Source organism: Borostomias antarcticus, assembly GCF_949987555.1.
Source record: "Borostomias antarcticus genome assembly, contig: scaffold_83, whole genome shotgun sequence".
Classification (NCBI taxonomy): Eukaryota; Metazoa; Chordata; class Actinopteri; order Stomiiformes; family Stomiidae; genus Borostomias; species Borostomias antarcticus.
Window position 1 is genome coordinate 114,451 of NW_028176176.1, and position 72,089 is coordinate 186,539.

At 43.8% G+C, this 72,089-nt stretch overlaps 1 pseudogene across 1 annotated transcript; it reads right to left on the minus strand.

Moving 5' to 3' along the window:
• Window positions 1-21,467: 21,467 nt before the first annotated feature.
• Window positions 21,468-22,586, minus strand: LOC311328715 (7-alpha-hydroxycholest-4-en-3-one 12-alpha-hydroxylase-like; annotated as a pseudogene). The gene is made up of 2 exons: window positions 22,405-22,586; window positions 21,468-22,339 (listed from the first exon to the last, which is right to left on the minus strand). The product of its transcript is annotated as a 7-alpha-hydroxycholest-4-en-3-one 12-alpha-hydroxylase-like (transcript).
• Between the last annotated feature and the right edge of the window lie 49,503 nt (window positions 22,587-72,089).

The window sequence follows — 72,089 nt, forward strand, 5'->3', positions numbered from 1 at the left end:
GCTAGCAATGGTCTACACTAGCCCAGGGGCAGGGGAGCATCACTAGCCTACTGATCCATAGCCAGGACTGGGATGCCCTCAGTGGAGGTCCCAAGTCAGTCTTCCAGTCATTCAGCCAGCCTGTCAGTAGATGTGCTCTACTTGTATTGATTTGTTCATACACTAGTATTCCAGCACAGGTTATGTTCTTGAATGCTTCTGGTGACTAGCAGTTCTCTTAGCAACCTAATTTAATCACTTTCACTGTTTTCAGATCCACATAGGGGAAACATATGGCTGAGAGAGGAGTGTGGAGGAAAATCAACAGTACCACACACACACACACACTTGCATAACCAACCAAGCAAGTTCTACCTTTCTATACCACAAATATAAGTTTGAGAACCTAGGATACATACAGCCCGCCTAAGGGGGTTCTAATGTACTGACCTCCCGGCACAGGCCTGACCCTGCTGGCAAGCTGCCTTGGTCCTAGCCAAGGAACAAGCGTTTCAGCCTCCGCTCACCTGTATGCAGCTTATACCATGCTGACTGACCTGGACAAGTCACCACATCCACAGTCTAGCCAAGTTAGAGATACCCTTGTGCATTTTACAAAACAAGTGTCATACAATTAAGGTCATCATTTGTGCAGCATGTGTGCTGTAAGTGTAAAGACAAGATACAGATCATTTTCTCCAGGTTTTATTGAATAGCTTGTAGACCAGACTGAAACACTGGGCTGACAGTTCAGTTGTACAAGGCGGACCTGGGAGACCATTCAGGACACCTTGTTTGGGTCGAGGCTCTGCTTAGTCTACTGGCCCAGGTGAACTATCAAACTGGATGTACTGACGCTGAGAATGGAGACACACATGACACAGCTGGCCGACACTTCCTGCACTCAGAGGTTAGGGTTAGGACTAGACTGAATGTAGGTTGGCATAAAATACATATTTATTTTTAAATGGATGGAAAGATGCTGCCCATGCCTAGATCTTTATGTCTATTCAGCATGTCTGCTCTCACCCACTGAGGTCCCATCACCAAACGTGAAGCCTCAGATACAATAATAAAACAGGGGCAGACAATGAAAGATAGAGATGGACAGACAGACATGTAGACAGATAGGTTAAAAAATTAGATTAGAACTCTTAGTGTTGTGATCAGATGGTACAACCAAAATGTCACCTCAGTGTAGTGATGCAGACAGAATTATGAACACCTGCTCCTTGATTAGAAGGAGGTTATCATCTGCCCTCTGAAACATTCAGGACCAGGGCTGTACGCAGGATTTTTGTAATACCGAGGTAATTTAGTTGTGGTGCTTCAATCTGGTGCACTTTGAGAGCAAAATGAAGAGGCTAGATCTATAAAGAACAACACGTATCATATTGGATTAATATCATCTTTAACTGAGAGCAGTGGAGGTCATCCAGAGAGGACAACTTAAGTGAATGTTGATGAGAACACACCATCTATTAGAAACATGAGACTAGCTCCTCCTGTCACCTCTCTCCCAGCCTGGCCTCCTCCACACTGATGTCCATGTTGGTCTCCTCCTGTCACCTCTTTTCCACTGTGGTGTCCATGTTGGTCTCCTCCTGTCACCTCTCTTCCACTCTTGTCCATGTTGGTCTCCTCCTGTCACCTCTCTTCCACTGTGGTGTCCATGTTGGTCTCCTCCTGTCTTTTGTACATGCTGGTCTCCTCCTGTCACCTCTCCTCCACTGTGGTGTCCATTTTCATCTCCTGTCCACAAATTAACAAAACATAAACATAAGCTATAAACACACACACACCCCCACCCACCCATCCATCCACATTATTTTTCAAAACTTGCCAGGATCTAATTCATGTAGCGTGTCTTTGGCTAACATCAGGTATCTCCCCTCTCATCTCTATGTCCTCTCCTCCTGTCCCCTCTCTTCCACTCTCTTGTACCTCTTGGTTTCCTGTCAACAAATTATATATTTTTAACAGAACATAATCATGCATACTGTGTATATGTATACACACGTACCTGTCTATTTGTTTATCTATATAAGCGGCACACCTGATTAATAACTTCCATCCAATGGTAAAGGACAGGAAATAAGGATGCCTGTAGAATTTCAGGAAGTAGTGGAGCTTGTGCAAAGAGCCTAATTGCTTGGCAACACCAAACGCCCAGTGTTTACATGAGAAAATAAATATGATAGATTTCTTTGTAGAAGCACTGCTCTGTTTGTGCATGTGCGCAGGTACACCGCTTTGCTAATGTTAACTTGGGTCAAGAATAGCCTACACCTAGCTAGCCACGTTGTGACGGCTAGGATCATGGATGTATTCACTAACTAGCTATTTATCTAACGTCAGGCATCTCAGCATCTTCGTCTACGTTCTTAAATGTGAGCATTTAGGCGCTGTCAATGTTATAACTAATTGAAAATACGTTAAAATAACTGCTTATTGTTATGTTACTTGTGTCAATCTCCCTTACCTCGAAAGACGTCCAATATGTTCGCTTGATCGTCCGCAGCTGACACTTATTAATGACAAATTAGCTTTGCGTCTCACACCCCTTCTCCTAAGAGAAAGAAGATTCGCCAAATAAAAAGTGATTCAACCGTTTCAGGCGAAATGAGTTTTTGATTGACAAGACGATTGTCGGCCTCTGATTGGCCAAAGTAGAAATTGATTGACAGTTGACCCGCCCCCTCGAAGTCTCCGGGCCTGCAGAGTCTGAACAGTGAAACGCGTCATTGTTCCCGGCTTTCACCGATTGGTTAAGAGCATTGAAAAGACTAGCAGTCACCAAAAGTGTATATAAATTGTGTTCGTAATTTGTGTCTCTCTCTACCTTGGAAACTTTTCACAGCCGAACATTGTTTGTAAAGCCTGTTAAAATTCCGTCACAACCTACTCACTAGCCTTTCACTGTAGGCTACGACAATCCTCAATTCGGTAAGTTGTATGTTGTTTTTTATTTTTGAAAGATTAGAGCGAAGCCGTTTGGGGCTTCGGTTTAGGAAGTGAACTTCGAATGAACAAGGGAGGGTTAGACGACTGTTTTTGAATTTGAGTCCAGGAGAGGGTTACTGTTATTTTGAATTTGAGTCCAGGAGAGTGTTACTGTTCTTTTTAATTTGAGTGCAGGGGAGGGTCATATAGCTACACATTTGAATCGAAAACAGAATAGTTTATTCATCTTTTCGGAATTCAGCAAGCTGTTTTGTATGACCATGTTGAGAGGGAAGCGCGTGAAGCGAACATACCGACATGCGGTCTGTTTTCAGTGAATTTCTCTGTTGCTGGTCGTTGCTGCGTGCGTTCACTTCTTTTATTCCCTGGTGACATTAAGTGGAGAGCATGGCCGTATAACGTAATTCATAAGCAAATCTAGAGGCCACCACCTGTGCTGACTCAAAAAAAATTGCTGATGTGACCGGTCTGGTCTTGTACGCATGTGTTTCTGCATTGTGTATTAAATAGCTGGACCACTTCTTGCTGCTGAAGGCTGATTTATTCTGGATAGAATAAACACACACATAGTTATACATTTGCACTGAGGCTAGTCAGGCATCAGATGGACCGCCAGCAACTGAGGTTTACATGTTGCTATACAATTACTGTAATAAAGTCAAGGATGATACACTCTCAAAGTTATTTACTCTTTATTGCGTTCTGCACTTCAGACCCCATTACTACGCATTCTGGTGGTCATCTCCTTGCTGAACGTTACTTCCGGTCCCCCTCTACATTAAGCCCCTCTCCTTATATCACCTGACTGCCTGACTGAATATAACATACAACATGAATCAGAACATTACAACATTCCTCCCCCCATAGTCTACAAAAATCCTTCTTTTATGTGCTGAACAAATTCACTTAAACCTAGTCTGATTCTACGAGGGGATAATTCTGCCCCTGCTACCACTTAGTCCTTGAGATACGTGGGTGCCTGTCTAACTCTCACTGGGTAACAATTTCCCAAAACCCCAATGTCTGGAGGCCCCGGTGCCACTGCATCTGGTGCTGGATTCTCTAGTTCTGCTGGCGGCACCAGTATGCCTGGATCCTCTGCTTCTTGTGGCGGTGCCCATACTACCTCGTGTGCCTGATTTTTTAGTTCTTGCTCTGCTGTGTCCACAGGAACACTCTCCTCTTAGAGACAGGGGTCAGCCAGGTTGTGATCATAACATGGCCGTATCTGATCCTGATGTCGTCTCACCAGTTTCCCATCTACCTTCCCAGACTACCTTCCCCCATCTTCTTGAGTCCCTCTTTGACCACCAGCACCGCCCGCTCTGCACAGCCATTTGAGGACGGGTGGTATGGTGCTGTTGTGACATGCTGTATGCCATTCTTTTGTAGGAAGTTCTTGAACTCTGCACTGACCAGACTAGGCCCATTATCACTGACAATCACTGCAGGGGTGGCAAAAATGCTTCTCAGTCTCTCGATAGTCATGGATGAAGTGATAGACGACATTGGGTGAGCCTCGATCCATTTTGAATAGGCATCTACGACGATGAGGAGGATCTTCCCCAATACAGCGAGGTGTGGGATGCCTTTACTCTCCCAGGAGGTCCAGCAGCGGTTTGTGGTCTGTCACTGGTGCAGTGTTTCCCAAACAGATACTGGTGGAATTTCTTAAAGGAGTAGTAAAGGGAAAAATCATGTTTATCCCTGTTTTAAGGTTACTTATGATCATATACAATGGTTCAGATCAAAAAGTTGACAAAACTAGCACTTTTGAGAAAGTGTGATAATTGCTCTACCACCGTTTTGGTCATACAATGGATGTGGGTGAGCACTGTGGAAAATCATTCAAAAAATATGTTAAACTCTTGTATATGATCATTAGTAACCTTAATACAGGGCTGAACATGATTTTTCCCTTTACTACTCCTTTAAAGTTACCCAATGTAGTTTGACCATTAAAAAGTACGAAAATCGCGTACTACGTCATTGCGTCAATACGTGGAGCACATAATAGTGACGTTTCACACATCTTTGTTGTTTTCAAAACATTAGCTAAATATCATTTTCCGAAGAAATTACAAGGTAGGAAAGACATTCAAGTGATTCATCATGTTTATTAGACTACAAGGAAGTAGTACAGTAGGACCCCACTTATCCGAACCCAACGGGACCGAAGGTTGTTCGTATCTCTGAAATGTCCGGATGACTGAAACGTATGTTAAAATGCACCAAATTCAATAAGTGGTATACTTGTTTCATATAGACTCATAATACACCGATAAATACCCTTAATTACTTGTGAAAATGCATCCAAATTGCAATCAAATAGCCAACTAAACTCATATAGCCTAGCCTATAATAAAATAAACGAATTTCCACTTGAGTGCGTGCTTTGATCAAATACAGTACTTCCTACGACTCGTTTGCGTTTTGTGCTCGACATTTTCCCGCTTTAGAGTAACAAAGAAATTAAACAATAGGCTACAGCCTACAGGCAACATGTAGGTCTACATACATACAGTTCAGTTTTTATTCACAGTAGGATACAGTACATGTTTACTATGACAGATTTAAGTACAGTACTTTAATGAAAATCCCACCAGTAACCAGATAGCAGGCTAAAAAAAAGGAAAGTATTTTAAGCCTGTCCGGTAGACCGGGAGGTTGGGATCTCTGAAGTTGGGAATTAGTGGGGTCCTACTGTAGTTAAGCATGAAGCCCAAGAAGTACTTCAACTGTGTCTGGTCAGTTGGCTGTAGAGCGCTTGCAATGGCCTGTACCTTGTGTTGACTTTCGTTGTCTTTTATCATTGTCCTTATTAAGCTCTGCGTTGTGTTTTGATAACAATAATAGACGGCCCCCAATCTCACACAATACCACACAGTCCAGTGTCTCCTTGTTCTGATGTATTCCAAATTAATCTCTCCAACACAGGATTTGAGCGACATCAAAAGCTGTTTATTCCAGAAGGGTTAACATACAAAAGACGATGGCATAAAGTCTAATGTACACTTGACCTCTCTGTATGCTGTCTGAACTCAAATTAAAGCATTGGTCTCGTTGCAATGTTCTTATGGTTCGGGTGTCCCCCCCCCCTCGTCTCTTCTCCGATAAGACTGTCTTTCTCGTCTCTTCTGTGGCCTTGTTTGGTCAAGATAAGCTACGCCGCCTCGGCGCTAACCACAACAATTGCTGTTTAGCACAGAATGTACCAGCCCTAAGGATGTCGTCTTGATCTCATAAGTCTATGGAAGACGGACACCGTTTTCTTACAGAACACACCAGCTACAGCCATACCCAGAGGTCGATCATAATAATTTAGAAATAGCTAACAGGATCAGATTAAATCAATATTTCTTTGAAAATCTGCCAGATTCAACACTTATCTGCTACGGAATGAATTCCTTTTTCGTTGATCCTGTTTCCCAGGTACACCACCTCTGGTGCCATGAAGACACATTTCTCTCTCCTATGCCTGGGGCTGATGACACCCCATAGGGTAGCCTGGTGTACTGGTATAAACTGCGGTGGGTGTTAATTGTTGTGAACTTCTTAGATTCTTCATCCCGTGGGAGTTGCTGGTATGCCTGAGACATGTCTAGTTTGGTGAATTTCTGTCCCCCCCCAGTACTGCCAACAAGTCCTCAGTTTTTGGAATTGGGTAGTTATCTATCTTAGACACTGGATTCACTGTAACTTTATAGTCCCCACATATTCTAGTTGTTTTGTCTGGTTTAAGTATAGGAACTATGGGAGCGGCCCACTCGGAAACTCACAGGCTCTATGATGCCTTCCTTCTCTAATCTAACCAACTCTGTCTCAACTTTGTCCTTGAGGGCATATGGCAGAGGCCTGGCTTTGAAATACCTTGGCTTGGTCTCGGGGTCAACAGAGATCTTTGCTGTAGCTCCCACTAAACTGCCCAGCTCACCTTAAAAAACACCTCTCCGTGTTGTGAGAGTAGCTCACTCAACTCCTGCTGCTGACCTGTATGTAGTCTGAAAATGGCCCTCCAGTCTAGCCTAATGGCCTCTAGCCAATTTATCCCCAAGAGATTTGCCCCCTCCCCTCTTACCACTATCAATGGCAACTGTCTGGTCTGCCCCTTGTAACTGACTTGTGTGTACATCTTGCCTAGCACCCCTACACTATCTCTGGTGTACATATACAGCTTTGTTCTTGTATGGTGGAGTTTCCCCCCTCCCATCTTCCTGTATGTTTTCTCATTCACTATAGTCAGGCTTTTCCCAGTGTCTACTTCAAACTCAATGTTGCATCCATTCACTGCCATCTGCTCTCTGTATGGCTCTACTCTTTTTTCATCATGGATATTGTACATCATGTGGGCATACTCCTCTTCCTCTTCTTCCAGTCTGTGGCGCGCTATGGCTTCTACCATACGGACTTGTGGTCACGATTGATCAGATAGCTGGTTGGCTTGGTTCCACGATTGAAAATCTTCTATCAGTGTCCCTGCACACCGCACTGATCACTATACATATACACACTGTACATACAAACTTTAAAGTTACCATTTAAATACATTTGTAAATATTACAGTTACTTATTCATTCAATTCAACCATAACATTTCTGTGACCTTTTGGGATGTTTGCTTTGGCATTGTAAATGTATGTTTCCCATGCCAATAAAGCCCTTTGAATTGAAGTAAAATATAGAAGACATACAGATAGTTATCCATGCATACTTGGATGGATGGATGGATAGATGGATAGATGGATAGGGATTTGTGTTAGTGAAAATGTGCTTTACTGAGACGGGAAGCACAGGGTGTAATCTTACCAGTCTCAATATGCTCTCCTGTGAAATGTATCGCAATCCCAATATTTGTACATGTTTGGCATGGCTTGGACTTGAGCATTCCCCTGGCACTTGTTTTCACTGCTCCCACGGAGGACCGTGTGCAAGTCATGCCAGATGCCTACAAATAGATGGACTCTGCGTGTGTAAACTGTAGAATAATTAGGCATTACAATCAGGTGAAGAAATATGAACACATGCTCATTTCTCAGATTTCCAGAATCTATTTGGCTGCGCTCACGCTATATTGTTAGAAGTAGGCCTAGGCTATATTGTTAGAAGTAGGCCTAGGCTATATTGATAGAAGTAGGCCTAGGCTATATTGATAGAAGTAGGCCTAGGCTATATTGATAGAAGTAGGCCTAGGCTATATTGATAGAAGTAGGCCTAGGCTATATTGATAGAAGTAGGCCTAGGCTATATTGATAGAAGTAGGCCTAGGCTATATTGATAGAAGTAGGCCTAGGCTATATTGATAGAAGTAGGCCTAATCTATATTGTTAGAAGTAGGCTGGGACTGACTTCCCCCCTGATCAAAAAGTCAAACTGCGCATATGAACATCATGTCACTAGAGAGACAGAAACAGCAGGATCCAGAGATGGTAAGGGACTGTGATAGAACTAACAGAAGGAAGTTCATAGAGAAGCAACTAGAAATGAATCCAGAGGCCTATAAACAATGAGATGCAAATAAAAAGGCTATGTTAAGGGAAAGACTTCATGTACAATTAAACAGGACAACAATAGGCAGGCTTTTTAGAGATCGTGTCATCTTTGATGATCTTTGCATGTGTAAACTGTAGAATAATTAGGCATTACAATCAGGTGAAGAAATATGAACACATGCTCATTTCTCATATTTCCAGAATCTATTCTGCTGCTCTCACTCAAAATAAACCATCTCTCCAGTCTTGAAAGTTTCCCTCTCTCCCTTCCTCCCTCCATACAGTCAGTCCCTACATCTCACCCACTTTTTCTCCCTCCCTCTCTTCCTTCATCCTTCCTTCCTCCTGTCTCTCCCTCCCTCACCTGTTTGTTCTTATGAAACCACTCCCTCTCTCCCCCAGGTATGTGAACTGTGCCCGTACTGAGGAAGAGCAGAACCTGGTAGCGTTTCAGTACCGTGGAGGGATCCTGTTTCGCTGCTGTCGGCTGCTGGCTGTCGGGAAGGAGCTGCTGGTCTGGTACGGACAGGAGTACAGATACAAGAGCATCTCCTTCAACTACGTCTGGGAAGAAAAGAGCACCGCTAGAGGTATCTGTCCTCAACTCTTCTTCCCTCTGTCTTCTCCATCTCTCTCATCCACCTCTTTCCTTAAAGCTGAAAGAACCAGAGGTCTGCTGGTCATAATAATAACCGCTGTCCAAGTAGCTCTTCTCTACCATCCTTCCTCTCCTCTGTCTTTTTCCCATGGTGCCAGCCAGCAGGCAAGACATGGGCATACAGCGTGAAATTCAGGACACTCATGGATGCAACGATACAGATGGCACTATGTCATGAACTGCAATGGTGGCTGTGCAAATCGCTGTTGTGAGGCACGCAAATTGCCAATATTAGGCAGGCACACTTGTTCAGAACAAAATGGAATGCTGTTAGTTGCCATGGAACATGGTAGCTTGAGTTATCTTTAGGAGTGCTAGCTTACTCTAGCTATCTAAGGTAGCTATTGCCGTGGGCTTCAATGTATTCATGCTTGTTTTCTCTCCTTTCTCCTCTTTTCTTTTTCTCACTCCTCTCTCTCCTGTCGCTCTCCTTCACTCGAGCTCAGCCAGAGGAACCTCTTGCATATCTTTCTCTCTCCTGTCCTCAATCTGAAGTTGTGGTGTCGTCGTGTTTCGCCCCCCACTAGTTACATACATATAAACCCTCTATACAGTATTTGCACTTGTAATACAGGTGTGAGAATCCTTTTTAATGTTTTTCTCTTTGTCTTTCACTCTCCCAGGAGTGATGTCAGACTTGTCCCAGACTTGGGTGTTCTCCTGCTCTGTGTGCCCATTCACCTACACCTCCCAGATCTATCTCAACAAGCACCTCAAGAGGAGCCATGACAACCTCTACGTCTCTCTCTCTCGTCTCTCAAGCAGACAGATCAGACCAGAGATTCTCTCCTCCTCCTCCTCTCAATCACTCCCTATCCCCACCTCCAACACCCCCCTCACCCCAGCTACTGCCCAGAGACAGAGAGACACAGACAAGCCAAGACCGTACCACTGTGAACAGTGTGGGAAGAACTTCACGACGTCAGGAGAGTTAAAGATACACCAGCGTGTTCATACAGGAGAGAAGCCATACCACTGTGAACAGTGTGGGAAGAACTTCACTAGGTCAGAACATTTAAAGAAACACCAGCGTGTTCATACAGGAGAGAAGCCATACCACTGTGACCAGTGTGAAAAGAACTTCACTATGTCAGGAGAGTTAAAGATACACCAGCGTGTTCATACAGGAGAGAAGCCATACCACTGTGAACAGTGTGGGAAGAACTTCACTACGTCAGGAAAATTAAAGATACACCAGCGTGTTCATACAGGAGAAAAGCCATACCACTGTGACCAGTGTGAAAAGAACTTCACTACGTCAGGAAATTTAAAGACACACCAGCGCGTTCATACAGGAGAGAAGCCATACCACTGTGACCAGTGTGGAAAGAATTTCACTACGTCAGGAAAATTAAAGATACACCAGCGTGTTCATACAGGAGAGAAGCCATACCACTGTGACCAGTGTGGAAAGAACTTCACTACATCAGAAAATGTAAAGACACACCAGCGTGTTCATACAGGAGAGAAGCCATACCACTGTGACCAGTGTGGGAAGAACTTCACTTACTCAGGAAAGTTAAAGATACACCAGCGTGTTCATACAGGAGAAAAGCCATACCACTGTGACCAGTGTGGAAAGAACTTCACTAGGTCAGAACATTTAAAGATACACCAGCGTGTTCATACAGGAGAGAAGCCATACCACTGTGACCAGTGTGAAAAGAACTTCACTAGGTCAGGATATTTAAAGATACACCAGCGTTTTCATACAGGGGAGAAGCCATACCACTGTGTCCAGTGTGGAAAGAACTTCACTACGTCAGGAGATTTAAAGACACATCAGCGTGTTCATACAGGAGAGAAGCCATACCACTGTGACCAGTGTGGAAAGAACTTCACTAAGTCAGGAGATTTAAAGACACACCAGCGTGTTCATACAGGAGAGAAGCCATACCACTGTGACCAGTGTGGAAAAAACTTCACTACGTCAGGAGAGTTAAAGATACACCAGCGTGTTCATACAGGAGAGAAGCCATACCACTGTGACCAGTGTGGAAAAAACTTCACTACGTCAGGAGAGTTAAAGATACACCAGCGTGTTCATACAGGAGAGAAGCCATACCACTGTGACCAGTGTGGAAAGAACTTCACTACGTCAGAACATTTAAAGATACACCAGCGTGTTCATACAGGACAGAAGCCATACCACTGTGACCAATGTGGAAAGAACTTCACTAGATCAGATCATTTAAAGACACACCAGCGGGTTCATACAGGAGAGAAGCCATACCACTGTGACCAGTGTGGGAAGAACTTCACTACGTCAGGATATTTAAAGACACACCAGCGTGTTCATACAGGAGAGAAGCCATACCACTGTGTCCAGTGTAGAAAGAACTTCACTACGTCAGGAGAGTTAAAGAAACACCAGCGTGTTCATACAGGAGAAAAGCCATACCACTGTGACCAGTGTGAAAAGAACTTCACTACGTCAGGACATTTAAAGAAACACAAGCGTGTTCATACAGGAGAGAAGCCATACCACTGTGACCAGTGTGGAAAGAACTTCACTACATCAGAACATTTAAAGACACACCAGCGTGTTCATACAGGAGAGAAGCCATACCACTGTGTCCAGTGTAGAAAGAACTTCACTAGGTCAGAACATTTAAAGATACACCAGCGTGTTCATACAGGAGAGAAGCCATACCACTGTGACCAGTGTGGAAAGAACTTCACGACGTCAGGAGATTTAAAGACACACCAGCGTGTTCATACAGGAGAAAAGCCATACCACTGTGACCAGTGTGGAAAGAACTTCACTACGTCAGGTGACTTAAAGATACACCAGCGTGTTCATACAGGAGAGAAGCCATACCACTGTGACCAGTGTGGAAAGAACTTCACTAGTTCAGGAGATTTAAAGAAACACCAGCGTGTTCATACAGGGGAGAAGCCATACCACTGTGTCCAGTGTGGAAAGAACTTCACTAGGTCAGGAGAGTTAAAGACACACCAGTGTGTTCATACAGGAGAGAAGTCATAGCCATAGCCTTAGGACTGGATTACACTACTGAGTTTTTGTGGAGGCAGATCGATACGTCCGGTGCCACGTTTTGGTGCTTGAAATCCGGAGATGCATTCTAGTGTAATAGGCAGATCCGGAGGCCTTTGAGAAAAAAAAACTATAGGAATAGGGTTACATTGTAACTATGTGTTCACTTCACCTTATAACAATAAAACAGATGATTCACGAGTTTGAGCTACATAGTGTCTTACTGTATACTATAGTTAATCAGACAAGCGGAATTTCACTGTATTCCATGTTTACATGTTCCCCCCAAAAAGTAGACACTTCAAATCATAACCTACATAAGAATAGACGCCTCAAATAATAATATTCTCTTGTTCAAAGAAAAGTAACTAGCAAAAAGTTACCATATTTTCATTGAGCTATAGCTATATAAGATATATATTGAGGTATGCTGCTACACGTGTTGGTAGACTCCCCAGCTCAGCCTTTCCTGTTCCTGACCAAATATCACCTTGATCACACCTGTCTGAACTTCCCAGCACTCCTGCCCTTTTCTTTTTCAATAATATCTCTAATCAATACTCAAATACAGTCCAAATATTCAGATATATAGTCCTTACAATCATTTAGTTTTAAGTCCTTCATCCATTCCCTCACGATATCTCCCGTATTATGATGAGACTTGATAATAATAATTAATATCTATCAGGGTATGTGAATGTTTTTACGAATATGCCAACTGTCTGTCCCGCATGGTGTCGTTCTAAAACATCACCATCAAGAGATGAATAAGCCTACTATTTTAAACCGCACCACAGATATGGGCAAACATGATTTAGGGTACCTATTAGGCCAGTAAAAGCAGATGTTTGCTTTTGCAAAAGAACCCCTCAAATATTTTATACAGTTTAATCTGGAATAATATTCTGAAATCAGATCTGTAATCACTCTACAAGCAATTGGTTTATTCAGGTGTGAGCCAATGATCAAAATAGGAATTGGATATGGAGTTTGGATTACTGGAGAAAATGAAAAGGGGAACTTGAGGAAGATCCTTGGTGAACTGAATAATACGGCAGGCCTTATCCTATAGGCCTATGGAATGCTGTTCAGGAAGTTGGTTGAATGAATGGATTTAATTTTGTCCTCTGGGTAAAAGTCAAATGCTTTAAAAGCATGAAAGAATAAAACCAAAAAGTACTGCAACAAAAAGTAAATGAAATGGTGATTGCATAGGGAACTGTTTAAATTAATTCCAATATACCTGGTTGAGTTCATGGCTTACAACTGTATCTCTTTGGAAGATTGGATCTAGATTGGAATAAGTAGCCTAACTTTTTGGATTTGAGATTATTTTAAAAGCAGTGGATGCGCACCAGACATGGAACACAAACTGGGATGGAAATGTATTTGTTGTGACTGTTGGCGTTGGTTGGATGGCTGGACAGCTGCATTTTAAACTCTAACCCTAACTTTTCAGAATGTTTTTTTTTTCATTAGCCTTTTTAATAAACATTGTGTAACCTGAGAGAGGTACTGTAGAGAGTGTGTTCATTTGTGTGCCTGCCTCAGTATCCAACCCTGGACTGACCCCCCCTCAGTATCCAACCCTGGACTGACCCCTCCTCAGTATCCAACCCTGGACTGACCCCCCCTCAGTATCCAACCCTGGACTGACCCCACCTCAGTATCCAACCCTAGACTGACCCCCCCTCAGTATCCAACCCTGGACTGACCCCCCCTCAGTATCCAACCCTGGACTGACCCCACCTCAGTATCCAACCCTGGACTAACCACCCCCCCCCCCTCAGGATCCAACCCTGGACTGACCCCACCTCAGTATCCAACCCTGGACTGACCCCCCCTCAGTATCCAACCCTGGACTGACCCCACCTCAGTATCCAACCCTGGACTGACCTCACCTCAGTGTCTCTGCATGCCTCTTCCATTGCTCCCAGGGAGAGTCATGCAGGTGTCTGGTTGGTGTTCATAGACCTTTGTTGACTTTCGTTGTCTTTTATTATTGTCCTTATTAAGCTCTGCGTTGTGTTTTGATTACAATAAAAGACGGCCCCAGATCTCACACAATACCACACAGTCCAGTGTCCCTTCTTTAGGTGTATTACAAATGAATCTCTCCAACACAGGATTTGAGCGACATCAAAAGCTGTTTATTACAGAAGGTTTAACATACAAAAGACGATGGCATATAGTCTAATGTACAGCTGACCTGTCTGTATGCTGTCTGGACTCAAATCAAATCATCTGAGCTCGAGCACGGTTCTTATGTGGTTTGAGTGCCCCCACCCCCCCCCTCGTCTCTTCTCTGATAAGACTGTCTTTCTGGTCTCTTCTGTGGCCTTGTTTTGTCAAGTCAACCTACGCCGCCTTGGCGCTAACCACAACAATTGCTGTTTGGCACAGAGTGTACCAGCCATGGAATGTCATCTTTATCTCATAAGTCTATGGAAGAGGGTCACCATTTCTTACAGAAAGCTCCAGCTACAGCCATACTCAGAGGTCAATCATTATCATTAGGAACAGCTAACAGGATCAGATTAAACCAATATTTCTCTGAAAATCAACCAATATTCAACACCTTCCAACACCAAAGTGAAAATAATTCCTCAATGGGACTGAGGAATGGGGAGTAAGGGGGTAACGGTGTATCCACCTGTGAAGTTATGTATGGTGGTTGGTGAACCAGTCCCAGACCAGAGCAGCCCGGTGGAAACTAACATTATCCCACATGACAACAAACCTGGGCTGCTCTGCTCCATCCTGTACAACTGCATTATATAGAGCACCAGATATGTCATTGTGAGTGGAGTGCACTTCTAAAGCATAGAGCGCTTTACAATATCTTCTCTCATTCACTCACCAATGGTGGCAAGCTGGTGTTAGCCTGCTCTTTGGGATAAATTAGTGTCTTACTCAAGAACATGTCAACGAAGCAGAGGAGATAGCTGGAATTGAACTGGAGGCTCCCAGACGGCTACTCTACCTCCTGAGCTGCTGCCGCCTCCTCAGAACGTGATCATGTGTGCAGTACTGGATGGACCTAGGGTGGCATGGTGATGGAGAACTCCTTGCAGATGTAGAAACCTCTTGAAAATGATTTCAGCCCTCAAAGGCCATATCTAGGTTTTTGCAGGTTGATAATCAATCTAGTAATTATATTCCGTAAACTAAGGCATGTTTAAATTATTTTATTGTGAGCTCACAAGGTATGTCTGATCTCCAGAGCAGGGATATCAGAGTACAAATGTGTGGTGAGAAAACAATGAGTCTCCTACTTCAGCCAAAATGACCTCATCTTAAGACCTCCTCCTCCTTATCTCTCTGGGCTAGTGGAAAGGGCTCCCCCCCTCCCCCAACTTAACATTCTTGAAGCTCACAGACCTGCTTCCACACACCACAAAACACTGAATCTTCTTCCAGGAACACAAGTTGATATTTCCCCCACGCTGCCCAGGGACATTCACAACAGCTCTTTGTCCTGTAACATCTGGGCCCCGACGCCTGGTTTTAGATAGATTGAATCCAGCTTCATCAATGAAAATGAGGTCATGACGCAGTGCAGCTGCGCCAAATACCACCAATTGGCCGTCAATAAATTGTCTTTGCTTTGCACAAGTTCCCCTACTTCCTGAAATGCTACAGGCATCCTTATTTCCTGTCCTATACCATTGGATGGAAGTGATTAATCACACCTGATTAATCACTTCCATCCAATAGTACAGGACAGGAAATAAAAATGCCTGTAGAATTTCAGGAAGTAGTAGAGCTTGTGCAAAGAGCCTATTGTCAGACTGTACTTCAGGAACAGTGTAAATCACACAAGTCAACTGCTGGCACGTTGCATGTCTGTGACTGATAAATCGTCAATGACGTGGAAATGGTTGAAATTCATGTTGAAATGAAGCCCCCTCTTTTCCATTGCAACTATAGCAGAGGCCGTTATTCACATAACAGTTGACCGTGTTTGCTTTCTTCACTGACGGAGAGAGAGAGAGAGGGGGAAAGAGAGGGAGAAGATGAAAAGATTTCATCAAACAAAGCTCAGCTTTGGAAAGCGAACTGTTGAGGACAAGATCAAAAAGAAAGAGGTGATGATGGTGGTACACTGCCTACTCTTTACTTTACATGATGGGAAAAGCACATTGATGGGATAAATTGTATGTCTGTATATAGATAAACAAATAGACAGGTATGTAGGTGTGTATAAATATACACTGTATGCATGATTATGTTCGGTTAAAAATATATAATTTGTTGACAGGAAACCAAGAGGTACAAGAGAGTGGAAGAGAGAGGACAGGAGGAGAGGACATAGAGATGAGAGGTGAGATACCTGATGTTAGCCAAAGAGACACTACATTAAGTTAGATCCTGGCAAGATTAAAAAATAATGTGGATGGATGGATGGATGGGTGGATGGGTGGGTGGGTGTGTGTTTATAGCTTATGTTTATGTTTTGTTAATTTGTGGACAGGAGATGAAAAAGGACACCACAGTGGATGAGAGGTGACAGGAGGAGACCAACATGGACAAAAGACAGGAGGAGAGGTGACAGGAGGAGACCAACATGGACATCAGAGTGGAGGAGGCCAGGCTGGGAGAGAGGTGACAGGAGGAGCTAGTCTCATGTTTCTAATAGATGGTGTGTTCTCATCAACATTCACTTAAGTTGTGTCCTCTCTGGATGACCTCCACTGGTCTCAGTTAAAGATGATATTAATCCAATATGATGTGTGTTCTTTATAGATCTAGCCTCTTAATTCTGCTCTCAAAGTGCACCAGATTGAAGCACCACAACTAAATGACCTCGGTATTACAAAAATCCTGCGTACGGCCCTGGTCCTGAATGTTTCAGAGGCCAGATGATAACCTCCTTCTAAGCAAGGAGCAGGTGTTCATAATTCTGTCTGCATCACTACACTGAGGTGACATTTTGGTTGTACCGTCTGATCACAACACTAACTGTTCTAATTTTTAACCTATCTGTCTACATATCTATCTGTCTGTCTGTCTCTCTCTATCTTTCATTGTCTGCCCCTGTTTTATTATTGTATCCGAGGCTTCACGTTTGGTGATGGGACCTTAGTGGGTGAGAACAGACATGCTGAATAGACCTAAAGATCTAGGCATGGGCAGCATCTTTCCATCCATTTAAAAATAAATATGTATTATTTTATGCCAACCTACATTCAGTCTAGCCCTAACCCTAACCTCTTTGAGTGCAGGAAGTGTCCGCCAGCTGTGTCGTGTGTGTGTGTCTCCATTCTCAGCGTCAGTACATCCAGTTTGATGGTTCAACTGGGCCAGCAGACTAAGCAGAGCCTCGACCCAAACAAGGTGTCCTGAATGGTCTCCCAGGTCCGCCTTGTACAACTGAACTGTCAGCCCAGTGTTTCAGTGTGGTCTACAAGCTATTCAATAAAACCTGGAGAAAATGATCTGTATCTTGTCTTTACACTTACAGCACACATGCTGCACAAATGATGACCTTAATTGTATGACACTTGTTTTGTAAAATGCACAAGGGTATCTCTAACTTGGCTAGACTGTGGATGTGGTGACTAGTCCAGGCCAGTCAGCATGGTATAAGCTGCATACAGGTGAGCGGAAGCTGAAACGCTTGTTCCTTGGCTAGAACCAAGGCAGCTTGCCAGCAGGGTCAGGCCTGTGCCGGGAGGTCAGTACATTAGAACCCCCTTAGGCGGCCTGTATGTATCCTAGGTTCTCAAACTTATATTTGTGGTATAGAAAGGTAGAACTTGCTTGGTTGGTTATGTGGGACTATAGTCAAGTTAGGGACATCCTGAGGCACCCCCCATCAACTTGTTTTGTTTTTGCATTGTTTATGTACTGGGATACTGTATTGTTTTATTCACTTGCAATTGAGATATTCATGTGCATTCATCACTTGTGATTTCAATAGATTCATTATGGCTAGAACGAGTTATGCTCCCAAGGGCACAGTAGAGGGCAGCAGTGGGCCTTGGGTACAAGTCAGGACGTCAGTGCGAGCAGACGTTCAGTTCTCCCAGAGGCAGCGTAGAGAATGCGTGACTGCTGCGTGAATGATGTGTGCCACGTTTTGTATTTTGCAGGTGAGATAATGTGACAAAATGTATGCAACGCCACTGTATGATGAATATGTAATGTATGGAGGATCTGCAATGTAGACGTTTGTTATGTTGTAATCCACCGGAGTTTTGCTAGTTGCATAAAAGTACGGAGCTCCGCCTAGCAATACAGATTAGCCATGTAATGTTAGCTAGCTGAGTGGTTAATGTCACGTAAGCCAGTAATGGATCAATGATGAATGTGTGTAGAATGTTATCAGTGTGAGTGTGTGTAGAGAATCCCTTTGATTATTAAGCGGATACTGTGAATTCCGTGCTCTAGATGTAACATTATATTGTTTAGTGAACATTCTAGGTTGGGTATGTTCAGGAATATTTCTGTATCGCGCACGAGCAGACGTTCAGTTCTCCCAGAGGCAGCGTAGAGAATGCGAGACTGCTGCGTGAATGATGTGTGCCACGTTTTGTATTTTGCAGTACTCTGCCGAGATAAAGAAGACATAAAAATCCATGCATGCCTGGAACGCCATTCTTAAATGTCCAAGTGTGCAACAGTTATGCAAGTGTGTGTGTGTGGTACTGTTGATTTTCCTCCACACTCCTCTTTCAGCCATATGTTTCCCCTATGTGGATCTGAAAACAGTGATAGGGATTAAATTAGGTTGCTAAGAGAACTGCTACTCACCAGAAGCATTCAAGAACATAACCCGTGCTGGAATACTAGTGTATGAACAAATAAATACAAGTAGAGCACATCTACTGACAGGCTGGCTGAATGACTGGAAGACTGACTTGGGACCTCCACTGAGGGCATCCCAGTCCTGGCTATGGATCAGTAGGCTAGTGATGCTCCCCTGCCCCTGGGCTACTGTAGACCATTGCTAGCCTCTACCCACAAGCCATTACATTGATCATAGGCCTACTAAGAGAATACAAGGGGAGTTTTATCAGGGAGGTTGATGGATAACGTCTTTCAAGCTACATTATTTGCATTAAAAAATATAATCTCTCTCTCACACACAGTCATGTAATCCAGTCAATCTAACTCCAAAACAAAATGCATTAGGCCTACGTAACTAGCAAGCTAGCAAACAAAGTCAATGTAGACAGCTAGCTAACTAGCTAGCGTTATTTCCACCATGCCCCTTCTCCTAAGAGAAAGGCGATTCGCCAAATTAAAAAGTGATTGACAACCGTTTCAGGCGAAATTAGTTTTTGATTGACAAGACGATTGTCAGTCTCTGATTGGCCAAAGTAGAAATTGATTGACAGTTGACCCGCCCCCTGGAAGTCTCTGGGCCTGCAGAGATACACACTTGGAAAATTGAGGGGTCTCTGTATAAAAACGCCTAATGAGAAGCAGGGGGCTTGATACCACAAGGGAACATGCATAATGGGTGGGGGACAACATGTTTACATGTGTACAGTACTTGTTGTTGTTGGCAACCCCGCCCCAATAGCGGACCTAGGACTACAACTGGCTAAATTGGCTCTGATTGAGAGACCTGTGCCACTGATTGTTTGATTGATTTCCATCTGCCTCGTTAGTATGTGTACAGTATTTCTAGCCTACATGTACAGTAGCTCCCATCTTGTTCTTTGTCTGTTCCATTTGCTGTAGCTGTGCATAGTCCCTGGTGTTTCCGGTGCCATCTTGTAAGTCTGTAAGTTTAGAAGCTCTGTCTTTTCTTCTTCACTTGTCGAGTGTATACCGTGGTTTTATTGTTTGGTCTTTGGTTTTGTGAAAACTGCTGAAACCTCAATGCACCTGTGACAGTTACATGCAGCCCTTGTGATTGCTTAAGTCAGTATGAAACCATCTATGGCTTCTCACATGGCAGGTAACTCAACAAGAGTTCAAGCCCAGGGGGGATGCAGAATAAAAATGCTAATACATGTACATACTCAGGCATTATGCTGTGACATGATTTTTTAACTTATTTATGTATTTATTTGTAGATGTTACTGTTTCTTCATTTTGTTTACATCTCTTCATCTGACCAGCCTGTTGTCTGCTTACATCTCAATCAGTCCCACCTGTGTTCAATTCAGTCAATCAGTGAATCCATGCTCAGTCCAGAGTCCCACAACTCATTCCCATCACAGTATGTAGGCCTACTAGTATGTTCATCCAGGATTGCTACAGTGTAAATAAGCTGCAACATTTATCATTTTTTACTTAGAGCTATCTGAAGCCAGCCATGCTCTCCTCATATTCACTGCACATTCTTGCTCAATAAATCTCTAATGTTCATGATTTAAAAAATGTCATTTTCATGACATGGTAGATGTAGTGTGAAATGTATTGTGTGCCAGAAACAACCACAAACAACCTCAGATCACAACACCAGATTTAACTTTTCTCCATTTCCATGGTGGCCTGCTATACACTGTCGAACAGTGTCACAATATGGATTAGAGCAGGGGTTCCAACCTTTCTTCCCCAGAGCCCCCCACTTACACCTGATGGAATTCAGTTTTTAATACTGTTATAATAAAGATGATAAGATATGAGTAAATCTACGTATAACAGTTTTCACAGTAACATGATGATCTAAAATAATTTATTATTGAATATGGCAACATTTCAACATAACCTACTGTAATGATGAACGCTACTATGAGTTTAGACAACAGGGAGGAACAAGGTGCTCAAAAAGTGAGATAAACCATTAGTGTTGTTGGTGCTCTTGGATCACTGGGAATGGAGGCAATATCCAAAAACAAAAGTAGATCCAGGCACTCAGAATAAGTATTCGGAAAGGAAGTGGTAATGTTAAAAAACCTTTAAAGTCGCACAGAAACAGACGTTTGAGATCATCTAACTTCCGTAGTTTTACGTATTTCCGATGCAAACAAGCTGTGAGGGTGGGACATATGTTTAGAGGAATTTTAGACAGATTCGATAGAAGGATAGCGTTGATTGACGGGTGGATGTCGTGAGATTATTGGCCTAAAATCTAAGGTACCTGATGTCGTCATTGCACGCGACCTACCGTTTTGCAGGAAGTAAGAAATTATATACTTTGATATAGGATTACAACAAAAGTAGAATTTTGTAATTTTTTTGGCATACATCGTTGAATAGGTGAACACTATGACCAATTATGTGAACCAAAATGGGACAGAATGCTTTTTTCACTTCAGTGCGACTTTAATGTATCAGGCTTACATAATTTAAAAAAGTCAACATGTTTCGACCTTGTCAGTCTTCATCAGGACATGTTGTGCGCTCAAACAAATTACCCCTTAAATACTCACTCACTACTGTGAGTTTGGTTAGATTAACAACTAAGTGTGCTTTCAAACCTAAAACTTGAGCCTGTACCTAAACTGAATGTCTCTAGTTGGCTGCATGGACCCAAAGCCCCAGCGCTTGATGTCAATATGCGGGATCTCCTCATCTGGATTCTTTAACTCAAAGTCAAAGTACGTGAGCATGAGGAAAACAAGCTGCTTCAGCTCATTGGTGGCGAAGAAACGACCAGTGCACATGCTGATTCCAGCCCCCCATGGCATGTTGTAGTACTTCAGCTTCTTCCCGCCCTTGTAGAAATCATTTTTCTTGCCCCCGTCTGGTGTGAGGAAACGGTCATATTTGAACGTGTGCGGATCGGGGTGGATGTCTGGGTCCACCTGAACGGTGGTGTAGGGGAAGAGGGCCACCCTGTCGCCTTCCCCTGAGCTGGTACTCTTGTCCGTCGGCCATCTTGAGGCTCATGTCCTGGAGCACGGCCCTGGTGAGGACGGGGGCGGCGGTCAAACGCAAGATCTCCTCCACGGCGCTGTCCATGAAGGGCGTCTTCTGCAGCATGTCCCGGGTCAGGTCGATGAGCGGCCCACCACGCCTCACTTCCTGCCCGGCCTCCTTCAGCACGTCCTCCACCTCCGCCCGGACCGCCCTCATGGCGTCGGGGTGCTTCATGAGATAGAGGAGCAGCCAGAAGGCTGACGGCCCCGTGTTACCCTGGGACGCCCACAGAAGCAGGAACATGTACCTGTCTTGCATGAACTCCTGCATGCCGTGCTCCTCCCTAATCTCCTGCTGATCGCGCACCCAGCCGCTAACATTGTCTTTGGTGCTGATCTTCTGGACCGACAGCGTGTTCCAGAACAGCCTCTTCAGACGTTCCACCTCCATCTTCTCCGACGGCAGCAGCACCCTGTAGGCCAGCTTGGATCTGTGACGAATGTGAAATAAAAGCCCCCCAGCAGCACAGTGAAAATATCCCCATGTTTCCTTTACATTCTCTCCAGGAACTTTGCAGTATCCCTGTGAAACTCCAGGACATGGCCCAGCCAAGGAATGGGTCCCTTATCTAAGGGGGGTTCCCCGGGACGCCTCTGACGGAAGGTCCCCAGGAGATAGAGTCCTCCAAGGAGGAAGGCTAGCAGAGCAAGCAGCAATGGCAGCAGAAAGCCCATCATCCTCTCCTGTGCTACTCGCAGAGCTAATCTGTTCTCCAGCTCATATTCCTTTGTATTAGTCAAACACTGTGCTCAGGGCTGAAAATTAACACCCGCCACCCGCCAATGGCGGGTAAAATTTCCATTTGGCGACTAAATTTCGGAGGCTATCTGCCACGCTGGCGGGTAAATGTTTGTACCAATAGAGTCATGTAATAAAGTATGCGTGCAATGTCGCCACTGTGTCATACGTGATGACGTCACGGACGTCAAGGTTGATCGAGGCAGTGATGCGGGAGCCAGCGAGAGTGATGGCCGCCTGTAATGGGAGCTGTGAATAAATGTATAGCCGTATGCACACTGTTGTCCGGTTCCATTATTAAGTGTTAGCAGCCGAACACAACATGGTACCAGGAGTTTTCAGACTCATGAATGGCTCGCGGGCAGACGAGTAAAACGACGGAAAAAAAAAAAGAGAAGAAAAAGTCGGAGGACGAGACGGCAGGTTGCTAGCTAGCAAGTGAAGTGAAAGTTAGCTAGGCGAGCGAGCGGGAGACACGCCGCGCTGTCAAGATGGAGCATCATCTGAAGCCTCCGGGCGAACTTAAGCTGACGGGAAATGTCGAGGCGAACTGGAGAAAGTTCAAACAGAGATTCGAGCTCTATGTGACTGCAATTGCGGGTGCTGACAGGGACGCTGAACAGAAGGTTGCATTGTTCCTGACTGTAGCAGGTGCGGATGCGTTAGATGTATTCAATAGTATGCAGCTAACTGAGGCACAGCAGAAAGATATCAAGCTGGTTATGGATAAATTCGCTGAGTTTTGCATTCCGAAAAAGAATGGGACATTTGAAAGATATATTTTCAACAGCCGGTCACAGACCGAGTCAGAGAGTGTTGAGGAATTTATCATGGACGTTAAGCTAAAAAGTCAGTCATGTAATTTTGGCGGGCTTGCTGACTCACTGGTCCGCGACAGGATTGTGATGGGAGTGCGCGATAAGCGACTGAGAGAGAAGTTGCTTGGAGAGACTGACCTGACCCTGGAAAGGGCTGTACAGATTTGTCAGGCAAGAGAAGTGACACAGAATAGAATAAAAAGCATGGACTGTAGTCAGTTGAAAGACACAGTTATGGAAATAGACATGGCTACAAAGCACAAACAAAAGCGGCAAAGCGGCGAAGGACAAGAAAAAAACCAGAGGGAGGAGCTAAGGCAGTGCTCGCGCTGTGGTGGAGAACACAGACCACAGCAGTGTCCTGCATTCGGGAGAGAATGCCGCAAGTGTGGTGGTAGGAACCACTTCGCCAGGGTCTGCAAACAGAAGAAGGTCTGCTGCATCGAACAGCACGACAATGGTGACAGCGTTGACAGTGACGGTACAGGAGAACTCTTCATAGGGATGGTGTCCGGTCCAACAGTGAAGGATGAAGATTGGACTGGCAAGTACAGGGTCAATGGTACAGACATCAGCTTCAAGTTGGATACTGGAGTGCAAGCCAACATACTGTCTGAGATTGATTTGGCCAGGCTGGAGATCCCAGCCATTGTGAACACTAAAGACAGAGTGAAACTAAGAGCATATAGTGGGGAGGCTATTCCCACATGTGGTACATGCACTTTGGTACTGTCCAGGAAAGGTGAGCGATATGATGTGCCATTTGTCATTGTGCAAGGTAAAAAGACGCCCATAATTGGGTTCAAAACATGCAATGCTTTAGGTTTAGTGAAACGTGTACATGAGGTGACGGCAAGTGACAAGGGCAACATAGAAGATCAGTATGCAGATGTATACCAGGGCATTGGGAAGCTGGGTGTCACACACAGAATAGAGATTAAAAAGCCATGCAAACCGGTCATACATGCTGCCAGGAAGGTGCCCTTGGCACTGCGAGAAAGTCTTAAAGCTGAGCTAGACAGGCTAGAGTCCCTGGGCATCGTAGAGAAGAGGGAGGAGCCTACAGAGTGGGTACACTCACTCGTTGTGGTGGAAAAAAAGGATGGCTCAATAAGGTTATGTATGGATCCCAAAGAGTTGAACAAAGATCTGAAACGAGAGCACTACCAGCTGCCTATAAGAGGGGACATATTTGGGGATATAGCTGGTGCAAAATACTTTTCTAAACTAGATGCCTCCTCCGGGTTTTGGCAGATAGGTTTAGACCAGGACAGTGTCAAACTCAGCACATTCAATACCCCCTTTGGAAGGTATTCCTTTAAGAGGTTACCTTTTGGATTGGCTTCGGCACCTGAGGTATTTCATAGAACAGTACAACAGATATTTGAGAAGGTTCCGGGTGCAAAGGTATACATAGACGATGTCCTGATTTGGGGAAGCACAATGGAGGAACATAATGAGAGGCTGAAAATGGCCCTAGACGCAGCCAGGTCCAGTGGTTTAAAGCTAAATGCAAGCAAATGCCAGTACAGGCAAACAGAGATCACCTTCCTGGGGGAACGGTTAACACAAGAGGGTGTACTAATAGACCAAGGCAAAGTTTCAGAAACATGCCTGCACCGACAGACAGAGAGGGCGTCCAGAGATTTTTAGGTATGGTAAACTACGTAGGCAAGTTCGTTCCTAACCTAGCCAGTCACACCAGTCTTATGAGAGGACTGCTGGTCAAAACAGCTGACTGGAACTGGGACAGCAACCATCAGCGAGAGTTTGATGAGTTAAAAGGCTTAATAGTGAAAGCCCCTGTCTTGAAATACTATGATGAGAAACGTCAAACCAAAATATCAGCAGATGCATCAAAGTCAGGTTTAGGTGCAGTGCTGCTGCAGAGGTACAACAGCAGATGGCGCCCTGTCGCCTACGCTTCAAGGGTGTTGACAACCTCAGAGTGCAATTATGCACAAATTGAGAAGGAAGCTTTGGCTCTGGCATATGGGTGTGAAAAGTTTCATGTGTTCATATATGGTAAAAAGGTGTGGGCTGAGACAGATCACAAGCCGCTCGTGACCATCTCGGAAAAGGGCTTATCAGACACACCACCTAGGGTTCAAAGGTTGTTTCTAAAAATGCAGAAATATGACATTGACCTTGAGTACCGACCAGGTAAAGAACTGTTAGTAGCAGATACGCTCTCACGTGCGTACGACACAACAGTCCCAGTGCAACAGTATGAGCAAGATGAAACTGTGCATGATAAGGAAGAGCTGCCCAGTCTCAAATGAAATGTGGACTGTCATAGCGAGAGCCACAGCTGAGGACGACACACTTAGAGGGGTAGTGAAAGCAATCACCCTGGGTGAGTCTGTACACAAAGTACCTCACGGACGTCAAGGTTGATCGAGGCAGTGATGCGGGAGCCAGCGAGAGTGATGGCCGCCTGTAATGGGAACTGTGAATAAAAGTATAGCCGTATGCACACTGTTGTCCGGTTCCATTATTAAGTGTTAGCAGCCGAACACAACACTAGCTAGGTTTTAAGTGGATTAATTGGAAGGCTACGACATATTGACATCATGTTCATACAAATCAAAACATTCACTGATTTTGTGTTTTGTGGATGGGTGTATTGCTGTTTTGAAATAAATCATTTTCATCTGGATATGTTTCACTAATAGGATAAAGATGAACACTTAGAATAACTTTGTATTGACTGGTAATGGCTCTACACTTTCAGTATCCAAGTGGTTTCACACTATGGACGTGTGGGGTGCATGTGGTGTACACTAAGAGAATGGTATTGACCTGAATGCTTCAGGTGGTTCACATTCATTTGGGGATTTATGGGTTTTGTGTTCATATAAGAGCAGTTAAAACAGATCAGTCAAATTTGGCCTTGAACACTATAAAACGGGGGCTCATTTTAGACCTAGAACCCGGGTAACCCAGGTGAGTTGTGGCTGTGGGTGTGTATGGGGATGTTTTCCATCTGCTGGATGAACATAATATTGTCTTACCCATTCATTTCCTATAGCGGGTCATTTTACCCATTCAATTCCTATGGCGGGTCATTTTAAACCCAGAACAGCACCCTGATCAGCTTGGTCTCACACTACAACAGATTCAGCTTCATCAAGGTGATCAATATTTCATCTGCAACATGCATTTTCAAGTTGGCCATATAGAACTGCTAAACTAAAAAAGGACACATTCAACAATTGTACATGCTGACGAAATGCATCACAGGCAGAGGTCTGTGCTCTCTGAGCGCTATTCTAGTTATTGTCATGTTTCTGTAACACTATTTAACTGGCCACCCGAAGACCTTCATCAACATGCAATGATAGCAGTCAACCACATAGTGGCGGTGTTGCACAGAGCTCAGGTAGGAGACCTCAAACTGCAAGCAGAGGATGCAGATTATCAGATTATAAACACTATGAAGAGTGAAGATGTTCTTCTGAAACTCACACAGACCTAGGCCTGGTCTCCTACTGGTACACTGGGCTCCTCCAGATACACTGGTCTCTACTGGTACACTGCACTCACAGAAATATTTAAGCCTAACTTTTAAGATTTATGTAATTTAATTGCATGACAAATTTCCATGAATTTGCTTTAGGTAGTTTTAACATAAATGTACCTAATAAACTTTACATGATGCATATTTGTCAGTGTAATAAAACCTATTTATTTGAAATGCATAATCACCAGGTTTATGTATTCAGTATAAATAAAGTTTATTTGCTTTAAATGCATAATAATCAGATTATGTATTCAAAATACATAACGTATATTTGTTTGAAATGCATAATAATCAGGTTATCTATTCAAGATTAATAATATATTTGTTTGAAATACATAATAATGAGGCTTATGCAATAAACCTAATTAAATCAAAATGCATCACATTTATGTAATTTTTTGATTAACACCCAATGGATTTAACATTCTTTTCCATTCACTTCATATCTAACAATTTCAGTTACATCAGTAGAATTTCCCCCAGTCTCTCACATACGTTTCTGTTATCGTGAGGGGAACCATAACCCTTACTGTACATATTTTGTTGTGTTTTGAATCTGTGACTTCCTGTACACAGCAGCTCAATGTAAATCAGGCTTTATACCATATTTCCATACAGAAAATGTGCTTGTTATGTTCTGTGGGCACAGCTTCAGAACTATGTAGCCAGGTGACCGTTAGGACGGCAGGCCAGTGAAGAACTGGCTACTCAGACAGGGACGCAAACCCCAACAAGATCCCCACTATGATGTCATCGTCCATGGAGAGGAAGCCATGAGGATGGAGGAGCATGTCTGTGAGACAGAGAGAGAGAGAGAGAGAGAGAGAGAGAGAGAGAGAGACAGAGAGAGAGAGAGGGAGAGAGAGAGAGAGAGACAGAGAGAGAGAGACGGAGAGAGAGAGAGAGACAGAGAGAGAGACGTTACAGACGTGCTAGGGACATACTAGACGTTTCAATCACACACACAGACACAAACAAACACACACACACACACAAACAAACACACATACACACACATGCACATCATTGATTGATTGATAATTTCCTTAATAAGTCTGTACAGAAGTCTAGTGTTCACCTGTTTGTAGACCTCCTTGCCAACCCCATAACTGAGCATGTACTGAGATAGAAGAGAAATGAGGGGGGTGGGTTTAATCAACGGAAGATAAAAGATGGTGCCCCTTTCTTTGTCACCATAGGGAACTCTCCTTTATACTGTTTATTGAGAGAGAGAGAGAGAGAGAAAGAGACAGACAGAGAGAGAGACAGAGATGATGCTGCCAGCTAAGGTTGCTGCTCCTACAGTATGTGTGTGTTTGTGAGTCCATGTGTGTGTGAGTGTGTATCAGTCTATGTGTGTGCGTGCATGTGTGTGTGTCTGTCTGTGTGTGTGTGTGTGTGTGTGTGTGTGTGTGTGTGTGTGTGTGTGTTGGCCTGTGTGTGTGTGTCTGTTGGTGTCTATGTGAGTGTGTGTGTGTGTGTGTGTGTGTGTATTGATAGATGGCTCACTTTGAAGCTCATCCCCTGACAGCGTCCCTGCTGCTTGGCCTTTCCGGGCAGAAGCAGGAGTTTGGGATGATTCCCCCAGTCCTCATAGCTGAACAGGCTGCAGAACTTGAACTGTGGAAGAGAAAACAAGGCACACACACACAGCGGCTTGTCACACAGCCAATCAGAACACACATACCTGCTGATGCATGTTTGTGATAAGAACCCTGTTAGACGACTGGTGTCTGGTGACTAGTGAGCCAGTCTTGTCTTGTTATTGTTCTGTTTGGTGCGCCAGACCTCAGATAATTTGAGGCCCTAATATTAGCTAGACAAATATTTGTCAAAGAATCATGTTATTGACATGTCACACAGCAAAATACATGATTATATCTGATGAAGGGCCAAAAAGCCTTGTATGTACGGTACTACAATATCATATAAATTCAACAAATTTATCAGAGACTATGAATCGTGTCAACATTAATATTCCTGCTACATTGGCGAAGCACTTAATTGTACCCTAACTTACGCCTGATGTAATCTGCACACACAAACATACACAGACTGGACGTTCACACCGATTTGGGGGGGGGGGCAAATTCCATCAGGTGTAAGTGGGGGGCTCTGGGGAAGAAAGGTTGGGAACCCCTGCTCTAATCCATATTGTGACACTGTTCGACAGTGTATAGCAGGCCACCATGGAAATGGAGAAAAGTTAAATCTGGTGTTGTGATCTGAGGTTGTTTGTGGTTGTTTCTGGCACACAATACATTTCACACTACATCTACCATGTCATGAAAATGTCATTTTTTAAATCATGAACATTAGAGATTTATTGAGCAAGAATGTGCAGTGAATATGAGGAGAGCATGTCTGGCTTCAGATAGCTCTAAGTAAAAAATGATAAATGTTGCAGCTTATTTACACTGTAGCAATCCTGGATGAACATATTAGTAGGCCTACATACTGTGATGGGAATGAGTTGTGGGACTCTGGACTGAGCATGGATTCACTGATTGACTGAATTGAACACAGGTGGGACTGATTGAGATGTAAGCAGACAACAGGCTGGTCAGATGAAGAGATTTAAACAAAATGAAGAAACAGTAACAGCTACAAATAAATACATAAATAAGTTTTAAAAAATCATGTCACAGCACAATGCCTGAGTATGTACTGTACATGTATTAGCATTTTTATTCTGCATCCCCCCTGGGCTTGAACTCTTGTTGAGTTACCTGCCATGTGAGAAGCCATAGATGGTTTCATACTGACTTAAGCAATCACAAGGGCTGCATGTAACTGTCACAGGTGCATTGAGGTTTCAGCAGTTTTCACAAAACCAAAGACTAAACAATAAAACCAAGGTATACACTCGACAAGTGAAGAAGAAAAGACAGACCTTATAAACTTACAGACTTACAAGATGGCACCGGAAACACCAGGGACTATGCACAGCTACAGCAAATGGAACAGACAAAGAACAAGATGGGAGCTACTGTACATGTAGGCTAGAAATACTGTAAACATACTAACGAGGCAGATGGAAACCAATCAAACAATCAGTGGCACAGGTCTCTCAATCAGAGCCAATTTAGCCAGTTGTAGTCCTAGGTCCGCTATTGGGGCGGGGTTGCCAACAACAACAAGTACTGTACACATGTAAACATGTTGTCCCCCACCCAGTATGCATGTTCCCTTGTGGTATCAAGCCCCCTGCTTCTCATTAGCCGTTTTTATACAGAGATCCCACTTTATTGCCCTGTAGAAGACCCCTCAATTTTCCAAGTGTGTATCTCTGCATGCCCAGAGACTTCCAGGGGGCGGGTCAACTGTCAATCAATTTCTACTTTGGCCAATCAGAGACTGACAATCGTCTTGTCAATCAAAAACTAATTTCGCCTGAAACGGTTGTCAATCACTTTTTAATTTGGCGAATCGCCTTTCTCTTAGGAGAGGGGCATGGTGGAAATGACGCTAGCTAATTAGCTAGCTGTCTACATTGACTTTGTTTGCTGGCTTGCTAGTTACGTAGGCCTAATGCAATTTGTTATGGAGTTAGATTGACTGGATTACATGACTGTGTGTGAGAGAGAGATTATATTTTTAATGCAAATCATGTAGTTTGAAAGACGTAATCACATCAACCTCCCTGATAAAAGCCTTACCAAGACTCCCCTTGGTATTCTCTTAGTAGGCCTATGATCAATGTAATGGCTTGTGGGTAGAGGCTAGCAATGGTCTACACTAGCCCAGGGGCAGGGGAGCATCACTAGCCTACTGATCCATAGCCAGGACTGGGATGCCCTCAGTGGAGGTCCCAAGCCAGTCTTCCAGTCATTCAGCCAGCCTGTCTGTAGATGTGCTCTACTTGTATTGATTTGTTCATACACTAGTATTCCAGCACGGGTTTTGTTCTTGAATGCTTCTGGTGACTAGCAGTTCTCTTAGCAACCTAATTTAATAATCCCTATTACTGTTTTCAGATCCACATAGGGGAAACATATGGCTGAGAGAGGAGTGTGGAGGAAAATCAACAGTACCACACACACACACACTTGCATAACCAACCAAGCAAGTTCTACCTTTCTATACCACAAATATAAGTTTGAGAACCTAGTATACATACAGACGGCCAAAGGGGGTTCTAATGTACTGACCTCCCGGCACAGGCCTGACCCTGCTGGCAAGCTGCCTTGGTCCTAGCCAAGGAACAAGCGTTTTAGCTTCTGCTCACCTGTATGCAGCTTATACCATGCTGACTGGCCTGGACTAGTCACCACATCCACAGTCTAGCCAAGTTAGAGATACCCTTGTGCATTTTACAAAACAAGTGTCATACAATTAAGGTCATCATTTGTGCAGCATGTGTGCTGTAAGTGTAAAGACAAGATACAGATCATTTTCTCCAGGTGTTATTGAATAGCTTGTAGACCACACTAAAACACTGGGCTGACAGTTCAGTTGTACAAGGCGGACCTGGGAGACCATTCAGGACACCTTGTTTGGGTCGAGGCTCTGCTTAGTCTGCTGGCCCAGGTGAACTATCAAACTGGATGTACTGACGCTGAGAATGGAGACACACACACATGACACAGCTGGCCGACACTTCCTGCACTCAAAGAGGTTAGGGTTAGGGCTAGACTGAATGTAGGTTGGCATAAAATAATACATATTTATTTTTAAATGGATGGAAAGATGCTGCCCATGCCTAGATCTTTATGTCTATTCAGCATGTCTGTTCTCACCCACTGAGGTCCCATCACCAAACGTGAAGCCTCGGATACAATAATAAAACAGGGGCAGACAATGAAAGATAGAGAGAGACAGACAGACAGACAGACAGACAGACAGATATGTGGACAGATAGGTTAAAAATTAGAACAGTTAGTGTTGTGATCAGACGGTACAACCAAAATGTCACCTCAGTGTAGTGATGCAGACAGGATTATGAACACCTGCTCCTTGCTTAGAAGGAGGTTATCATCTGCCCTCTGAAACATTCAGGACCAGGGCCGTACGCAGGATTTTTGTAATAGCGAGGTCATTTAGTTGTGGTGCTTCAATCTGATGCACTTTGAGAGCAGAATTAAGAGGCTAGATCTATAAAGAACACACATCATATTGGATTCATATCATCTTTAACTGAGAGCAGTGGAGGTCATCCAGAGAGGACACAACTTAAGTGAATGTTGATGAGAACACACCATCTATTAGAAACATGAGACTAGCTCCTCCTGTCACCTCTCTCCCAGCCTGGCCTCCTCCACTCTGATGTCCATGCTGGTCTCCTTCTGTCACCTCTGCTCCTGTCTTTTGTCCATGCTGGTCTCCTCCTGTCACCTCTCCTCCTGTCTTTTGTCCATGCTGGTCTCCTCCCGTCACCTCTCCTCCACTGTGGTGTCCATTTTCATCTCCTGTCCACAAATTAACAAAACATAAACATAAGCTATAAACACACCCCCCCACCCATCCATCCATCCACATTATTTTTTAAACTTGCCAGGATCTAATTAATGTAGCGTCTCTTTGGCTAACATCAGGTATCTCACCTCTCATCTCTATGTCCTCTCCTCCTGTCCCCTCTCTTCCACTCTCTTGTACCTCTTGGTTTCCTGTCAACAAATTATATATTTTTAACCGAACATAATCATGCATACTGTGTATATTTATACACACCTACATACCTGTCTATTTGTTTATCTATATACAGACATACAATTTATCCCGTTAATGTGCTTTTCCCATCATATTAAGTAAAGAGTAGGCAGTGTACCACCATCATCACCTCTTTCTTTTTGATCTTGTCCTCAACAGTTCGCTTTCCAAAGCTGAGCTTTGTTTGATGAAATCTTTTCATCTTCTCCCTCTCTTTCCCCCTCTCTCTCTCTCTCCGTCAGTGAAGAAAGCAAACACGGTCAACTGTTATGTGAATAACGGCCTCTGCTATAGTTGCAATGGAAAAGAGGGGGCTTCATTTCAACATGAATTTCAACCATTTACACGTCATTGAGTTACAGACATGCAACGTGCCAGCAGTTGACTTGTGTGATTTACACTGTTCCTGAAGTACTGTCTGACAATAGGCTCTTTGCACAAGCTCTACTACTTCCTGAAATTCTACAGGCATTTTTATTTCCTGTCCTGTACTATTGGATGGAAGTGATTAATCAGGTGTGCGGCACAATGGTATAGGACAGGAAATAAGGATGCCTGTAGAATTTCAGGAAGTAGTGGAACTTGTGCAAAGCAAAGAGCCTATTGCTTGGCAACACCAAACGCCCAGTGTATGAGAAAATAAATATGATAGATTTCTTTGTAGCACTGCTGTTTGTGCATGTGCGCAGGTACACCGCTTTGCTAATGTTAACGTGGGTCAAGAATAGCCTACAATTAGCTAGCCACGTTGTGACGGCTATAGGTACCTGGATCTGGAGGAGAAAAGAAGGGAGCAGAGTTCAAGGACTATGCAAACACCTTCCCAGTCCAGTCCGCCTCCCCCTGCTGTTGGCTGTAGCCCTGGTTCTGGACCCGGACTCGGAACTGAATGGTTGATTGATATTAAAATGACCTCATATTGGTATAATCACTGGTATGTAGGCTATGATTGGTTTGTCAAATAAAGGGAATTATTCGTTTTGTTTTTTCTTGGGTGGACTCAATCTTATTTGGGTCCCTAAATTGGGCCTCAGTCATCAAAACTTTGATTATAGCTTTAGGAGAGCATATTCAATCTTGCTAGAGATAAAAGCAATGAATTAAAATGGATTTAATAAGGATTTGTGCCTATTATTATTTCTCTCAGACTCAATAGCTGCAGCCCATAGATTACATGTTCTATAGGGTGTGTTAGGGTACTTATTTTCCAAAGTATGGTAAAATGAGCACTTGCGTTTTCATTTGCGTTTATGGTCTTCTAACATTACGACTAGTCTAGATCCTGCTGTAGCCTATTCATATCTACCTGGTTAGATTTCTATCTGAAGTTGGCTAGTTAATGTTAACTGGTGGTGTTATTAGCAAGCTGGCTGGATTTGGACCTGATCCAGGGCTCTTGTTCTTGTGCATTCCATTCATTTCAATATGAGAGGTGTGAACGGCCTATTGGTGGTATTTGGCGCAGCTGCACAGCGTCATTAGTTCATTTTCATTGATGTAGCTGGATTCAATCTATCTAAAACCAGGTGTCGGGGCCCAGATGTTACAGGACAAAGAGCTGTTGTGAATGTCCCTGGGCAGCATGGGGGAAACATCACCTTGTGTTCCTGGAAGAAGAAATAGTGTTTTGTGGTTTGTGGAAGCAGGTCTGTGAGCTTCAAGAATGTTAAGTTGGGGGAGGGGGAGAGCCCTTTCCACTAGCCCAGAGAGATAAGGAGGAGGAGGTCTTAAGATGAGGTCATTTTTGCTGAAGTATGAGACTCATTGTTTTCTGACCACACATTTGTACTCTGATATCCCTGCTCTGGAGATCAGACATACCTTGTGAGCTCACAATAAAATCATTTAAACATTCCTTGGTTTACAGAATATAATTACTAGATTGTTGATAATCACCCTGCAAAAATCTACATTTGGCCTTTGAGGGCTGAAAACATTTTCAAGAGGTTCCTACATCTGCAAGGAGTTCTCCATCACCATGCCACCCTAGGTCCATCCAGTACTGCACACATGATCACGTTCTGAGGGGGTGGCAGCAGCTCAGGAGGTAGAGTAGCCGTCTGGGAGCCTCCAGTTCAATTCCAGCTATCTCCTCTGCTTCATTGACGTGTTCTTGAGTAAGACACTAATTTATCCCAATGAGGAGGCTAACACCAGCTGGCCACCATTGGTGAGTGAATGAGAGAAGATATTGTAAAGCGCTCTATGCTTTAGAAGTGCACTCCACTCACAATGACATATCTGGTGCTCTATATAATGCAGTTGTACAGGATGGAGCAGAGCAGCCCAGGTTTGTTGTCATGTGGGATAATGTTAGTTTCCACCTGGCTGCTCTGGTCTGGGACTGGTTCACCAACCACCATACATAACTTCACAGGTGGATACACCGTTACCCCCTTACTCCCCATTCCTCAGTCCCATTGAGGAATTATTTACACTTTGGAGTTGGAAGGTTTATGAACACCAACCATATACCCGCATGACTCTCCCTGGGAGCAGTGGAAGAGGCATGCAGAGACACTGAGGGGGGGGTCAGTCCAGGGTTGGATACTGAGGGGGGGTCAGTCCAGGGTTGGATACTAAGGTGGGGTCAGTCCAGGGTTGGATACTGAGGTGGGGTCAGTCCAGGTTTGGATACTGAGGCAGGCACACAAATGAACACACTCTCTACAGTACCTCTCTCAGGTTACACAATGTTTATTAAAAAGGTTAATGAAAAAAAAAAAAACATTCTGAAAAGTTAGAGTTTAAAATGGCATCCAACCAATGCCAACAGTCACAACAAATACATTTCCATCCCAGTTTGTGTTCCATGTCTGGTGCGCATCCACTGCTTTTAAAACAATCTAAAATCCAAAAAGTTAGGCTACTTACAATCTTCCAAAGAGATACAGTTGTAAGCCATGAACTCAACCAGGTATGTTGGAATTCATTTAAACAGTCCCTTTGCAATCACCATTTCATCTACTTTGTGTTGCAGTATTTTTTGTTTTATTCTTTCATGTTTTTAAAGCAATCGACTTTGACCAAGAGGACGAAATTAAGTCCATCCATTCACCCAACTTCCTGAACAGCATTCCATAGGCCTATAGGATAAGGCCTGCCGTATTATTCAGTTCACCAAGGATCTTCCTCAAGTTTCTCTTTTCATTTTCTCCAGTAATCCAAACTCCATATCCAATTCCTATTTTGATCATTGGCTCACACCTGAATAAACCAATTGCTTGTAGAATGATTACAGATCTGATTTCAGAATATTATTCCAGATTAAACTGTATAACATATTTGAGGGGTTCTTTTGCAAAAGCAAACATCTCATTTTACTGGCCTAATAGGTAACCTAAATCATGTTTGCCCATATCTGTGGTGCGGTTTAAAATAGTAGGCTTATTCATCTCTTGATGGTGATGTTTTAGAACGACACCATGCGGGACAGACAGTTGGCATATTCGTAAAAACATTCACATACCCTGATAGATATTAATTATTATTATCAAGTCTCATCATAATACGGGAGATATCGTGAGGGAATGGATGAAGGACTTAAAACTAAATGATTGTAAGGACTATATATCAGAACATCTGGACTGTATTTGAGTATTGAATAGAGATATTATTGAAAAAGAAAAGGGCATGAGTGCTGGGAAGTTCAGACAGGTGTGATCAAGGTGATATTTGGTCAGGAACAGGAAAGGCTGAGCTGGGAAGTCTACCCACACGTGTAGCAGCATACCTCAATATATATCTTATATAGCTATAGCTCAGTAAAAATATTGTAACTTTTTGCTAGTTACTTTTCTTTGAACAAGAGAATATTATTATTTGAGGTGTCTATTCTTATGTAGGTTATGATTTGAAGTGTCTACTTTTTGGGGGGAACATGAAAACATGGAATACAGTGAAATTACTCCTACGATATTATCCGCTTGTCTGATTAACTATAGTATACAGTAAGACACTATGTAGCTCAAACTCGTAAATCATCTGTTTGATTGTTATAAGGTGAAGTGAACACATAGTTACAATGTAACCCTATTCCTATAGTTTTTTTTTCTCAAAGGCCTCCGGATCTGCCTATTACACTAGAATGCATCTCCGGATTTCAAGCACCAAAACGTGGCACCGGACGTATCGATCTGCCTCCACAAAAACTCAGTAGTGTAATCCAGTCCTAAGGCTATGGCTATGACTTCTCTCCTGTATGAACACACTGGTGTGTCTTTAACTCTCCTGACCTAGTGAAGTTCTTTCCACACTGGACACAGTGGTATGGCTTTTGTAGGAGCCGCGTTTAGGTTTATGTTTATGTCCAGACTTGAGGCTTATTTGGGTGTGTCAGTGTGCCCCCCCTGTAGGTGGTGAGCGCTCCCGCATATAGGGGTGCATGCAACGCGCAGCATGAAGAAGGCGGATACAGCAGATACCGTCATTGACCTCAGCCTTAGTAGCAGGCACGGCCTCATGCCGAACATTTAAGAGTTTCTATTTGTTTGTTATATTTATTTTGTGAATAAACGTCACCAAAGATCAACAGTCGACTCATCTCTGGCTCAATGGATTAATGGATGGATTTATTGAGGAATGGAGACAATGTTGACATAAGGAGAAAGGCTGTGAGTCTGACAACTGAACCCGCACTCCGAACGTAGTACAAACAATTGAACATTGGGGTTATAGGAAAAACCAATCTTTTGCCAGTTTTTTTTTCTCAAAGGCCTCCGGATCTGCCTATTACACTAGAATGCATCTCCGGATTTCAAGCACCAAAACGTGGCACCGGACGTATCGATCTGCCTCCACAAAAACTCAGTAGTGTAATCCAGTCCTAAGGCTATGGCTATGACTTCTCTCCTGTATGAACACACTGGTGTGTCTTTAACTCTCCTGACCTAGTGAAGTTCTTTCCACACTGGACACAGTGGTATGGCTTCTCCCCTGTATGAACACGCTGGTGTTTCTTTAAATCTCCTGAACTAGTGAAGTTCTTTCCACACTGGTCACAGTGGTATGGCTTCTCTCCTGTATGAACACACTGGTGTATCTTTAAGTCACCTGACGTAGTGAAGTTCTTTCCACACTGGTCACAGTGGTATGGCTTTTCTCCTGTATGAACACGCTGGTGTGTCTTTAAATCTCCTGACGTCGTGAAGTTCTTTCCACACTGGTCACAGTGGTATGGCTTCTCTCCTGTATGAACACGCTGGTGTATCTTTAAATGTTCTGACCTAGTGAAGTTCTTTCTACACTGGACACAGTGGTATGGCTTCTCTCCTGTATGAACACGCTGGTGTGTCTTTAAATGTTCTGATGTAGTGAAGTTCTTTCCACACTGGTCACAGTGGTATGGCTTCTCTCCTGTATGAACACGCTTGTGTTTCTTTAAATGTCCTGACGTAGTGAAGTTCTTTTCACACTGGTCACAGTGGTATGGCTTTTCTCCTGTATGAACACGCTGGTGTTTCTTTAACTCTCCTGACGTAGTGAAGTTCTTTCTACACTGGACACAGTGGTATGGCTTCTCTCCTGTATGAACACGCTGGTGTGTCTTTAAATATCCTGACGTAGTGAAGTTCTTCCCACACTGGTCACAGTGGTATGGCTTCTCTCCTGTATGAACCCGCTGGTGTGTCTTTAAATGATCTGATCTAGTGAAGTTCTTTCCACATTGGTCACAGTGGTATGGCTTCTGTCCTGTATGAACACGCTGGTGTATCTTTAAATGTTCTGACGTAGTGAAGTTCTTTCCACACTGGTCACAGTGGTATGGCTTCTCTCCTGTATGAACACGCTGGTGTATCTTTAACTCTCCTGACGTAGTGAAGTTTTTTCCACACTGGTCACAGTGGTATGGCTTCTCTCCTGTATGAACACGCTGGTGTATCTTTAACTCTCCTGACGTAGTGAAGTTTTTTCCACACTGGTCACAGTGGTATGGCTTCTCTCCTGTATGAACACGCTGGTGTGTCTTTAAATCTCCTGACTTAGTGAAGTTCTTTCCACACTGGTCACAGTGGTATGGCTTCTCTCCTGTATGAACACGCTGATGTGTCTTTAAATCTCCTGACGTAGTGAAGTTCTTTCCACACTGGACACAGTGGTATGGCTTCTCCCCTGTATGAAAACGCTGGTGTATCTTTAAATATCCTGACATAGTGAAGTTCTTTTCACACTGGTCACAGTGGTATGGCTTCTCTCCTGTATGAACACGCTGGTGTATCTTTAAATGTTCTGACCTAGTGAAGTTCTTTCCACACTGGTCACAGTGGTATGGCTTTTCTCCTGTATGAACACGCTGGTGTATCTTTAACTTTCCTGAGTAAGTGAAGTTCTTCCCACACTGGTCACAGTGGTATGGCTTCTCTCCTGTATGAACACGCTGGTGTGTCTTTACATTTTCTGATGTAGTGAAGTTCTTTCCACACTGGTCACAGTGGTATGGCTTCTCTCCTGTATGAACACGCTGGTGTATCTTTAATTTTCCTGACGTAGTGAAATTCTTTCCACACTGGTCACAGTGGTATGGCTTCTCTCCTGTATGAACGCGCTGGTGTGTCTTTAAATCTCCTGACGTAGTGAAGTTCTTTTCACACTGGTCACAGTGGTATGGCTTTTCTCCTGTATGAACACGCTGGTGTATCTTTAATTTTCCTGACGTAGTGAAGTTCTTTTCACACTGGTCACAGTGGTATGGCTTCTCTCCTGTATGAACACGCTGGTGTTTCTTTAAATGTTCTGACCTAGTGAAGTTCTTCCCACACTGTTCACAGTGGTATGGCTTCTCTCCTGTATGAACACGCTGGTGTATCTTTAACTCTCCTGACGTCGTGAAGTTCTTCCCACACTGTTCACAGTGGTACGGTCTTGGCTTGTCTGTGTCTCTCTGTCTCTGGGCAGTAGCTGGGGTGAGGGGGGTGTTGGAGGTGGGGATAGGGAGTGATTGAGAGGAGGAGGAGGAGAGAATCTCTGGTCTGATCTGTCTGCTTGAGAGACGAGAGAGAGAGACGTAGAGGTTGTCATGGCTCCTCTTGAGGTGCTTGTTGAGATAGATCTGGGAGGTGTAGGTGAATGGGCACACAGAGCAGGAGAACACCCGAGTCTGGGACAAGTCTGACATCACTCCTGGGAGAGTGAAAGACAAAGAGAAAAACATTAAAAAGGATTCTCACACCTGTATTACAAGTGCAAATACTGTATAGAGGGTTTATATGTATGTAACTAGTGGGGGGCGAAACACGACGACACCACAACTTCAGATTGAGGACAGGAGAGAGAAAGATATGCAAGAGGTTCCTCTGGCTGAGCTCGAGTGAAGGAGAGCGACAGAGGAGAGAGAGGAGTGAGAAAAAGAAAAGAGGAGAAAGGAGAGAAAACAAGCATGAATACATTGAAGCCCACGGCAATAGCTACCTTAAATAGCTAGAGTAAGCTAGCACTCCTAAAGATAAGTCAAGCTACCATGTTCCATGGCAACTAACAGCATTCCATTTTGTTCTGAACAAGTGTGCCTGCCTAATATTGGCAATTTGCGTGCCTCACAACAGCGATTTGCACAGCCACCATTGCAGTTCATGACATAGTGCCATCTGTATCGTTGCATCCATGAGTGTCCTGAATTTCACGCTGTATGCCCATGTCTTGCCTGCTGGCTGGCACCATGGGAAAAAGACAGAGGAGAGGAAGGATGGTAGAGAAGAGCTACTTGGACAGCGGTTATTATTATGACCAGCAGACCTCTGGTTCTTTCAGCTTTAAGGAAAGAGGTGGATGAGAGAGAGATGGAGAAGACAGAGGGAAGAAGAGTTGAGGACAGATACCTCTAGCGGTGCTCTTTTCTTCCCAGACGTAGTTGAAGGAGATGCTCTTGTATCTGTACTCCTGTCCGTACCAGACCAGCAGCTCCTTCCCGACAGCCAGCAGCCGCGAAACAGGATCCCTCCACGGTACTGAAACGCTACCAGGTTCTGCTCTTCCTCAGTACGGGCACAGTTCACATACCTGGGGGAGAGAGGGGGTGGTTTCATAAGAACAAACAGGTGAGGGAGGGAGAGACAGGAGGAAGGAAGGATGAAGGAAGAGAGGGAGGGAGAAAAAGTGGGTGAGATGTAGGGACTGACTGTATGGAGGGAGGAAGGGAGAGAGGGAAACTTTCAAGACTGGAGAGATGGTTTATTTTGAGTGAGAGCAGCAGAATAGATTCTGGAAATATGAGAAATGAGCATGTGTTCATATTTCTTCACCTGATTGTAATGCCTAATTATTCTACAGTTTACACATGCAAAGATCATCAAAGATGACACGATCTCTAAAAAGCCTGCCTATTGTTGTCCTGTTTAATTGTTCATGAAGTCTTTCCCTTAACATAGCCTTTTTATTTGCATCTCATTGTTTATAGGCCTCTGGATTCATTTCTAGTTGCTTCTCTATGAACTTCCTTCTGTTAGTTCTATCACAGTCCCTTACCATCTCTGGATCCTGCTGTTTCTGTCTCTCTAGTGACATGATGTTCATATGCGAAGTTTGACTTTTTGATCAGGGGGGAAGTCAGTCCCAGCCTACTTCTAACAATATAGATTAGGCCTACTTCTATCAATATAGCCTAGGCCTACTTCTATCAATATAGCCTAGGCCTACTTCTATCAATATAGCCTAGGCCTACTTCTATCAATATAGCCTAGGCCTACTTCTATCAATATAGCCTAGGCCTACTTCTAACAATATAGCCTAGGCCTACTTCTATCAATATAGCCTAGGCCTACTTCTAACAATATAGCGTGAGCGCAGCCAAATAGATTCTGGAAATCTGAGAAATGAGCATGTGTTCATATTTCTTCACCTGATTGTAATGCCTAATTATTCTACAGTTTACACACGCAGAGTCCATCTATTTGTAGGCATCTGGCATGACTTGCACACGGTCCTCCGTGGGAGCAGTGAAAACAAGTGCCAGGGGAATGCTCAAGTCCAAGCCATGCCAAACATGTACAAATATTGGGATTGCGATACATTTCACAGGAGAGCATATTGAGACTGGTAAGATTACACCCTGTGCTTCCCGTCTCAGTAAAGCACATTTTCACTAACACAAATCCCTATCCATCTATCCATCCATCCATCCAAGTATGCATGGATAACTATCTGTATGTCTTCTATATTTTACTTCAATTCAAAGGGCTTTATTGGCATGGGAAACATACATTTACAATGCCAAAGCAAACATCCCAAAAGGTCACAGAAATGTTATGGTTGAATTGAATGAATAAGTAACTAATATTTACAAATGTATTTAAATGGTAACTTTAAAGTTTGTATGTACAGTGTGTATATGTATAGTGATCAGTGCGGTGTGCAGGGACACTGATAGAAGATTTTCAATCGTGGAACCAAGCCAACCAGCTATCTGATCAATCGTGACCACAAGTCCGTATGGTAGAAGCCATAGTGCGCCACAGACTGGAAGAAGAGGAAGAGGAGTATGCCCACATGATGTACAATATCCATGATGAAAAAAGAGTAGAGCCATACAGAGAGCAGATGGCAGTGAATGGATGCAACATTGAGTTTGAAGTAGACACTGGGGCAAGCCTGACTATAGTGAATGAGAAAACATACAGGAAGATGGGAGGGGGGAAACTCCACCATACAAGAACAAAGCTGTATATGTACACCAGAGATAGTGTAGGGGTGCTAGGCAAGATGTACACACAAGTCAGTTACAAGGGGCAGACCAGACAGTTGCCATTGATAGTGGTAAGAGGGGAGGGGCCAAATCTCTTGGGGATAAATTGGCTAGAGGCCATTAGGCTAGACTGGAGGGCCATTTTCAGACTACATACAGGTCAGCAGCAGGAGTTGAGTGAGCTACTCTCACAACACGGAGAGGTGTTTAAGGTGAGCTGGGCAGTTTAGTGGGAGCTACAGCAAAGATCTCTGTTGACCCCGAGGCCAAGCCAAGGTATTTCAAAGCCAGGCCTCTGCCATATGCCCTCAAGGACAAAGTTGAGACAGAGTTGGTTAGATTAGAGAAGGAAGGCATCATAGAGCCTGTGAGTTTCCGAGTGGGCCGCTCCCATAGTTCCTATACTTAAACCAGACAAAACAACTAGAATATGTGGGGACTATAAAGTTACCGTGAATCCAGTGTCTAAGACAGATTACTACCCAATTCCAAAAACTGAGGACTTGTTGGCAGTACTGGGGGGGGACAGAAATTCACCAAACTAGACATGTCTCAGGCATACCAGCAACTCCCACGGGATGAAGAATCTAAGAAGTTCACAACAATTAACACCCACCGCGGTTTATACCAGTACACCAGGCTACCCTATGGGGTGTCATCAGCCCCAGGCATAGGAGAGAGAAATGTGTCTTCATGGCACCAGAGGTGGTGTACCTGGGAAACAGGATCAACGAAAAAGGGATTCATTCCGTAGCAGAAGTGTTGAATCTGGATGATTTTCAAAGAAATATTGATTTAATCTGATCCTGTTAGCTATTTCTAAATTATTATGATCGACCTCTGAGTATGGCTGTAGCTGGTGTGTTCTGTAAGAAAACGGTGTCCCTCTTCCATAGACTTATGAGATAAGGATGACATTCTTAGGGCTGGTACATTCTGTGCTAAACAGCAATTGTTGTGGTTAGCGCCGAGGCGGCGTATCTTATCTTGACCAAACAAGGCCACAGAAGAGACGAGAAAGACAGTCTTATCGGAGAAGAGACGAGGGGGGGGGACACCCGAACCATAAGAACGTTGCAACAAGACAAATGCTTTAATTTGAGTTCAGACAGCATACAGAGAGGTCAAGTGTACATTAGACTTAATGCCATCGTCTTTTGTATGTTAACCCTTCTGGAATAAACAGCTTTTGATGTCGCTCAAATCCTGTGTTGGAGAGATTAATTTTGAATACATCAGAACAAGGAGACACTGGACTGTGTGGTATTGTGTGAGATTGGGGGCCGTCTTTAATTGTAATCAAAACACAACGCAGTATGAGGGGTGGAAGTAACAAAAATTAATAAATAAATATGTTGTCGATTAAAATGCAATTGAATTAAATGTGTGATCGATTAAAATGCAATCGAATTAAATGTGTGAATGATTAAAATGCAATCAAATTCAATTATTCATTAAATTAATCATTCAATTATTCATTAAATTAATCGTTTAACTGCACTTTTATCATTTGAGTGCGCTTTTATCATTAAAAGTGTGCTTTCATCATTAGTGTGCTTTTATCAGTAAACTGCACTTTTATCATTAGCGTGTGCTTTTATCATTAGATTGTGCGTTTATCATTACAGTGTGCTTTCACTTTTATCATTAGACTGTGCTTTTGTCCTTTCCCAACACACACCACTCTAACGATAAAGCCTTTATCATTAGACTGCTGTGTGTTGTATGTGTCAATCACCTGACCACGCCCACAGGCGTACATCCAGGCTATCCTTGTCGATTGGACATGTCTTTTGATGAAAAATGTCATGCGCATCACCGCAGTTTTCAAAAAATCGCGCAGGCAGCCTCTGATGTGCAGGGTTTTATTGTAAATAAACTTCAAGTCTGTCAAGATCTTGCCATCAGCGGCCCAAGCGACGATGTTCACCTTTTCAACTTGGAATGGCTAAATGTTTTCTTGTTAATGCACAAGCTAGCGGAGTTCAAATAAATCCAAGGGTGGTCGAGCTAGTAGCTGATGCTACAAGCGAACTTCTAACGTTACAGCTAACAGAAGCCAGTTTTTCGCTATGACGTACATGCAGACAGACGTGGTTTAGGAGGGAGACCACGTTTAAACATTTCTCAGGAAACGTTGGAGTGGTTTGTCAATTGCGGCTATTCCGCCTTTGGAATAGCCGAGTGCCTTGGAGTACACCCCAATACCCTCAGACAGTGGCGATTCTAGACCTTTGACTGGGGGGGGGGCACAGAGATATGCCGGAGTGGCAATTCAGTTGTTTTTTCTGCATGCGTGCATGTGAAGAAGCAAAACACACGTTCCCAAAGCACAAGTCATACAAGCTATAATGGCCTAAAGATTTTTTTTTTTTTTTACAAACTGTATATTTCCACCCACTACAGGAATCACAATAATTAAAACGGTTTTAATAAACTTCACTGTAAGCGCCTACCATAATTTGTACTCACTGGTTCCCCAGCCTCCTCAGCACACACATCACAGGAATGGTCCATCACAGGAATGGTCCATAATTTGTCATGTTTTGTGATTGAAATGTCAAAATCATGACACCAAACAAATGTAATCAAGTGTCCACTGTCCATAATTTATTATTTTAACATGGTACCTCCATATTTAGGCTACATTCAGAAAAAAAAAAATCAGATCACATGTCATTCAGACAGTTTATGAACAACAATACTGCAGCAGCTGATAGATTAGACTGGTTCTAGGCTACATACAGTGATGTGCACAGCCTGCATGTAGAGTCACCATTGCCAGCACTGTTGTCGGTAACCTCCCCTTGTCTTCGGGACCACGGGAACCAGATTTTGCAGAACCTGGCGCAGCTGCAGAACAAGCCCGAATGACCCCATAAACCAATCTCCATCCAAAAGCAAATGTTAAAATGAAACTGTTCATTGTCTGAAATTAAACTAACCACAATCTCATTGACATGATCAAGGTAATTAAATATGTTTACCAATGGGAAGTCTGGAACTAGCAGGATTTTGCCTACCCATGTGTAAGGCTGGAGACTCCAGCTACACATCCAAGATGGCTCTGGCTGTCATCCTTATCATCACTACAAACAGTGCTGGCTGCTCTGGCTGCTGTCTTACATTTGAATGCTCTGATTTATTTTCATACTGTAAATAGTTGCATGACACACATCACTTTATAACACATTTTTAAGGGATGATAACTCATCTGGGATGAAAAAGGTGACAAAGAGCAAACCCATACACAAATCAAACAAATGACCAATTTTGGATTAAAAAACAGCCAATTCATCCCCTCCACCCACCTTTGAGTGAGTAGCAGCTACTACTATCAATCTGATGACAAAATGGAGTATCATGCAAGTTCAATTCTAGTCCCACTCCCATGACAGGACAGCAGATTACCTTAAATTTAGCCTAGCAATCAGAAAAAACTTCGTTTTTGTAACATGTTTTTCATGAAGGCTAATGTGCATTTCAGCTAGCTAGCTAGCTATCATAACGCTAGCTAGCTGACTTTAGATTTACAAGCAAGTGGAAAGACAATGATGACACTAGCTAGCTTTCATTAAATCGTGTTACAAAGATAATAACTATGTTTAAACGTTTTAACTACTGACACAATCAAAAAAAACATCTTTCTGAGGGGGAGTAAAAGAATATGTGAGCCAAGTTCAAATACCTTCTAGTAAAGTTAGCTAACTGCTTGCTCCTGCAGAAAGCAGTGTCCGTGAGCTTCTGTGGTGGACTAAACCATTTTGTTAAGGGGTGTGTAGGAGGCTCAACTATTTAGGGGATTAAAGATCAGTCTCTCAGACTATATTTTCAATCAATTGTAATTTAGTTATGACACTGACTCATTCATTAGAAATGACACAAATACAGACAAAATCACAGCGGTGGCACCTGGGCCACCACCTAGAATCGCCTGTCTGGTCGCGAGACTAGACATGTCCAATCGACAGGGATAGCCTGGATGTACACCTGTGGGCGTGGTCAGGTGATTGACACATACAACACACAGCAGTCTAATGATAAAGGCTTTATCGTTAGAGTGGTGTGTGTTGGGAAAGGACAAAAGCACAGTCTAATGACAAAAGTGAAAGCACACTGTAATGATAAACGCGCACTCTAATGATAAAAGCACACTCTAATGATAAAAGCACACGCTAATGATAAAAGTGCAGTTTAACGATTAATTTAATTATTAATTTAATTAATAATTGAATTTGATTGCATTTTAATCATTAACATTTAATTCGATTGCATTTTAATCGACCACATATTTATTTATAAATTTTTGTTACTTCCACCCCTCATAACGCAGAGCTTAATAAGGACAATGATAAAAGACAACGAAAGTCAACACAAGGTACAGGCCATTGCAAGCGCTCCACAGCCAACTGACCAGACACAGTTGAAGTACTTCTTGGGCTTCATGCTTAACTACAGTAGGACCCCACTTATCCCAACTTCAGAGAGCCCAACCTCCCGGTCTACCGGACAGGCTTAAAAAACTTTTTTTTAGCCTGCTATCTGGTTACTGGTGGGATTTTCATTACAGTACTGTACTTAAATCTGTCATAGTAAACATGTACTGTATCCTACTGTGAATAAAAACTGAACTGTATGTAGACCTACATGTTGCCTGTAGCCTATTGTCACGTTTAATTTCTTTGTTACTCTAAAGCGGGAAAATGTCGAGCACAAAACACAAACGAGTCGTACGAAGTACTGTATTTGATCAAAGCACGCACTCAAGTGGAAATTCGTTTATTTTATTATAGGCTAGGCTATATGAGTTTAGTTGGCTATTTGATTGCAATTTTGATGCATTTTCACAAGTAATTAAGGGTATTTATCGGTGTATTATGAGTCTATATGAAACAAGTATACCACTTATTGAATTTGGTGCATTTTAACATACGTTTTAGTCATCCGGACATTTCAGAGAGACGAACGACCTTCGGTCCCGTTGGGTTCGGATAAGTGGGGTCCTACTGTACTACTTCCTTGTAGTCTAATAAACATGATGAATCACTTGAATGTCTTTCCTACCTTGTAATTTCTTCGGAAAATGATATTTAGCTAATGTTTTGAAAACAACAAAGGTGTGTGAAACGTCACTATTATGTGCTCCACGTATTGACGCAATGACGTAGTACGCGATTTTCGGGGACCACCTCAAATTTGCTCTAGAGCGCATACTAATGGTCAAAAACTACATTGGGTAACTTTAGAGTAGTAAAGGGAAAAATCATGTTTAGCCCTGTTTTAAGGTTACTAATGATCATATACAAGAGTTTAACATATTATTTGAATGATTTTCCACAGTGCTCACCCACATCCATTGTATGACCAAAACGGTGGTAGAGCAATTATCACACTTTCTCAAAAGTGCTAGTTTTGTCAACTTTTTGATCTGAACCATTGTATACGATCATAAGTAACCTGAAAACGGGGCTAAACATGATTGTTCCCTTTACTACTCCTTTAAGAAATTCCACCAGTATCTGTTTGGGAAACACTGCACCATTGTGACAGACCACAAACCGCTGCTGGACCTCCTGGGAGAGTAAAGGCATCCCACACCTCGCCGCAGCCAGAATGCAAAGATGGGCACTGATTTTGGCAGCTTATGAGTACACCTTGGAGTATAAGGAGGGCTCAAAACACGGGAACGCGGATGCACTGAGCAGGCTCTCCCTGCCGATCACGTCCGCTGCCACACCACAGGAAGAAGAGGTGGTAATGCTCATGGAGCACATGAATGGCACACCACTACAGGTAACGCAGATATGGGAGGGGACCCGGCGAGACCCCATTCTGTCCAGAGTACATCAGGCGCTGCTGCAGGACTCCTGGCCCTCAGAGTACTGCAACAACCCAGAAATGCAGCCATACATAAGAAGAAAAAAGGAAGTGAGCGTGGAGGAGGGGTGCATACTGTGGGGAAGTAGAGTGATAATCCCACCTCAAGGAAGACGAATCATGATTGAGGAGCTTCATGAAGCTCATCCGGGGGTCCGGGGGTCTCACCAATGAAGTCTTTGGCCCGCAGCTACGTATGGTGGACAAACATGGACGCGGATTTAGAGTCCGCTGTGCGGGAATGTCATGCATGTCAGTCCTACCAAGCCACCCCTGCAACAGCACCGCTACATCTGTGGGAGTGGCCAGACCAACCATGGATGAGGCTGCCTCTGGACTTCTGTGGGCCAGTATTGGGGAAGATGCTCCTCATCGTCGTAAATGCCTATTCAAAATGGATCGAGGCTCACCCAATGTCGTCTATTACTTCATCCATGACTATCGAGAGACCGAGAAGCATTTTTGCCACCCCTGCAGTGATTGTCAGTGATAATGGGACTAGTCTGGTCAGTGCAGAGTTCAAGAACTTCCTACAAAAGAATGGCATACAGCATGTCACAACAGCACCATACCACCCGTCCTCAAATGGCTGTGCAGAGCGGGCGGTCAAGGAGGGACTCAAGAAGGTGGGGGAAGGTAGTCTGGAGACAAAGCTATCCAGGTTCCTGTTCAAGTACAGATCCACCCCCCAGACCACCACGGGAGCCACGCCAGCTGAGCTGCTCATGAACCGCAGGATCAGGTCTCTGCTAGATCAGGTGCGTCCCTCGCTATTTACAAGTGTCTGATTGAGTCTATGTGAGGGGATACTCAGGTCAAGGTCAAGGTCAACTTTATTTATAAAGCACGTTTAAAATCAACCGAAGTTGCACCAAAGTGCTGTACAATATATAAAATAAACAAACAAAAAACAGAATAAAGTGCACATAATCACAGAACAATAAAAGGACAGGACACAAACAGGACAGGGGATGTAGGCTATCAGGCCTCAAAAGCCAGTGAAAACAAGTGCGTTTTAAGCTGAGACTTAAAGAGCCCTAGGTTCTGTGCGTGTCTAATGTGTGGAGGGAGGCTGTTCCAGAGCTTTGGGCAAGCCACCGCAAAAGCTCGGTCACCCTTGGTCTTAAGTCTCGATCTAGGGACTATTAAAAGAGTCTCGGAGGAGGACCTCAGGCCCGAAGTGGATTCCGGCAACTTATAGAGAGGACCGGTCCAGTCTCTTGGAGAGTGAAAACACTGGATGGGAAACTGGTGAGACGACATCAGGATCAGATACGGCCATGTTATGATCACAACCTGGCTGACCCCTGTCTCTAAGAGGAGAGTGTTCCTGTGGACACAGCAGAGCAAGAACTAGAAAATCAGGCACACGAGGTAGTATGGGCACCGCCACAAGAAGCAGAGGATCCAGGCATACTGGTGCCGCCAGCAGAACTAGAGAATCCAGCACCAGATGCAGTGGCACCGGGGCCTCCAGACATTGGGGTTTTGGGAAATTGTTACCCAGTGAGAGCTAGACAGGCACCCACGTATCTCAAGGACCAAGTGGTAGCAGGGGCTGAATAATCCCCTCGTAGAATCAGACTAGGTTTAAGTGAATTTGTTCAGCACATAAAAGAAGGATTTTTGTAGACTATGGGGGGAGGAATGTTGTAATGTTCTGATTCATGTTGTATGTTATATTCAGTCAGGCAGTCAGGTGATATAAGGAGAGGGGCTTAATGTAGAGGGGGACCGGAAGTAACGTTAAGCAAGGAGATCAGAATGCGTAGTAATGGGGTCTGAAGTGCAGAATGCAATAAAGAGTAAATAACTTTGAGAGTGTATCATCCTTGACTTTATTACAGTAATTGTATAGCAACATGTAAACCTCAGTTGCTGGCGGTCCATCTGATGCCTGACCAGCCTCAGTGCAAATGTATAACTATGTGTGTGTTTATTCTATCCAGAATAAATCAGCCTTCAGCAGCAAGAAGTGGTCCAGCTATTTAATACACAATGCAAAAACACATGCGTACAAGACCAGACCGGTCACATCAGCAATTATTTGGAGTCAGCACAGGTGGTGGCCTCTAGATTTGCTTATGAATTACGTTATACGGCCATGCTCTCCACTTAATGTCACCAGCGAATAAAAGAAGTGAACGCACGCAGCAACGACCAGCAACAGAGAAATTCACTGAAAACAGACCGCATGTCGGTATGTTCGCTTCACGCGCTTCCCTCTCAACATGGTCATACAAAACAGCTTGCTGAATTCAGAAAAGATGAATAAACTATTCTGTTTTCGATTCAAATGTGTAGCTATATGACCCTCCCCTGGACTCAAATTAAAAAGAACAGTAACCCTCTCCTGGACTCAAATTAAAAAGAACAGTAACCCTCTCCTGGACTCAAATTCAAAAACAGTCGTCTAACCCTCCCTTGTTCATTCGAAGTTCACTTCCTAAACCGAAGCCCCAAACGGCTTCGCTCTAATCTTTCAAAAATAAAAAATAACATACAACTTACCGAATTGAGGTTTGTCGTAGCCTACAGTGAAAGGCTAGTGAGTAGGTTGTGATGGAAACGTTTCTTTACTCAAAAAGAATAAAGAGCTTGTCTCTTGTTTTCTTGAGATGGATAAAAAAATATTTGCAATGGGGAATCTTAACAGGCGTGACAAACAATGTTCAACTGTCGAAAGTTTCCACTGCGAAAAGTTTCCAAGGTAGAGAGAGACACAAATTACGAACACAATTTATATACACTTTTGGTCGTGACTGCTAGTCTGTTCAATGCTCTTAACCAATCGGTGAAAGCCGGGAACAATGACGCGTTTCACTGTTCAGATCCGGTCTAGAGCCCGCCTCCTGAGACCGGAAACTACCTGACGCCCTTTTCTGGATATGTAATTGTAATATCTTGTACTATATTACATAATCAAGGTCGGACAGCGGCGTAACCATTTACTGACGTTCACTGATATACTTTGGAGAAGTGCATTACAGGGCATGGCCATCACTGACTAACTGACACTGCACTGCCATATCTACCTAGGTGATTAACAAGTAGTAGTGCTTAGGTGAACCTCTGTTGCCACCTACTGGACATTGTTAAGAACACATAACCCAACCATAGCATAGTACAGTAATGGTAGTGACCAGTTCTGACATTACTATGACATTATTATTCTGACATGCATTATGCGTGACCTCTTCATTTATAACAGAGGAGAGACATGGTGTGTTTGTAGAGACAGAGGAGAGACATGGTGTGTTTGTAGAGACAGAGGAGAGACGTGGTGTGTGTGTAGAAAGTCAGAGGAGAGACGTGGTGTGAGTAGAGGCTCCTCAGAGGATGGGGATTAGCAGAGAGCACACGTCTCTGGAACCAGGAGGCTCTGCTCTACCAGGAGGCTCTGCTCAGGCATCTCTTCGGTCCAGCTGCTGGTACCAGTGGTCTGGGTCTGCTGGTACAGAACAGACTGGTACCACTGGTGTGGTTCTGCTGGTACAGTTTTGAGCCAGTGGCGAAAGATGGGCAGCGACTCTGCTGTCCTGACGTCAGTGGTCAGTTTGTTCCACCTAACCTTGCATCACCAGGCTGTCTTCGAGGGAGAACCTGGTTTCTCTGTTAGCTGGTTTCACTGTTACTGTACATTACATTACAGTACATTACAGTCATTTAGCAGACACTTTTATACAAAGCGACTAACAATAATTGCATTTAACGTAGGAAAAGCCAATGTACTACTACTAGCCAGAACTCACAAGTGCATCTTCTTTCTAAAACAAGTGACTAAGAGCATAATCTAGTGCTGAAGGCAAAGTGCAAGAATAGCAATCTAAAATACAGTACAATACAATATAATAGAATCAAATACAATACATGCTTAGGAGGGAGGATTGTTGTAGTACTCCTTGAAGAGATGAGTTTTGAGGCTGCGCAAAAGATGGGCAGCGACTCTGCTGTCCTGACATCAGTGGGCAGTTCGTTCCACCACTGCGCGGCCAGGACAGAGAAGAGCCGTGACCGCGTCGATCGACCGCAGTGGCCTCCATTACATTACAGTCATGTCTTTTCAGTGGTTGGTTTTCACTCTACTCCAAAACTAGATCCGGTTCATGCCGCAGTGTTATCGTCCCTCGCCAGTCGCTAGGAGTTAGAATGCAGTCAGACTTCAGGGTTAGACTCAGAGTTTTTGGACGTCCTGGAATACCCCCATGTGTCTGTTGTCTCACTTGCTGGTGTTTACATTTCCATTAGGTCCTGTAGCTCTAGGCTGTACGTATTCAGCAATGATGTACAGTATGCAACATTGGTCAATTACACAACAGCATTAGTCCCCCAATATCATTACCGAAATATTGATATTGTAGAAGAAGTTCAGTTAATCTGGCATCATTGTCATTATCATCATGAATCAGTCTCATCACAACAGTTCTGATAACCCCAATGGGAGATGGGAAATGTAGTCTGTGATAAGTTTTTTTTCCTATACAGGCAGTGGAGGCCACAGATGATGTCCTTTCGGAGCAGTTCAGGCCAGACACTGTGCAGGATGGATTTTCCACAGTGCCAGCTGTAGAGGAGGAGCCCCCCTCCAACCTGGCAACCCTCAGTTATGAGGTATGAGGCATGTCGTGCCTGATGCATGTAGGATGGAGCTGTTCCTTCCATTGCCCTGTAGGCTAGCACAAAACAGAGGGACAAAAAAGAGACCAAAAGTAATAGGGAAAAAAGAAATAAAAATGAATGGGAGTGACAAAAAAACAACCAACATAGAACTGAATATAGTTGCAAGGATCAAAATGATAAATTATATTATTATGTCAGTATTAAATAGTCCCTCAGTTGCTTTCTAAAAGCAGTCTGAGAAGACGATCTCAGTGATAGTGATAGAGTGATAGAGTTTTGGACCTCTAAATTTTATGTTGAATTGATGGCGTGATGTTCGACAGAAAGGTAGGTGAAGTTGATTATTATGCCTAGTTGGTTATTAATGGACCAATTAATGTCAACTTCAGGAAAAGTGTGACTAAAATGCTTATTTGATTAATACAGGATGGGAGCCATCACGATACCCTCGATTCTGCTCTAGAGCTTCCTGCTGGGGTAGTTGGCGGTATGTGTTCTGTCCAAATATTTATAAAGTCTTGAGATGTGCAAACCTTAATTTATGTGCATATTGTCGCTAATGAACTCATTCTGTGTGTATAGGATCTCTGGAGTCACAGGTGGGCAATGCTACATTTCCACTACTGAGTCTCCAGAAGGACCTTGTTAGAGGGACTAATCTAGCAGTTCCTGCTGGAGTATGTAACGGTATGTGTTATGTCCAAACATTTTGAAAGTGTTGAGATATGCTAGCCTTCATTTATGTGCACTTTGTCACTAATTCACTCATTCTGTGTCTATAGGATCTCTGGAGGCACAGGCGTGCACAACACAGGACATGCACAGCTCTGTCATGGCAGTGAAATGGAGGCCAGGGTCCATGTTAAGAGCGTTGCCTTGGATCATTCTTCGGATCATAGTCATCAAGGTCATGACTACCAAGGTTTTCAAGCTTCCATGGAGCAGCATCCTCCTGAGAATCAGAGAGGTGGTGCATGGAAGCCATCGGGTTCCCTTCTCCCAGCTGTACGTGGCCGGTCTGCTCTACATACTTTTTTGTGAAGGGTATTTGGACTTGCTCCCTTTTGTCGTGCCGGAATGGACCGCTTTCAAGGACATAGTCTTAGAGGTCATCACTAGTATCGTCCTTAAGTTGTCGTGGAGATGCACCCTGAGAGCAGGACAAAAGGTGAGCCTTGCATTTAGCAAGTTGATCAACAGCCATCTGGAGCGCCACGACCTGCCCCTCAACACAGAGAAGCACCGCCACGACCTGCCCCTCAACACAGAGAAACACCAGCAGGACACCCTGAAGAAGCTCCTCCAAAAACAAGAGAAGGCCCTGAACGTTCAGGTGAGCCAGCTGTATCTTAACCTCACTTTGGGAGATTCTTGTCTTTTCATTTCAATATTTTGAACCTTAAAACAATGAATTGTGGCGTCCGTGGTCCTGCGACAGAGCTGCGTCCGTCGCGTCATGGGCAGGAGGAGGCTGGAGAAGCGCCTCAGGAAGCTGGATGTTGCCAAGAGCAAGAGGATCATGCAGCTGCAGCGCAGGATCAATGAGCAGGTGAGCGCTGTGGCTGTGAATATGGATGTTTATTAGGAGCTAAGTTAACATATTTGTACCCAAGCTGGATCTTGATTTGAGAGGTAGAGAGGTAAAAAACAAAAAAACAAAAAAACATAATGAAATGATATTAACCGCCAAGAAATTGTCTAAGTTCAACTGATCCCCCACTTACACAACAGAGCACGATGACAGGAAATATTACAAACCTTTTTTTAAATACTACAACACTACAACAGTACAATCCTACCACCAAGTAAAGAAAGCACCACAATCACTAGCTTTCTTAAAATAGCCTACTAGGGGCCTACCTAAATGAACTAGCCTACTATTGGTGCATTCAAGACAACTCGGGACTCAGGAACTCCAACTTGTGAAAAACGAATTGAACGCTCGTCCAACTCAGGATAACAAATCAGGAACTTGGTATTATTTTGAGCCCCGAGTTGACATCACAACATGGCGGCATAGTTTCAGTTTATTTTTTTACAGGGACAATGCACACCAATCAATAATTTTAGGAACATTTTAGTAAACGAGCACTCATAGTAAATGTGCCAGTGTTAGCTGAGTAGCTAGTATATATAACGTTGACTATAAGAATTTAATTATTATAAAGTGTTTTTTGACGTTTTTACATGTATTTGATGTCTGATTGTCCAATATATGTTTGTATTCTATATATGTCTCTCTGATTATAGCAATATGTGGACTTTAACAGCTATTTTACTGGTGAAATTAGTTAGCCAGCTGTTTTGTTGGCTAACATAACATAGCTAACGTTTGCTAGCTCAGAGCTAGCTAGATTCGTTACTTACTTTTTTCTCCTGCGTTAAAATCGTCAATGCAATGACGTCGGGGGTCGGGATTCCCAACTTGGGAATTCCTGAGTCCTGCATTGTCTTGAACGCACCATATGTCCTGTCACACAGCGCGTCACACGAAGTCTTTTAGCCTGCCTTTACATCCCCTGTGATACTTAGCTTGAAGTAGGCTAGTATGTCACATTCGTATGCATACTGCATTCAAAGTACATACTTCATAAGGGCAGCTGTAATACGTACTAACAGTAAAAAGAAGAAGTATGCGATTTGGAACAAAGCCAGGGAGTTTTGCTGTGTCACATGGAAAGCTTGTGTGTCTTCCCACAGTATAAGGAGAACAGAGCGCTCAGTGAGAGGCTGCGAGGCCTGGAGAGAGGGGTGGAGAGACTGGGAGGTCTGGAGAGAGAGGTGGAGAGACTGGGAGGTCTGGAGAGAGGGGTGGAGAGACTGGGAGGTCTGGAGAGAGAGGTGGAGAGACTGGGAGGTCTGGAGAGAGAGGTGGAGAGACTGCGAGGCCTGGAGACGTCCCGGGTTGCTGATCGCCTGGGGAGAGAGGTGGCCCACCGGGAGACACTCAGACTGAGGGAGGAGAGAGACGGTCTAAAGAAAAGTCTGTTCCACACAGAGCTCAAAAACAGCACCTTGGAGCGTTCACTCACCTCCACAGAGAGAGAGATACTTGGGTAGGAGCAAATGCATATGGATGCATCTTCTCAATTCTTGCCAAATGATTTGATGGTAATGAGAGTTTCTGTCTGTTTATTAAGGTTGAAGGAAGAGATCAATGCCCATCAAAAACAGGGGAGAGAGGTGGCCTCCCGGGAGACACTCAGACTGAGGGAGGAGAGAGACGGTCTAAAGCAAAGTCTGATCCACACAGAGCGCAAAAACAGCACCTTGGAGCGCTTACTTGTCTCCACAGAGAGGGAGATACTCGGGTAGGAGCAAATGCATCTGAACAGGGCCGCCGCTAGTGGGGGGGCGAAAGGGGCAATCGCCCCTGGGCCTCGCGCTTTAGAGGGCCTCACGGCAGGCAGGAACTTTATTTTCATTCTAGCGCTGCCACGACTCAGAGCCGTGTCGAGGGGGGACGTTTCGGGGGGGAGACAGAGGCGTGTCGAGGGGAGGGGGTTCTCAATTCTTGCCAAATGATTTGATGGTAATGAGAGTTTCTGTCTGTTTATTAAGGTTGAAGGAAGAGATGAATGCCCATCAAAAACAGGGGAGAGAGGTAGAGCGCCTGGACACATTCAGACTGAGGGAGAGAGACAGTCTAAAGAAAAGTCTGATACAGACAGAGCTCAAAAACAGCACCTTGGAGCGCTTACTCACCTCCACAGAGAGGGAGATACTTGGGTAGGAGCAAATGCATCTGGATGCACCTTCTCAATTCTTGCCAAATGATTTGATGGTAATGAGAGTTTCTGTCTGTTTATTAAGGTTGAAGGAAGAGATCAATGCTCAAAAACAGCTCATTGGCCACCAAGAACTCACAGGAAAGTGAACAAGAGAAAAACTAGTAGGGGATAACCACAGAGATCTAATGTTCAAATGCATTTAATTTGGGAAGTAAACATTATATTACATTACATTACACTCACTTAGCTGACACTTTTATAAAAATAAAAAAATTAACGTAGGAAAAGCCAATGTACTACTTGCCAGAACTCACAAGTGCATCTCCTTTCTAAAACAAGTGACTAGTGCATAGTCTCGTGCTGAAGGCAAAGTGCAGAATAGCAAACTAAAAATATAATAGGCGCCTAAGAGGGAGGATTGTGGTACTACTGTATCTCTTGAAGAAGTGAGTTTTGAGCCTGTGGCAAAAGATGGGCAGCGACTCTGCTGTCCTGATGTCAGTGGGCAGTTCATTACATCACTGCAGGGCCAGGACAGTTAAGAGCCGTGACCGTGTCCATCGACCGCTGGAGCCTCGGAGTGAGAAGGCAACCACTCACCCCAAGGTAACACAGCATAGTGGTTGGGAGGGAGTGTAGGGTTTGACTATGGCCTGGAGGTAGGAGAGAGCTGTTTAATTCATTGCCCTATAGGATAGTCCCAGAGTCTGGATGCAAGCTGCTACAAGGAGCCAGTGTAGAGAACAGAGAAGGGAAGATTGTGGGAGAACTTGGGTGGTTGAACACCAGGCGAGCAGCAGCTTTCTGGACAAGTTCCAGGGGTTTAATGGCCGAGGCAGGGCTGCCCCAGCAAGGAGGGAGTTGCACTAGTCCAAACGCGAGATGACAAGGGCCTAGATGAGCACCTCGGTACATGCATTTTCCCTTTACTTCTCCTTTAATATAGTGATAGTATACATCTTATAGTAGAAGAATGAGGAAAAAACTAAAAATTGATGAGTGGAAGAAAAAATGCTATTTTGTAGTGTCTCCACTTAAGTTTTTTTGTAAAGCCTAGTTTTTATTTTTATTTCAGTCAAAAAGTAAAAATAAATAATCGTTTTAAAACTAAAAGTTTATATATTCTCACACCTATTTTTTCGTTAGTTTTCATTAACTATAAGAACCTTGATCCAGGCCCTTCTCATCTCCCGCCTGGATTACTGCAACTCCCTCCTTGCTGGGGCCATGGCGTTAGCCATTAAACCCGTGGAATTTGTCCAGAAAGCTGCTCTGTGCCTGGACTTCAACCACCCCAAGTTTTTTCACACAACCTCCCTTCTCCGTTCTCTACACTGATTCCCTGTAGCAGCTTACATCCAGTTTAAAACTCTGGTACTAGCCTGCTGGGCAATGAAAGGAACAGCTCCCTCCTACCTCCAGGCCATGATCAAACCCTACACTCCCGCCTGACCACTACACTCTGCTACCTCGGGAGGACTGGTTGCCCCGTCACTGCGAGGCCCCTGTAGTCAAATGACGCGGTCATGGCTCTTCTCTGTCCAGGCCCCACAGTGGTGGAATGAACTACCCACTGACGTCAGGACAGTAGAGTCGCAGCCCATCTTTCGCTGCAGGCTCAAAACAGACCTCTTCAAGAGGTACAGTACTACCAGGAGTATTACTGTACCAAGCACCTATTCTATTTTTAGTTTGCTATTCTTCACTTTGCCTTCAGCACTAGATTATGCTCTTAGTCACTTGTTTTAGAAAGGTGATGCACTTGTGAGTTCTGGCAACTACTTTAAATGCAATTATTGTTATTATTACTTTGGATAAAAGTGTCAGCTAAATGACTGTAATATATTGTAATGTAGCTAGCTAGATAGGTTTTAAGTGGATTAATTGGAAGGCCACAACATATTGACATCATGTTCATTCAAATCAAAAACATTTGCTGATTTTGTGTTTTGTGGATGGGTGTATTGCTGTTTTGAAATAAATCATTTTCATCTGGATCTGGATTGCTGTTTTGAAATTAATCATTTTCATCTGGATCTGGATTGCTGTTTTGAAATAAATTATTTCATCTGGATATGTTTCATTAATAGGATAAAGATGATCACTTAGAATAACTTTGTATTGACTGGTAATGGCTCTACACTTTCAGTATCCAAGTGGTTTCACACTATGGACGTGTGGGGGAGCATGTGGTGTACACTAAGAGAATGGTATTGACCTGAATGCTTCAGGTGGTTCACATTCATTTGGGGATTTATGGGTTTTGTGTTCATATAAGAGCAGTTAAAACAGATCAGTCAAATTTGGCCTTGAATACTATAAAACGGGGGCTCATTTTAGACCTAGAACCTGGGTAACCCAGGTGAGTTGTGGCTGTGGGTGTGTATGGGGATGTTTTCCATCTGCTGGATGAACATAATATTGTCTTACCCATTCATTTCCTATAGCGGGTCATTTTACCCATTCAATTCCTATGGTGGGTCATTTTAAACCCAGAACAGCACCCTGATCAGCTTGGTCTCAACCTACAACAGATTCAGCTTCATCAAGGTAATCTATATTTCATCTGCAACATGCATTTTCAAGTTGGCCATATAGAACTGCTAAACTAAAAAAGCACACATTCAACAACTGTACATGCTGACGAAATGCATCACAGGCAGAGGTCTGTGCTCTCTGAGCGCTATTCTAGTTATTGTCATGTTTCTGTAACACTATTTAACTGGCCACCCGAAGACCTTCATCAACATGCAATGATAGCAGTCAACCACATAGTGGCGGTGTTGCACAGAGCTCAGCTAGGAGACCTCAAACTGCAAGCAGAGGATGCAGATTATCAGATTATAAACACTATGAAGAGTGAAGATGTTCTTCTGAAACACAGACCTAGGCCTGATTAATCATTTTAACTCTATTCACCTGTTCTCTTTATTATGTTGGAGATACTGTATCTATCTGTGGGTTCACTTTCAAACGAACACTTCTGAAGATGGAAACACCAGCCTCTCCATGTCCTTTTTAATCTGATGATCACCTGTTGTGACCTTAATTGACTTCTGCTTCATTCCTTTGGGTTTAGGAATGTCTCATGACATATTTTAGATATGAAGACATTTTAGGTATGAGGAACTGCTTATCTCTACATTATAGCTTTTCTAATGATCATTACTTATCATATCTAACCTTAACTCCTCCCACTGCTGCTTGGACCAGTGGGTCCAGTTTGTTACATTCCTCATAGGGCTTCTGTTAGTGTGTTTTGGCTACTGTACTGTTCACATTTCTCCTAATTCCACTGGATTAAACATTGATATTCGTAAATAAATACATTGAGAGTTCCATAAAGTAAGTGTTTAACATATGGATGGAGTTAATGTTTAACATTTAGTGCTAGTGCCTATTGTACTGTAAGTGGGGTACTGGGGTGCTGAGAAAATGTATTTGGTCCAGCATCAAGCTACTACAGTAGATAAGCCGTGTATCATAGCAAAATATAAACTACACACATGTAGGAAGACAAAATACCGATATTATTTGGTCACTTTAGGTGGTACCGAATCTGGATAGGCCCCTGGACTAAATGGTTAGTTTGTAAACTGCCTGATCAGCCTTTTCTATCCATTTTGCATCTTTCAGAATGGCATATTATGCAAATTAATTGATTACTACTTCTATCTACTTTTGGGAGAACCAACAGCTACTTCCCTTACAGAGGAGCTGGCAACACTGCACTTAGCACCCCGATATCAGTCAGTCTTTCATTGTTCATGGTGTTGCGCACTGAAATGTATCGCTTTCAGTGCAGAAAAGTTGGCATCAGCTGTGCTTAGAGACAGGGCCATGGCAGGGTCTTGAAGACAACAACTTGTTAAAGAACGTAGTGTCTGGAGTACTCGGGTATCTGTTGTGCAAGGGGGAGGAGCACAGTCAGGGATGAAAATTAACTTTTTGGCTCACCTGCCAAGGGGACTGGTAGATGAAAAAATCCGCCGGCCAAGTATATTTTTTACCGGCCAAAATAATAAATTGCCTTTTTTGTCACATTATACATCTGTTACAGTACTTTTCATTCAGATAATAGTATTATGTTGAATACATGCTTAAGGAAGAGGCCAAAGTACAATTTCAAATAAAGTAGTTTAATTCGATGCCTAGAAACATTGCAATTCATAGAAATTCAAATATTCATTTCCATTCACTTCCACGGTGTAGAATTATCCATAACTAGTTAACCCTACACAAATATGAGATATAAATGATCCAAGCCTTCACCTCATGGTCTTTATGTGTTTATGAACAAAATAAAAAATACTGTAACATATTCACAGCCTGTCATCATGTAAAGTTAAACCTGAGCTGGTTGCAGGGGCGTAGGTTTGATTTGAGCTTTGGTAGGGACACAATAGGTTGTTGTTGTTTCACGTAGTCTGGATTGAATCTGGGCCGAATCAGATTAATTTCCGTCGCCACTGATTGGGCAATGTGACAACGAATGACAAGGTTTATCCACAAAACCTACATCTGTTGAGTCAGACTATAATCTCACCTGTAACCCTGATGCATCTCCCGCCTGCCTCTCCAGGTCCTGCCTTTCTGCTGCTTTGACCAAAACAATTCTAATGTCGGTTTTTGTCTTATTTTTTCTGGTCATAAAAGGGAAATGATTGACAATATCAAACTACTTGCAGACATGAAACACTCTTTTCCGTGTAACCTACAGCCTATTCTGTGTAGCATATGAAATATGAACATAATTACGCTGGACTTGGACTGAATTGCATAAACAAACCAGACGTCTCGTCTCGTTTGTTTAGCCTGTTATGCAATTCAGTGGGCGAGTGAACCTAGCTAGTCATTGCTCAAACCTAGGAGTTTGCAACGGTTATACCAAAACTGATTTATTACTAGCTAAAGACAACTGTTATGACAACATTACAGCACCTTATCTCTGCCTCAGCAAACGTTTACGAGACCTAACGTTATAGCTTATACGTACAGCTCTGACTAGCTGCACCACCAGCACTAACATTACAGTTTACAGGCATTTAGTAGGACGCAAACTAAACTATTATCATTGATACTCTGTACTGAAAAATAATTGTCGGTCAACATATTGTATTCCCTATTGTTCAATAACTTCAATCTTACTTCTGCTTAATCAAAATTCCCGCTGTTGCCGACAGTCGATGCTCGATGTGCTGTGAGCTGCTGAGCTCGCGAGGCCCTCGCTGGGTCACAGAGGGAGGGAGGGAGGGGGGGAAGTAGGCTACTGTACATTGTTGAGGGAGGGAGGGGGGGAAGTAGGCTACTGTACATTGTTGAGGGAGGGAGGGGGGGAAGTAGGCTACTGTACATTGTTGAGGGAGGGAGGGGGGGAAGTAGGCTACTGTACATTGTTGAGGGAGGGAGGGGGGGAAGTAGGCTACTGTACATTGTTGAGGGAGGGAGGGGGGAAGTAGGCTACTGTACATTGTTGAGGGAGGGAGGGGGGGAAGTAGGCTACTGTACATTGTTGAGGGAGGGAGGGGGGGAAGTAGGCTACTGTACATTGTTGAGGGAGGGAGGGGGGGAAGTAGGCTACTGTACATTGTTGAGGGAGGGAGGGGGGAAGTAGGCTACTGTACATTGTTGAGGGAGGGAGGGGGGGAAGTAGGCTACTGTACATTGTTGTGGGAGGGAGGGGGGGAAGTAGGCTACTGTACATTGTTGAGGGAGGGAGGGGGGAAGTAGGCTACTGTACATTGTTGATTGGATAGCTTGCTGAACGCAGCTGTCAACCATGTCCATAGCGTCCATACCTAAAACTACGCCTATGACTGGATGACCAGTGAAGTCAGTCAAGCAGGAACCAGTACCTGTTGTGTTCGGCTGCTAACACTTAATAATGGAACCGGACAACAGTGTGCATACGGCTATACTTTTATTCACAGTTCCCATTACAGGCGGCCATCACTCTCGCTGGCTCCCGCATCACTGCCTCGATCAACCTTGACGTCCGTGACGTCATCACGTATGACACATCTCTCCTGTCAAGAACTATGTTTACAGTGTCTGGAAACATTAACAATTTCTCTTAAACGCCAAACAGTGTTTCAGCTTTAAACCTCAATTAACAGTTTCAGAGCCTGTAACAATTACAACTGTAGAGAATAAAATAATAACATAACAGGACTTGTAAAGAATAACAAAAACAAACTCTTGTTACTGTCCCATCACCTCATATCACCAAGCTCCCATCACCTCATTACTGCCCCATCAAATTTCCTCAATGAGTCTCTTTGGCGCTTTGGTCTGTCTACCCAACCTCCTCTCTATGTCTATGTGTTCACCACACTCACATATGGGCGTGTCACACACCGGTGACCCTGCACTAGCGCCCTCTGCATTTGTGTCTTCAGTACTGTCTTCATTTTTAGGTACCTTGAGTAAGTGTCTGCGATTTCGCCTGTATGTTACCCCCTCGGGCGTCTGCACCTCATATGACCTTGGGGCCACATTCTGCAGCACTCTTGCATCTAAGTTCCAGTACTGACCATTGTGCAGTTTTACTCTGTCATCTGGCCTCAGCTCACTCAGGACTTTAGACCCCCTGTCATAGTCTCTTTTCCTCTCATTATGTTCCTCCATTGTGCTTCCCCAAATCAGGACATCGTCTATGTATACCTTTGCACCCGGAACCTTCTCAAATATCTGTTGTACTGTTCTATGAAATACCTCAGGTGCCGAAGCCAATCCAAAAGGTAACCTCTTAAAGGAATACCTTCCAAAGGGGGTATTGAATGTGCAGAGTTTGACACTGTCCTGGTCTAAACCTATCTGCCAAAACCCGGAGGAGGCATCTAGTTTAGAAAAGTATTTTGCACCAGCTATATCCCCAAATATGTCCCCTCTTATAGGCAGCTGGTAGTGCTCTCGTTTCAGATCTTTGTTCAACTCTTTGGGATCCATACATAACCTTATTGAGCCATCCTTTTTTTCCACCACAACGAGTGAGTGTACCCACTCTGTAGGCTCCTCCCTCTTCTCTACGATGCCCAAGGACTCTAGCCTGTCTAGCTCAGCTTTAAGACTTTCTCGCAGTGCCAAGGGCACCTTCCTGGCAGCATGTATGACCGGTTTGCATGGCTTTTTAATCTCTATTCTGTGTGTGACACCCAGCTTCCCAATGCCCTGGTATACATCTGCATACTGATCTTCTATGTTGCTCTTGTCACTTGCCGTCACCTCATGTACACGTTTCACTAAACCTAAAGCATTGCATGTTTTGAACCCAATTATGGGCGTCTTTTTACCTTGCACAATGACAAATGGCCCATCATATCGCTCACCTTTCCGTCCGTCAAGCAGCAGCTAGGTCCCAGTGTGTGCACTCACATTCTCTTCATTCATGCTATAGCTGGGTGTGACACTACGTCCTGCCTTTATGGCATTGGGAAAGGAGCTCCCCTCAAGAAGTTCAGAGCCAGCAGCGAGTTCTATCAGCAAGCTACAGTGTTTGACAGAGCAGAGATTGTTTCAGCAGGAGAGAATGATTGGCTGTGCCTGTACAATGGGAAGCCTGGGGAGGGACTTGACAGTCTAAGATACAAGCGCTTTTGTGAGAAGGTGGCTACCAGCACTTCTCATGTACAGCCACAGAGTCTACCAACAACGTCAGCAGCAGCAAAGTACCAGAGTCTCCGTGTGTACTACCAGGTGCAACAGTGGAAGGGACCTGTAGATGAACTCCTGCCACAAGAATGGGGGTGGAAAGAGAATGATGGGAGGCTTGTCCCTGTCCAGACGGACTTACCACCAGCTCCACAAGAACTTCTTAAGATCATCAGATGCACCTGCAAGACAGACTGCAGCAGCCTGAGGTGCACATGCAAGAAACATGGCCTTGAGTGTTCTGTTGCATGTAGCAGCTGTGAAGGATCAGGGTGTACAAATTCACATCAGGCGGCATGTGATGATGAAGATGATGATGAATGCAAGTTATTATTATTATCATCCTGCTCATGTTCTCTTCTCTCCTGAAGTGGACCCTCTAATCGTGTGTGTGTGTGCGCGCGCACGCACGTGTGATTTTCTCCCACAGGTATCTGAAGTGGACCCTCTAGCACCTGGCTGCTCTGCTATGGACGGTTCTACGTCTCAGACTGTCCTCTCCAGGGTTCTACTGTTCTCTACAGGGCTGTAGACTGTTCTCCAGGGTTCTACTGTTCTCTACAGGGCTGTAGACTGTTCTCCAGGGTTCTACTGTTCTCTACAGGGCTGTAGACTGTTCTCCAGGGTTGTAGACTGTCCTCTCCAGGGTTCTAGACTCTTGAGCTATTTGATTAATACACGTCAGATTTTCTGTTGCAATATGTGTGAGATTCACCCCATTTCTCTTCACCAAATACCAATAGAATTAAAAATATATTTCTGTATATGCACTGTGATGCATCCTATATAGTTTCTGGTTGATTGGGGACAGTGTTGTGTGGACATCAGACAAGAAAACATGCATAAACCTTTTTCTTTTACATAGGCGAAAATTGGAAATTGGTATATTTGTCACATACCTTCCATCTGCATTTTTCATTACTTTCCACCACTGGGATTTTGGGGGACTAACTGATATGTTATAAAGAACATATGTATGACACTAAAACAGTTGAAATAATTTCTGTTGCAATTTGTTCAAGGTTATGTCATAAAATGCCTGGACTACAGGGGCAGGGGAGCATCACTACTGATCCATAGCCAGGACTGGGATGTCCTCAGTGGAGGTCCCAAGTCAGTCTCCCAGTCATTCAGCCAGCCTGTCAGTAGATGTGCTCTACTTGTATTGATTTGTTCATACACTAGTATTCCAGCACAGGTTATGTTCTTGAATGCTTCTGGTGACTAGCAGTTCTCTTAGCAACCTAATTTAACCCCTATCACCATTTTCAGATCCACATAGGGGAAACATATGGCTGAGAGATGTGTGGAGGAAAATCAACAGCACCACACACACACTTGCATAACCAACCAAGCAAGTTATACCTTTCTATACCACAAATATAAGTTTGAGAACCTAGGATACATACAGCCCGCCTAAGGGGGTTCTAATGTACTGACCTCCCGGCACAGGCCTGACCTTGCTGGCAAGCTGCCTTGGTCCTAGCCAAGGAACAAGCGTTTCAGCTTCCGCTCACCTGTATGCAGCTTATACCATGCTGACTGGCCTGGACTAGTCACCACATCCACAGTCTAGCCAAGTTAGAGATACCCTTGTGCATTTGACAAAACAAGTGTCATACAATTAAGGTTATCATTTGTGCAGCATGTGTGCTGTAAGTGTAAAGACAAGATACAGATAATTTTCTCCAGGTTTTATTGAATAGCTTGTAGACCACACTGAAACACTGGGCTGACAGTTCAGTTGTACAAGGCGGACCTGGGAGACCATTCAGGACACCTTGTTTGGGTCGAGGCTCTGCTTAGTCTACTGGCCCAGGTGAACCATCAAACTGGATGTACTGACGCTGAGAATGGAGACACACACACGACACAGCTGGCCGACACTTCCTGCACTCTAAGAGGTTAGGGTTAGGGCTAGACTGAATGTAGGTTGGCATAAAATACATATTTATTTTTAAATGGATGGAAAGATGCTGCCCATGCCTAGATCTTTATGTCTATTCAGCATGTCTGTTCTCACCCACTGAGGTCCCATCACCAAACGTGAAGCCTCTGATACAATAATAAAACAGGGGCAGACAATGAAAGATAGAGATGGACAGAACAGACATGTAGACAGATAGGTTAAAAAATTAGATTAGAAATTAGATTAGAACTCTTAGTGTTGTGATCAGACGGTACAACCAAAATGTCACCACAGTGTAGTGATGCAGACAGAGTTATGAACACCTGCTCCTTGATTAGAAGGAGGTTATCATCTGCCCTCTGAAACATTCAGGACCAGGGCCGTACGCAGGATTTTTGTAATACCGAGGTCATTTAGTTATGGTGCTTCAATCTGGTGCACTTTGAGAGCAAAATGAAGAGGCTAGATCTATAAAGAACAACACGCATCATATTGGATTAATATCATCTTTAACTGAGAGCAGTGGAGGTCATCCAGAGAGGACACAACTTAAGTGAATGTTGATGAGAACACACCATCTATTACAAACATGAGACTAGCTCCTCCTGTCACCTCTCTCCCAGCCTGGCTTCCTCCACTCTGATGTCCATGCTGGTCTCCTTCTGTCACCTCTGCTCCTGTCTTTTGTCCATGTTGGTCTCCTCCTGTCACCTCTCCTCCACTCTTGTCCATGTTGGTCTCCTCCTGTCACCTCTCTTCCACTGTGGTGTCCATGTTGGTCTCCTCCTGTCACCTCTCCTCCACTGTGGTGTCCATTTTCATCTCCTGTCCACAAATTAACAAAACATAAACATAAGATATAAATACACACAGCCCCACATACCCACCCATCCATCCACATTATTTTTTAAACTTGCCAGGATCTAATTAATGTAGCGTCTCTTTGGCTAACATCAGGTATCTCACCTCTCATCTCTATGTCCTCTCCTCCTGTCCCCTCTCTTCCACTCTCTTGTACCTCTTGGTTTCCTGTCAACAAATTATATATTTTTAACAGAACATAATCATGCATACTGTGTATATGTATACACACCTACCTGTCTATTTGTTTATCTATATAAGCGGCACACCTGATTAATAACTTCCATCCAATGGTATAGGACAGGAAATAAGGATGCCTGTAGAATTTCAGGAAGTAGTGGAGCTTGTGCAAAGAGCCTAATTGCTTGGCAACACCAAACGCCCAGTGTTTACATGAGAAAATAAATATGATAGATTTCTTTGTAGAAGCACTGCTCTGTTTGTGCATGTGCGCAGGTACACCGCTTTGCTAATGTTAACTTGGGTCAAGAATAGCCTACACCTAGCTAGCCACGTTGTGACGGCTAGGATCATGGATGTATTCACTAACTAGCTATTTATCTAACGAGGCATCTCAGCATCTTCGTCTACGTTCTTAAATGTGAGCATTTAGGCGCTGTCAATGTTATAACTAATTGGAAATACGTTAAAATAACTGCTTATTGTTATGTTACTTGTGTCAATCTCCCTGACCTCGAAAGACGTCCAATATGTTCGCTTGATCGTCCGCAGCTGACACTTATTAATGACAAATTAGCTTTGCGTCTCACACCCAAGGCGATTCGCCAAATAAAAAGTGATTCAACCGTTTCAGGCGAAATGAGTTTTTGATTGACAAGACGATTGTCAGCCTCTGATTGGCCAAAGTAGAAATTGATTGACAGTTGACCCGCCCCCTCGAAGTCTCCAGGCCTGCAGAGTCTGAACAGTGAAACGCGTCATTGTTCCCGGCTTTCACCGAATGGTTAAGAGCATTGAAAAGACTAGCAGTCACCAAAAGTGTATATAAATTGTGTTCGTAATTTGTGTCTCTCTCTACATTGGAAACTTTTCACAGTTGAACATTGTTTGTAAAGCCTGTTAAGATTCCGTCACAACCTACTCACTAGCCTTTCACTGTAGCTACGACAATCCTCAATTCGGTAAGTTGTATGTTGTTTTTTATTTTTGAAAGATTAGAGCGAAGCCGTTTGGGGCTTCGGTTTAGGAAGTGAACTTCGAATGTCCAAGGGAGGGTTAGACGACTGTTTTTGAATTTGAGTCCAGGAGAGGGTTACTGTTCTTTTTAATTTGAGTCCAGGAGAGGGTTACTGTTCTTTTTAATTTGAGTCCAGGGGAGGGTCATATAGCTACACATTTGAATCGAAAACAGAATAGTTTATTCATCTTTTCGGAATTCAGCAAGCTGTTTTGTATGACCATGTTGAGAGGGAAGCGCGTGAAGCGAACATACCGACATGCGGTCTGTTTTCAGTGAATTTCGCTGTTGCTGGTCGTTGCTGCGTGCGTTCACTTCTTTTATTCGCTGGTGACATTAAGTGGAGAGCATGGCCGTATAACGTAATTCATAAGCAAATCTAGAGGCCACCACCTGTGCTGACTCAAAACAAATTGCTGATGTGACCGGTCTGGTCTTGTACGCATGTGTTTCTGCATTGTGTATTAAATAGCTGGACCACTTCTTGCTGCTGAAGGCTGATTTATTCTGGATAGAATAAACACACACATAGTTATACATTTGCACTGAGGCTGGTCAGGCATCAGATGGACCGCCAGCAACTGAGGTTTACATGTTGCTATACAATTACTGTAATAAAGTCAAGGATGATACACTCTCAAAGTTATTTACTCTTTATTGCATTCTGCACTTCAGACCCCATTACTACGCATTCTGGTGGTTATCTCCTTGCTGAACGTTACTTCCGGTCCCCCTCTACATTAAGCCCCTCTCCTTATATCACCTGACTGCCTGACTGAATATAACATACAACATGAATCAGAACATTACAACATTCCTCCCCCCATAGTCTACAAAAATCCTTCTTTTATGTGCTGAACAAATTCACTTAAACCTAGTCTGATTCTACGAGGGGATTATTCAGCCCCTGCTACCACTTGGTCCTTGAGATACGTGGGTGCCTGTCTAGCTCTCACTGGGTAACAATTTCCCAAAACCCCAATGTCTGGAGGCCCCGGTGCCACTGCATCTGGTGCTGGATTCTCTAGTTCTGCTGGCGGCACCAGTATGCCTGGATCCTCTGCTTCTTGTGGCAGTGCCCATACTACCTCGTGTGCCTGATTTTCTAGTTCTTGCTCTGCTGTGTCCACAGGAACACTCTCCTCTTAGAGACAGGGGTCAGCCAGGTTGTGATCATAACATGGCCGTATCTGATCCTGATGTCGTCTCACCAGTTTCCCATCCAGTGTTTTCACTCTCCAAGAGACTGGACCGGTCCTCTCTATAAGTTGCCGGAATCCACTTCGGGCCTGAGATCCTCCTCCGAGACTCTTTTAATAGTCCCTAGATCGAGACTTAAGACCAAGGGTGACCGAGCTTTGGCGGTGGCTTGCCCAAAGCTCTGGAACAGCCTCCCTCCACACATTAGACACGCACAGAACCTAGGGCTCTTTAAGTCTCAGCTTAAAATGCACTTGTTTTCACTGGCTTTTGAGGCCTGATAGCCTACATCCCCTGTCCTGTTTGTGTCCTGTCCTTTTATTGTTCTGTGATTATGTGCACTTTATTCTGTTTTTTGTTTGTTTATTTTATATATTGTACAGCACTTTGGTGCAACTTCGGTTGATTTTAAACGTGCTTTATAAATAAAGTTGACCTTGACCTTGACCTGAGTATCCCCTCACATAGACTCAATCAGACACTTGTAAATAGCGAGGGACGCACCTGATCTAGCCGAGACCTGATCCTGCGGTTCATGAGCAGCTCAGCTGGCGTGGCTCCCGTGGTGGTCTGGGGGGTTGATCTGTACTTGAACAGGAACCTGGATAGCTTTGTCTCCAGACTAACTTCCCCCACCTTCTTGAGTCCCTCCTTGACCGCCCGCTCTGCACAGCCATTTGAGGACGGGTGGTATGGTGCTGTTGTGACATGCTGTATGCCATTCTTTTGTAGGAAGTTCTTGAACTCTGCACTGACCAGACTAGTCCCATTATCACTGACAATCACTGCAGGGGTGGCAAAAATGCTTCTCGGTCTCTCGATAGTCATGGATGAAGTAATAGACGACATTGGGTGAGCCTCGATCCATTTTGAAAAGGCATCTACGACGATGAGGAGCATCTTCCCCAATACTGGCCCACAGAAGTCCAGAGGCAGCCTCATCCATGGTTGGTCTGGCCACTCCCACAGATGTAGCGGTGCTGTTGCAGGGGTGGCTTGGTAGGACTGACATGCATGACATTCCCGCACAGCGGACTCTAAATCCGCGTCCATGTTTGTCCACCATACGTAGCTGCGGGCCAAAGACTTCATTGGTGAGACCCCCGGACCCCCGGATGAGCTTCATGAAGCTCCTCAATCATGATTCGTCTTCCTTGAGGTGGGATTATCACTCTACTTCCCCACAGTATGCACCCCTCCTCCTCGCTCACTTCCTTTTTTCTTCTTATGTATGGCTGCATTTCTGGGTTGTTGCAGTACTCTGAGGGCCAGGAGTCCTGCAGCAGCGCCTGATGTACTCTGGACAGAATGGGGTCTCGCCGGGTCCCCTCCCATATCTGCGTTACCTGTAGTGGTGTGCCATTCATGTGCTCCATGAGCATTACCACCTCTTCTTCCCGTGGAGTGGCAGCGGACGTGATCGGCAGGGGGAGCCTGCTCAGTGCATCCGCGTTCCCGTGTTTTGAGCCCTCCTTATACTCCAAGGTGTAGTCATAAGCTGCCAAAATCAGTGTCCATCTTTGAATTCTGGCTGCGGCGAGGTGTGGGATGCCTTTACTCTCTCCCAGGAGGTCCAGCAGCGGTTTGTGGTCTGTCACAATGGTGCAGTGTTTCCCAAACAGATACTGGTGGAATTTCTTAAAGGAGTAGTAAAGGGAAAAATCATGATTAGCCCCGTTTTAAGGTTACTTATGATCATATACAATGGTTCAGATCAAAAAGTTGACAAAACTAGCACTTTTGAGAAAGTGGGATAATTGCTCTACCACCGTTTTGGTCATACAATGGATGTGGGTGAGCACTGTGGAAAATCATTCAAAAAATATGTTAAACTCTTGTATATGATCATAAGTAACCTTAAAGCAGGGCTAAACATGATTTTCCCCCTTACTACTCCTTTAAAGTTACCCAATGTAGTTTTTGACCATTAGTATTCGCTCTAGAGCAAATTTGAGGATGTCCCTGAAAATCGCATACTACGTCATTGCGTCAATACGTGGAGCACACAATAGTGACGTTTCACACATCTTTGTTGTTTTAGCTAATATTTAACATTATCTAAATATCATTTTCCGAAGAAATTACAAGGTAGGAAAGACATTCAAGTGATTCATCATGTTTATTAGACTACAAGGAAGTAGTACAGTAGGACCCCACTTATCCGAACCCAACGGGACCGAAGGTCGTTCGTCTCTCTGAAATGTCCGGATGACTAAAACGTATGTTAAAATGCACCAAATTCAATAAGTGGCATACTTGTTTCATATAGACTCATAATACACCGATAAATACCCTTAATTACTTGTGAAAATGCATCAAAATTGCAATCAAATAGCCAACTAAACTCATATAGCCTAGCCTATAATAAAATAAACGAATTTCCACTTGAGTGCGTGCTTTGATCAAATACAGTACTTCGTACGACTCGTTTGCGTTTTGTGCTCGACATTTTCCCGCTTTAGAGTAACAAAGAAATGAAACGTGACAATAGGCTACAGCCTACAGGCAACATGTAGGTCTACATACAGTTCAGTTTTTATTCACAGTAGGATACAGTACATGTTTACTATGACAGATTTAAGTACAGTACTGTAATGAAAATCCCACCAGTAACCAGATAGCAGGCTAAAAAAAAAGAAAGTTTTTTAAGCCTGTCCGGTAAACCGGGAGGTTGGGCTCTCTGAAGTTGGGAATTAGGGGTCCTACTGTAGTTAAGCATGAAGCCCAAGA